Source organism: Corvus kubaryi, unplaced genomic scaffold (assembly GCF_017639235.1).
Source record: "Corvus kubaryi isolate FWS band 111438036 unplaced genomic scaffold, C.kubaryi_AGA036_p1.0 split3-37296, whole genome shotgun sequence".
NCBI classification, from domain to species: Eukaryota; Metazoa; Chordata; class Aves; order Passeriformes; family Corvidae; genus Corvus; species Corvus kubaryi.
In genome coordinates, this window is record NW_024582086.1 from 3,153,405 (window position 1) to 3,204,065 (window position 50,661).

Here is a 50,661-nt window from a genome sequence, read left to right on the forward strand (position 1 = left end):
GTGGATGGATGGATGGATGGGTGGATGGATGGATGGGTGGGTGGATGGGTGGATGGGTGGATGGATGGATGGATGGGTGGATGGGTGGATGGGTGGATGGGTGGATGGGTGGGTGGATGGATGGGTGGGTGGATGGATGGATGGATGGATGGAGGGGTGGATGGGTGGGTGGATGGGTGGGTAGGTGGATGGGTGGGTGGATGGGTGGATGGATGGATGGGTGGGTGGATGGATGGGTGGGTGGATGGATGGGTGGGTGGATGGATTCATGGATGGGTGGATGGATGGATGGATGGGTGGGTGGATGGGTGGATGGGTGGATGGATGGATGGATGGATGGGTAGGTGGATGGATGGCTCCTCCTGCTCTGCTACAACCCTCTCTCCTCCCTGCTGTCCAGTGTTTGTGTGCATTTGCTCTGTTCTCCCCACACCTCACTGCTTGTGCCTACCATCTCTGCCTCTGAAAGGATCCATGGTGAGGCATCAGCAAGAAAACTGCTGTGAGAGCTGTGCAGAATCTGAATACGCTTTATTGCTCAGTTGGTTGCGCCCTTGCCAAAAATGCCTGTTGTCATGCCACTGAAACAGGCTGTGGGAAGAGGAGGGGCAGAAGCAGGGTGAGCAGAGGACACAGCACAGCATGTACCTGGAGAGAAGGTGAGTGAACAGCCCCTAAATGTTAAGTGCAGTGATGGGTATTTCATGAAGGAAAGCAAAGAGGATCAAATGTGCTAGAGCTGAGATTTCTTTGAAAAGCTGAATGTCCATCTGCCTTACCAGTCTGTTGGGGTTTTAGTTTAGTCCTAGGTTTTTTTTTTTCTGTTAAAGGAATTTTCCCCTATACATGTTGCTAGTGGAACAAATGGCTGAATAGTTAAGGAAAACAAAGGACCTGGCTGCTCTTTTTGTTTCACCTGGGGGTGTGGGCAGTTCAGTCTCAGGGTCCAGAGAGAGAGGAAGCTGTTTTTCTACGGCCGTTTTTTCTTTCTGCTGGAGAAACGCCGGGATCCCAAGCCTGCCTTCCCTGCCCTGCTTGGAGCCGGGCTGTGGCCGCCCTGCCCCGCCGCTGCTTCGAGCCTTTGCTGCGTTGTAGCCGTGCTCGCACTGCCTGCCCAGACCTCTGGGGGGGTTCTCTGTTTGGATACATCTCATCTGCCATCTGGGATTTGTGCTCGTCCCTGCCACTCCAGCCTGATGTTCCAGCCTGCTGTTCTCAAGGGTCCGGCCGGACACCGGGATCGGCTGCCCAGGGGTTTGCGAAGCCTTTGTCCCATCCCTTCCTGGGATCCCAGGCCGCCAGTGCCGCGTGCTCCCTGAGCTCGCTCCGGAGCGCCCCCTGCAGCCGCGGGGGAACCATCGCACCTGCCCTGCTCACCGGGAGCCACCAGCGCCCCTGCCGGCTGCGAGCGGAACTGCACCCGAGGGGAAAGGGCCCGACAGCCGAGAAGGCTGGCACTGGGTTTGTGATTGTTTGCTGTTACTGCCAGAGTTATTGTTGTTTGTTTGACGGGTTATATATATAATAGTAAAGAACTGTTATTCCTATTTCCCACATCTTTGCCTAAAAGCCCTCTTGATTTCAAAATTATAATAACTCAGAGGGAAGGGGGTTGCATCTGCCATTCCAAGGGAGGCTCCTGCCTTCCTTAGCAGACACCTGTCTTTCAAACAGAGACACAGTCCTTGACTGTCATCACCTGGGGGTACCAGGGAAAGAACTGAAGGCCAAAGGCTGCCCTTTATCCCTTCACCCTGCTTCACATCAGGAAGCAGGCCCATGGTTTCCAGAAATTCAGACCAGTGCAGCTTGAGATGAACTGTTGTCCTGGTTTGAGACTGTGTAGAAAAGATTTTTCAACTGGATGTAGAACTGCGGTAAGGTACTTCATATCCCTTCTCTGGCAGGAAAGGGGAAACAAAGGCTCAAGCATTGCTTCATGAGAATCAGTGTGGAAGCTGATGCTAGACCTCTGCAAACTGTCCCATGTGCCTTATTCAGGGCAAGAGGGAGAGCCTCTGTGGACTCCACAAGTAATCTGGGACCTTTGTAATTTGAATCTGAACATCTGGAGGACATGGGGTTAAACAAATCACATGTCTAAAGGCAGAGACCAAAGGAAAAGGAGGTGTTCACAGTCCTCACAGGCACACAGATTCATGATTTCTGAGGTGGTTCATTAGTAGACTGCCATGCTGTGCCTCAGTTTCCCTAAGCAGGAAATGTATTTAAAGTCCCAAGTCAGACACCCCACACCCTCGGCTATGTGGACTGTTGGTGCTTCTTTCTTTCTCACCACTTTACAGTGATGCTGCATTGCTGAAAATTGGAGTCCTTACCCAGCCACATATATTTAGAATACAACCCCAGCTGTGACAGGGGTTGAAGAAACAATCACCTGTTTTAGCACACAAGAAAGACTGTAAGGCACAAGCACATCCCTCTTTCTACACCATTTTCTGTGGACTTAGAGCTCTAAAACCTCCCTGAGCTGGCAGTCACCTGTCAGCAGACAGAAGGCTGCATGCAGTGGTTGACAGCAAAGACCAAAGATCAGTGGCTTCAGTGAGGCAAAGGGAATGATTTTTTCTCTGCAAGACAGATGACAGTGTCAAATGCCTGCTTGGCTTAAAGATGTTTTCTTTGGTGATAGTCTGGAGGCTAAACACGCAGACCTTCCTGAAGGAGGCTGTGGCTCATTGCACACACTGTTATGCTCAGGAGAAAACGAAATGAATTCTGATGGAGAGGAGCAACACAGCAGCAGAGCATTTATGCTTTGGGAGGGCTCACAAAAGGATCTTGGATGTTAGAGGTCTATTTCCCTGTTGCCAGGCAGAGTCAGCTAAATAAACTGAAAGATTTCTGACTTGAGTGCTCATGTCTAACGTGATCTTAAAAGCCTTCATTATATGGGCACCCTTCTGTTCTGCATTTAAACCTATGTCCACTTAATGACAGACATGGGCAGAGGGTAGTTGCTCAGGGGAGAAATTCCAAACCATTGGAGGAGAGAAATCCTTCAAATACTAGCCCATTTTCTCCCACATTCCATGCCACTCATGACTATCCACCCTCAGGGCAGATATCTGAAAGGCCTTCCTCAAAACCTCTTTCATAACTCTAAACACGGTGGACTGTGCTGGGGAGACCTGGTAAACTCAGCAACAAGAACATGCTTTCCTTAACATCCCAAGGGAATTCAAAATTCTCAAAAGCTGCTGTAACAGTCCTGAAAAGAGGAAAAGGGGGTAAAAAGCTGGGGGAAATCATCCTGCCCTGTTCTCCCCACAGACTGGATACTATCATTAATGAATCCCGAGAACTGGTACCCAAGGCCAAGGCAGGAAAGCAACATTGAATACACTGACCCCCATTGCCCTTGATGTTACCATGTCATAAACTGGTGTCACAGAGTGCAGCAACAAAGCAATCCTCATCCCTCTCCCTACACTGAAAAAGAACACTGGGATTACTGGTGTCACAGAGTGCAGCAACAAAGCAATCCTCATCCCTCTCCCTACACTGAAAAAGAACACTGGGATTACATACAGGGTCAGGTACCACAGCCACATGAACAGACCAAGCAACATTGTGACCTACTTAATAAATGCTTAGATCAAAATTGTTTCCGACCTGCTCCGGGCAGATCTGTTATATCTCAATCTTTCACGCCTCCCATCGAGTACCAAGGAAGGCTGTCTTGGTTAAGGACTTGTACTCCACAATTTAATGCTCCCTCTGAGACTCTCCAAACCATGCTTCCTGAGCCACCAATTGCAAGGAAACAGCAAAATGGCTATTCAAAACAGAGTTTAATCAGATTTAACCCCATTAAAAGAGAAAGGTGTATGTGGAAAGATGATTTTGTCAGTAGGATTGTTGTGTCCACATCCCAAATGTTTCAGTGCACTGCATGAAGAGATGGACAAAATGAAGATGGCTAGAGACACTAGGGAGATTGCTGCTGCACTGGCAACTAACTGGCTAGGAGCAGTTCTCAAAGTGCTTGGTTTTCCTTGTCAGCTGGCTAACTAGACTCTTTCAGACTTTGATAATGACTACAATTGTGATTATTTTAATTTGGATCATTATCTACTGCATTAAGAGCACCATAATGATATCAGTCTCCATGGTAAAACCCCCTTAAACCCCACCTGTGACATCAATGTGCCCTGAAAACAGACATATGCAATTAACATTCCTCATCTGCCTCCTCTCCACGTTAGATGTCCCCATAAAATCCTAAGATGGCATGCCCATCCCTGTTTCTCCATTACTACTGTTAATTGTTCCTATGATGTTGGCTATTACTGCATGCTTATTGTTCTTACTGTTGATTGATTGTTCATTGCTAATGGTACTTGGAGAATGATGATCTACAGCAGGCATTGCAACTCAATAACATTGCACCTGCTTTTAACTTTGAAGGCACCACCGCTCCAAAGACACTGATCAGATCATGACGGTGGTTCTGCGGCAAAGTGTGGCAGAGGCACCCACTATCCACTCTCTTGGCATTGTCACCAATGTTGATGCTTTGCTGAGGTAAAGGTCTTCTGGACTGTGCTTGTACTGTCCTTTTATTGTATACAAATGAGGTGACTTCGATGTGGTGTGTTTTGTCTCCCTCTCTCTTTGGACTGTAAGAAGAGAGGTCTGTGGGGAGGTTGCAGTCTGACCCATTGGACAAACATGAGAACCCTGGAGAATGAAGACATAGTGGCTTGAGAAAGGATGACACAGAGAATCCAGGTAAAGAACATGCCTGGAGACATCCTCAAAGCAACACATGCCCATAGTTCTGACTTCTTCTGTATGAACATGATCTCTCCATCAATAAACATATGTTCATGGCAACCACCCACCATGATATGGGCACTGACACTTAAATGGCACATGCCATGGATCTCTGTTGTGTGACCTGGCACATGCCATGGATCTCTGTGTGACCCACTGTGATACAGGTAGTGCCAGTGGGATGTCATGTGTCATAGGGCCTTTTGTGACCCACCACAATATGGGTGCTTTGTGACCCGTCTCTGGTGCCAAAGCATCCACCCACATAACCCTGGAGGACACAACAGGACAGGAAGGGACAGAGTGGGGTTGCAAGAAGGACCTGCATAGCCACCTCGTGTCTTGCTGACCCATATCTTCAGCACTTTTCCAGGATATCTCCCACCCCTGTGGCTGAAACCCTCAAAACCCAAGCTCCAGCAGGACGGAACAGAGAGAACCCCCAGTGGAGAGAACCCCAAGCATGCCCAGATTGACCTCAGTGAAGGGGAGGGAAGGGGAGGAGGGGGAGGAGGAGGAGGAAGATGATAAAAGCTCTGGGGCTGCTCCAGCACAGCAGCCTGAAGAAGTGGAAAGAGTCCAGCTACTGCAGGCAGGTAAGTGGCTCAGCTGGGCCATCCCATCCACTGTGGACATCCCCAGGGAAGAAGGGAAATGGGAATGGGGCTGATTCCCCCAATAGCCCTGCTCCATCCACTGGGCACCCTCAGCCCCAAGCTGCAGCCAGAAAGACAGGGACTGGTGTCCTCACAAGCCCTTGTCTGAGAGCAGGCCCTCCTTGGGGAGTGAAGGGCTCATCTGTGTTCTCCAGCCTCTCATGCAGCCCCTCAGCTCTGACTGTGCTTGCTTTTTTGCCAAATCCAGTAGAGAAACACCCAGAAGAGAAGGAGCACACCCATTACTGCTTCCACAGAAGTGCACAGGTACTTGCAGACTTCCCTGCCTGGGCTGGACCTGCTGTTGCTGCTCAGCCAAGCACTGCTGCAGAGCATGGGATGTGACATTCCTCTTTTCCCTGCTCTAAGATGTTTCTGGACTTCCAAAAGCCTATTGATCATGAAGACAATACCGTCACGGCCCCTGAGGGCATGGCAAATGCTGACTCCTATAAAGCAGAGGACTGTGCTGCAATGCTGGATGTGATCATGGGAAGTGGCCCCTCCAGACTGAAGAAAGTAAGTCATCTATGGCAAGGGCTTGGCCAACCAGCAAATGTGTACATTCTCAAGTTGGGTCTACTGGGCATCGAACAGACTTTTAGGACAGCAAACCATGCTAGAAAAGGAAGCACTTCTTGAGGGTAAGCTGGGGATATGGCTCGCTCTAGTGGCACTCCAATTCTCTGCCATGTCTCCTCCAGGTGCCGACCATTGTGAGGGACATGTACCAATGGCTCTCATTCATCACGGATGTGTCTATTGAGCACAGACTGGATAAGACCCTGCAGGAGATGACCCTTGCAGAGACACATGATGTGGTGGTGACCCTCCTGCGGTGTGCCCCATCATGTGACAGGTACAAGGAGCACCTGGCTGGAGGGCTCAGGATTTATCAGCCTTAGAGGCCATCAACCTGTAGATCCTGCCCCACATGTGCTGGCAGAAAGACGAAGATTTTCAGGCCACTCTGACCCTTCTGCTTCCTAGTCATGGCATGTTGGCCTGAGAGCCTGCTGCCACGCTCTTCCCTGCCCCCCAAGGCACCATCACTTGGCCACCTGCTACCCACAGGAGCAGTCTGGCTGGGTGCAACTGGAGAGGGACAATGGGCAGAGGCAGAGCTGGTGGCCAGCTGGCGACCCTGCAGGGTCCCTGCTGGGGACCCAGGCCATGGTGTTGTGGCCAAGACCCCACTGACACAGAGTTCTGGGCATGCAGAGCTGCTGTGACCATGTGGAGGGTGATTGTCTCCTCAAGCAGAACTGCAGAGAAGGTGCTGCCAGAGCTCCTCTGTGTGCTGGAGGACTGGCCGCTGCACAGCACATCCACCTCCGATAACGACAACTCAGATGTCTTTTCCCTGGCCGTGAGTTTCTGGACTAGACCCAAGCACATCCTCAAGGGCTGCCTCTCTGGCACCTCTCCATCCTTTCTCCCCCACCACTGCAACCCCGGCTGCACACGGTGTGCTAGAAGCCTGGGCTAGTGGCAGGTTCAGAGGCAGGGGGAGCATCTGCCCTGGCACACAGGAAGGCCTGACCTCATCCTCCCATGGCTGGGCTCTGCCACAGAGACGTCTCAGTGCTGAACGTGGTCTCTGGCTGATTTGTTTTTTTGCAGGCAACCAGAGCACTGTGGGAGATCATTCACCTGCCCCAGTGCTCAGAGGTATTGATCATGTATATCCCCCGCCTCTTTGTGGCCCTGCTCTTCCAAGTTTTCTCCAGCACAGAGAAGATGCCAGCGGAGGTCAAGGCCTTCTGGAGGCGATGCCAGCACAAGCACTGCCTGCCCACCCACCCCAAAAGGTGCTCCTTTCTGGTCCTCCCATCTCCTCAATGCCCTTGGAGCTGGGGCCAGGATTCCTGGCATGACCTGGGCTTTGCTCTGCACACAGATTTGCACTGCTGACCATGAAAACACTGCTCTGTCATCTTGACTATGAGGATGTGGTGTCTGAAGTTGAACGTGAGTGTGGCTGGGACACACTCCTCAACACTGACACCCACCACTATACAATGGGTCTTCTGGCCAGGTGAGAGCTCCATTCTCCCTGCTCCACCTGTTATTTCTCCACAGCCTCTACATGAGCCCTGTGATCATGCGTGAGAGGGACTTGTTACTGAGGGATGGTGCAGCAGAGTGAAAAAATCTTGAAGGGCTGGGTACACTGGAGCAGCCACAACCCAAAGTGCCAGCATCTCTTCCCGTGATGCCTGTGTTGATGGCACAGAGCAAGAGCTCATCTGCAGGCAGCCTCACTGAGGACAGCCTGCTGGGAACAGGGAGGTTGCATCGAGGGCTAATGACAGCCTGGGGGACAGGACTGTCCCGTGGGTAGAATGGATGTTTTTTCAGCCTCTTCATTCCTGAAATGAGCCTGCTGGTGTTCAGCTCCACCTTTCTCCTTGTATGACGTAGTGGCAAAAGAAGCGGCCTCTGTGAGTCAGTCACAGGAGAGGTTTGCCTGCCCTGCTCAGAGTCAACAATGTCTTTTTTCCCCTGCCAGAACAATGTTCAGGATCTCACAGTCCTTGTGTTACCGGATTGCACGCTACCTGTTCAGGCTGCTCTGCAGAGAGGAGGCACGCTGGGAGATCTCTGCCATGGCCTTCCTTGTTGAGGTGAGCCTGATGGCGAGCACTGCCTTGCCAAGCTGTGTCCCACCACTCTGCACTCTTGGAGATGCAGCTGCAGGGGAGTCCAGTTGGTGAAGGAGGGGCAGAGGTTGGGCTCTGCTGTGTGCCCCTTGTCCCTTGTTGCTGGGGTGACACTTATCCATAGCTATGGTTTGTGCTGTCCTTGCATCAGCCCCCCTTCTTCCATCATGCCTTCTCAAGGCCAAGATATTGGAGGCTGCCAAGAGCTGGGGGACACAGAGTGGAGCAAGTGAGCAACCTTCGCAGGGCAGTGGAAGCCCAGGGGTGCTCTGCAGCCTCTACTACCTTTGGGCTCTGCTGCCTTGGATATTGCATATGCCCTTATTGCTTTCTGTACCTAGCCCGGTGTAGTGATGGGGTTGCATCAGCTGTGCATCCCTGTCACTGCTTTGTGTGTTTCAGGTCCTGCCCTGCCTTAACATAAAGGTATGGCGTGAACGCATCCTACAGCTTTTCCCAATCTACCTACGGAGGGAGTGCAAGGTGATGCGTCTCCTGGTGCTCAGATGCCTCATGGTGCTCTGCAAGAGACCCTCTACGGTGAGAAGCAGTCACCCAGCTGTAGCTGTGCAGGCAGTGTGGGGCAGAATAACGTATCTTGCACTTGGATGGGCTTCAGAAGATGGGCAGCTGCTTCCAGCTCTCATGACTGCCCATTCATCTACCAGACTCCATTGGAACAGACAGGCCTTTGGCTTCTGGGCTCTGAGGCAGCAGCACGGGATTGAACTGCTTGAGTGGTTCTGGCAATGGAGCCTTTCATGGCTTCACAACATTGCATTATGTTCCACACAGGCTGAAAACATGGAAAACCTCACTGAAAGCCTCACAGAGGTGCTGAAGGATGAAGACAGGGAGGTGGTGTGGATGACCCTCTCTGTGCTCAGTGATGTCCTCCTGAACAGAGATGTGCCAATTGCCAGTTCCCTCGCTCTGCAGTTGGTTGAGGCATTCCGGCCACTCTTCGACAACGTAAACCTCTGTGTCCCCCCCACCACAGATACTGAGTGCTGCCAAGAAACTGCTCCCATGTGGATTTTCAGTTCCACACCCAAGTGGGCCTGGAGCAGTCAGTGCTGAAGTTCTTGCTCTCTTCCTTATCACTAGGATGACAGCCATGTGCAGGTGCTCTCCATTCGCCTCTTTCAAGTGGTCATGGAGTTGGTAGAGGAAGAAGGAAAAAGGCCCCTGAAGGACTGCATGCGGCAGAGCCTGCTCCCACTCTTCTACCACATGTATGATGAGAACCAGTTTGTGGCAGAGGTGAGGACACTGAGATAGTGGTGCCCCCCTTGAGCAGGCTCAGCTGTCTTCTGCTCTAATGCCTCAAAGACCACAGCACTGCTGCCTCCGTCTGGCCTTTGGGTAGTCCTATGCCCTGGGATGCTGTGCCATCTCCCAGTCTGCTCTCTGCAGGCCTCTTGGGAAGCCCTGCTTCAAGCAACAATATTCCTGAACAAGAGGAATCTTGAGAAGCTGCTGGAGACAGAAGAGCTGTGGAGGTTTGGCGAGTGTCTGGTAAGGGTGGCCTTAAAGCCCCAGACTCCATGTGAACAAGCCCTCTGCTCTCAATCCCCAGTGTGAGGGGCTGGCAGCTATGGTGCCTGCCTACTGCTGCACTCATCACCACCAAACTGCTCCCCACACACTACTTCCCTCTGGTGTGTGGCCCAGCAGGCTCTTCTCCAGGCTCCTGTCCCTCCCTGAGCCAGGCTGCCAAGAGAGCCCCAAACCACCTGTGCTTTGGCATTGGGACAGCACTGAGGCTCCCTGTGGAGTAACCATCTTTCTGCTCCCTCCAAACCCTGTCACCAGCCAGCCTGTTAGCTGGCCATCAGGAGTGTCCATGCAGGGATGCTAGTCCTGGATGTGGGGGCCACCCATCCAAGGGGAAGAGTCAGTGCCAACCCTTCCCTCTGTCCCCTTGTGCTCTCTCCAGCTGGAAGAGGAGAGAGACAGAGCAGATGGGTACCTGCGCCAGTCTGTGATGTACCTTCAGAGCCCACAGAAGTCCATACGAGAGGCAGCCATCAGGCTCATTGGTGAGCCAAAACCCTCAGGGTCCCTTGCTGCCCTACTGCAGCCTGGCCCCAGCCCCAGCAGCAGGACTCAGCCCAGTGGTTGTGGTACCCTGGCTATGCCTCAGGGCACACTGCCACTGTCTCCCACCCTTGCCCTTGCGCTTTATACATGGCTCAGCCCTGCCAAGGGGAGGAGGACATGTGGCCAGGCTTGCAGCACTGGTGTTGGCGAGCTGTGCCACTGGGGTGGTGACAGGCTTGGTGTCCCTAGTGCTCAGCAGCTGCCACTTGAGCAGGTAGCAGGATTGCTCCAGGTCACCTGTGAGGATGAATGAGGGCAGTGGGATGTCAGAAGGGATAGGCGTGAATGCATGGAAGATCCTGGGCAGGGCTGTGCTCTCAGTCCACACGAGGGGTGGTGTGGGCAGAGCAGACAGAGATTTAAGGAATACATGAGGTATTCATGGCAAGCACCTTAGGGCTTATCCTCTTAGCTCCAGCTCCCTTCTGGCCATGGGAAGAGCTGGGATTGGGTGGGGTGGGAAAGGGTGAGGCTGCCCTGAGGGAGGGATTCCTAGGGTCTGCAAATGTCTGCGCTCTGACCTTGTCTCTGTTGCTCTCTATTCCAGCCCTTCAAGGCACAACAAATAACTGTAGCTCCTCCATCTCAAACATCGCAACTCAAATCTTGGACTTTCTAAGAATTGAAGAGAGAAATCCTTACTCCAGATTCAGGCTGCTGCAAAACCAGATCCATGAGGAGGCAAGCTTCTCTCTTGGAAAATGGCTGGCCTTCTCTCTGGGAAAATGTCTGGGTACGCTGGTGGAGGTCCCTGCACAACTGATCCCAGGAGGTCTCAGGGCCATCTGAATGGGCAAGAAGTATTAGGTGGCTTCTGGCCTTTCCTAACCCACAGGACAGCTCTTCTCTCAGATCACTTTTCTTCACCCCTTTTAAGGAAACTTTAAATGCAAATAGAGGCACTAGTTCACAATCTCTTTCCTCCGGCTCCTGCCACTCAGAGCCCAATCTGCAGCTGGCACTACAGCTGCACCCTGAGCCATCTGCACTGATCATATATCCCAACACTGCCACCCATGTTTTAATTGAGCATACCTGCTAATATACTAAGAGGGGAAAAAAGAAGTTTCAAGGCATTTAACCACTGCTTTTACATACAGTATTATAACAAGTAACAAACTCAACAGAATTAAGGCTAACAAGAACATCATAGGACAGAAATATTTATCAATATGAAACCAAAACGGATTCTCAAAAGTCAATTACTGATCAAGAGGTTGATCCTTCTCTACTTGTTAACATACTGTGTCAAGCATTCAACTCCTTCTAACAGGTCTTAACTGGGACGTAAGTTCACACAGAGAATATTCTGGATTGGAAGGGACCTACAATGATCATTGAGGCCAACTCTTTAAATAAATGGCTCATACGGGGATTGAACACGTGACCTTGGTGTTACTAGCAAGCTGATTGATTGTATTTGATAAGGACAGCAGAACAGAACAGCATAGCCTTGGAGAAATAAAAACAGGATGTAACTTAGGCAAACAGAAATCATGCAAAACAAGCAGGATGCCAGCTAAGCTCTGCAAGGCTGACAAAGCAGGAATTATAAACAATATTGTGCTTACTCTAAAGCAGGGATCAAGGAGCAGCCACCTGAAAAGGATACCAGATGTTGAAGACCACGGAAGAAGACTCCCGAAGAACCATATAAGGACTTCCAATAAGGGGTGTGATTATGTAAAATAAAGTAAAACATATACATCAAGTAAGCAGGGATAGCTAACAAATATGTAAATCAGTGTGTATGATAAAAACTCTGTTTACCTGACAGGGCAATTAATTAGAGGAAGGATCCTCTGAGTGACTAGTGTGCTGCAATAAAGAAGGCCTGCTTTCTAATACTCAAAACTGTTGTGGAAAGTTTCTACCTGGAAAATTTTGGTATTGTATTCGCTATAAAATGAGTACTGATTTCTTTATGAAGGCTTTTATTATTCCTCCTGAAGAAGTCTTTCTTGTTGGAAAGCCTGACAGCTGGTCTTCTACCACCCAGACACAGCTGGCATGTCCGCAGGGTCTCTTTGCAGAAATGTCCCTGAAAAGGGAAATCAGTCCATGGTCACCCTCCTAACTGTGAGCTCAGTCTGCTACTTGAAAACTCATTCCAAGTTGGGCAGCCATTTGTGATTCTTTTTTGAGGTGGCATAAATTCCTGGAGCTGGCCATGTTTTTTGTACTTGGATAACTATTGCCTGTGTCCCTCCATGGGATTTAGCATGAAACCATCTAGCCACAGTTACTAAATATTCTTTGTCAGAATTGGTATTCCCCCAATTGTCCACATGCCATCATCATTTTAGTTGCCTTTCATTTTATGCCATTATATCTCTTCTTCTGTGGAGCAGTCCTTCTCATACACTGTCTTAGGGTCTATCAAATTTGGCATTTCCTCTGGTCAGCCATCAGAGCCACAACAGTACATTATGCCAGGTGATGTCAAAATCCATGTTTTTCCCGTAACACCCCTGTTGCGTGACATATCCCAAAAGCATACCAAGAATCCGTACAGATGTTCACAGATTTCCCTCTTTCCGTATGTGCTGCATGCATCAAAGCTACTAGTTCTGCTACTTGTGTGCTCATCCTTGCTGGCAGTGGTTCTGCTTCTGTTTCCTGTCCGCAGCTCACCACAGCACAGCCAGTCTGTTGCTGCCCTTGCAGGGAGTGGGATGGGCCATCTGCGAATAGAGCTAGATCTGGGTTATATGAGGGAACATCAGTTAAATCAGTCTGTGCTTTACTCTAAATGTGCATCACTTGCTCACACTGGTGATGTTCTTCTCCATCATCAGGTAGTGCTATTAGGGTTTTGCATTAAAGGTGTTAAGATCTTTTATAAGTCATATCTATGTATCTGTTGTGGTGTTAGAACTCTGGGTTCCTCCTGCTGCTGCCACTGAGTTAATACAGGCTGGTGCTCCTGCTGCAACTGTATCTAGTTGCAATCCATCTCTCATGAGGTCCTAATTTCTGCATTACCTCTCCACTAGCCATTATCTGTTTCTACGTTCTCAGTTGTCTCAGTAAAAGACTTAATCAATCCCCTTAACCTAGGAATCCGTGGCTCTCAAATCCCACAGCTCTGAGAAAACCTCATGCCTACTTTTTGTGATCAGACATGGGAGCTTAATTATGGCCCCTCTTCATTATCATTTATTGCCCCTTCCCCAAAATACAGCCTAAATATTTAACTTTCCTTTTGACACAGCTGAAATGTGGGTGGAGATGCGCTCTGTTCCCTTTCTGCTAGGGCAACACAGTCTAGTATACAACCTCTTTCTCACCACAATTTGTTAATGACAAATCATCTACATGAACTGTTTGTACAAGATCTGATTCCAGTAATTTCATATCTTAATTGCCATGCATTAAGTGCCAAAGTCTCTGCAGATTCAAGAGGCCTAGCCTACCTCCTAAAGGTAACAACATTTTCTCATTCACTATTTTTTTTAAACAGTAGCTTTTCCTTTCTTTTTTCAGCACAGGGGCAATACAAAACAATAGGCAACAGAGACAGCTTCTTGCTCAGGCAGTACTCTTTGCATATTGTCCTCCTGGAACAAAAATGAAACAGTATTCCCCAAGTTAATAGATAAAATATTATTTTGAATACTAAAAACATTTTCTGCTCCTGTGACTATGCTGTCAGAAACAGGCTGACAATGTTGCTCATTTTAATTGGTATTATTAACAGTGACTGAGAACAGGAACTGAGAGTAGCTCAAGAACCCAGAACGACGAGGCAGATGAAGCAGCGCGTGCGCAACGCTGGGTGCTCCTCTGACAAGCACGGCAGCAAAGCAGGACCCGGTTCCCGGCACTGGAACAGTTTATATGGTCTTTTGGCCTGCTCTGGATTGGTCAGTCACTTCTGATCCTTGCTGTCACTGGCTCTTTTAGAGGTGCGTTCTTGACCAATCATTTGGCCACCGGGCAATCTCATTGTTTGGTCTTACAGTCCAGTCCGTGTCCTCTCCGGTGCAGTAAGCAATGATGTAATGTTCCCCTCAGAACTTTCCAGATACTCCAACCTACTGACCGGTCCCATGCACCATCCAATAGTGATACATAAGTGCTACTCCAAATACAAATCAATTTCCAACATTGAAGTTCCGTTAACAACCAACTACACCCGAACCCCCAACCCAAAACAGTCCACCAACTCAGCCAATTAGCTCATTAATATTATTGATAACAGGGACCAAACCACTTATAACAATGGCAGTAAAGCAGGCCACTGAAAATGTCCTTTGTTTATGAATAGCAAATCTTACCAAACAACTGCAACAGTTTTCCCTATTCTGGAGGAAGTCTTCAAATATTATTTACATGTTTACCATCCTCTTACCTAAAATAAATGTACATGTAGAAAAATGTGGGTTTATAACCATTGTTTTTAGATATACACAGAATTACCACCATTACAAGCAAGTACTAGTCATACACATACAAAAAATAACGCAGCATTTCAGCATAACTCCTGAAGAACCTTCTCTTTGGCATAGTATTTCAAATTTACACTACAACAATCAATTCAAATAGTCACAAACAGCATATGGTTTGAAGCTGAGTGTGCCTCTATCAGATCTCCATGGGTCCCCCTCTTTGAAGAGACTCTATGTGCATACAGCAGCAATGCAGAGTGAGTAACTCCTTCAGTGCGTGTGCTTTCCGGAGGCATGGTCCATCTGTGCACCAATTGCCTATTTTCTAGTTGCAGAATAAACTGTTGAAGTGTGTTGAAGGAATCACCAGACATTAAAACACTGATTCTTGCACATGATAGAGCACAGTTTTTTAAGTAATTTCCTACTTAATCTTTCAAAATGCTTAACAACTCTCCTACCAATCTTTTCTTCCTATGCCAAGTTTAGTTAATCCCCCAAATCATTCGTCAATGTTCACAGAGCAATGCTGGAGATGGACAATTCACCTTGGAGACCTGCTGTGGATATGGGTGCTGTCTGACGTGGACTTTCCTTTCCCCTGGATGGCCACAGGCTGATGACAGCTCACTGGGTACTGTAGAAATTCTCCCTGGAGCTCCTGATGGCTTCTCTGGGATGGGTTACATCACCACACTGGGTGCCTTGTGACACCCGTCTCTGCCACGCTGGATTTGGGCATGTGAATTCATCTCCCCACTCCAGCTGGTGAAGAGCAGCAGAGATCACAATCCATCTGTTCTGAACAGCTTTTTTCTAGTGTTTAGGACCGACTGACCCACGTTCAACAGCTGACCCTAGACTTCAACCCCCTGCATGCCTTATGAGGGACCCCACCCCCTGCATGCCTTACAAGGGGCCTCAACCTCTTCTGCACACCTTACAGGTGACCTCAGTCCCCTGTGCAACCTGGGAGAGACCCTAAAAACCCCTTTACATGTGCCTTTTGCTGATCAGACTGTGCACCGATACTCAACGCACTAAAGTAATTTCACCAACTACGTACATAATTCTGCAGCAATGGGAAGTCTGAAATAATTTAAGAATTTTATTAAAAACAATTTGAGACCCTTATAGTTTATGCTGAATACACTCTGGGAATTCTAACACTCATCCTTTGGATCCTCCCTGCTTCAAAGTTCTCAGGTGAACTCACATAGCTCCCCATAAACCATGGCAATTGGATGTTTGAAGAAGGGGGACTGTGAAGATGATGGCCTAGTGTCCCATTTGGATTGCCAAATTGTTAAGAAAACTTCCCTATCTGACCATGTCACAATCCATTTTGCTGGGGACATGATGTTTGCTGTAAATTATTTGTTCACTTGAACAAAGACACCAGTCCACCTGTCTGGGACTTTTATCCTCTAACTATATAGTCACCTAAAATCCAACAACTGGCCCACCATATAACTGTAAAAGTGTTGGCTAACAAGCTCTCAACTTTTAGAACTAACAACCTTCCCGTCCTCACCACAGACTTTGGTACAAAGCAAGGGGTAGAATATGATAGCCATACTTTGCCAAGACATAACAAGAGAGGAGAGAAATAAAGACGGAAAAGAGAGAAAGAGAAGGAAGATCTTGGTGACTCCGTAAAACATTCAGAACAAGGCTGAAGACTGCGATGATATTACCACCTACACTGAACGTCATTCAATTAAACAGCATGATTCGTGACCTGGCAGGTATCAGTGCTACTTCTTCACTCACGGCCGACTATGACACTATTGCGCAACGCCACTGCCCCGACACACACCATAACACTCTACCGGGAACAAACACACCCGAGGCGCTTCCTTCCGCTTGTCAGGCGGCTCCGCCTCCCGTAGCCGCAGCGCCGGTGTCAGCTCCGCCCGCTGCCGCCCGGAGCTGGGCAGGACGTCAAGGCTCCGCGCCGGCCCGGCGCCTCTGCTGCGTCGGCGGCGCTGCTGCCCCGCGGGCCGCTGCTGCTGTCCCCCGCCTGTCGCGGAGCCCCCGGTGTGCCGCGGAGCCATGTCGCGGCCCAGGAACGTCCCGCCGCGGCAGTCCGGCGGGGGCACGGCGGGCTCGGGCGCCCCGCCCGCGCCGGGCCGCGGCCGAGGCGGCAGAGGTCTGAGGGATATCCGCGTGGACGAGGAGGTGGAGATCGCGGTGAACCTCGCTCTGGAGCGGTTCCGCTATGGCGAAGACAGGGGTGCGTGGGGCAGCCCGCGCGGAGAGGGCCGGGCAGCGGGGCCCGCGGGCTCTTCGGGCAGGAGCATCTCGCCCCTGGGGGGCCGTGTCCCGTACGGGTGCGAGGGAACCGCGCTGCCGCCAGTCCCGGTGTGCACGGGAAGCGGGGTGGGTTTGAGGACTGATAAACTCGCAGCATCGAGGTCATACGTCAGGGGTACTGCCTGTTGAGTTTTTATGCTGGGGTTTTTATTTTTTAAATTATCTTTCCAGAAATGGAATTTCCATCTTCTTTCACTAGAACGGAAAGAGCGTTTGTTCACCGGCTCTGTCATTCTCTTGGACTTATATCTAAAAGTAAAGGGTAAGTTTGACTCTCATTTTTGTGTATTATTTTCTCTTTTTGGTGCAAATTTATAGGATTTCATTATCAGTGTTAAAACGACCTGTATTTTTTTTTTTTAGCTTATCCTGCACTGTTGCAGGGAATGGTACTAGAGAAGAAACTTCAAAAAGTAGATATGAGAATAAGCTTCTCTGTGCTTTGCTTGATGTCTGAGTAAAAAAACTTGCGACGTGCTAGTTTGCGATGCAGTTTTGTGAATTTCATGTGCATAGAAAAGACTCCTCATGAAGATCTGTCCTTTTTTCTTTTTTCATTGCACTAATGTGTGTTCAGAGGTTTTGCATAGAATCTCCTACATTGACAGCTAAAGTGTAACTTAGAGTAGCACGTTCAAAAGAATGCTTCTGTTGGGAAGCATAGGAGAGGGTTCGAGTGTTGCCAGCAGGCGGAAGTAGATCATCCTTCGCCTCTACTCAGCACTGATTAGGCTGCACTGGGAGTGTTGTGTCTGTCCAGTGCTGGGCACATACAACACCAGGAGTTGTACGCAACACCTCCTGGTGTCCTCACCAGGAGGACAGAGAGCTAGACTGGAGAGAGTTCAGTGGAGGACCAGCAAACCGATGAAGGGGATGGAGCATCTCCTCTGTGCAGAAAGGGCCAGAGTGCTAGGACTGTTCAGCCTGGAGAAGACAAGGTTCAAGGGGGTCTCAACAGTGTATATAAATACTTGGAATGAGGATGTAAAGAGGACAGAGCCTGGGGCTACTGTAGGTGGCTGTGACTCTCCCCACAGAGGCTGCCCTTGCCAGCACCTGTGCTCCTGCACCAGTCTTCCATCCCTGCCAGGGACAGGCCACTGGGCTCTTAGTGTGACCTTTTGTTCTTACCCTGAGAAGTAATTTTGAAAGGGTTGATATGTCGGTTGTAGCCCAGGCACAAGTTCGTTCCATTTCAAATATATTTACAACAGTTCTTCATCACTTTCGTGTCAGAGTTCAGTCTGAGAAGTAGTGCAGTGTTGTGGTTAAGCGTTTTGGCTCAATTTCTACATAATAAATTTTTGATAATGAACATCCTGAGATCTGATACATTTTGCTGGGTTTTGTTAAGGCTTGGAGTGTTACTAGCAGGGAGCTTTTTTGTCTATTCTGCCGATTTGTTGATTTTTAACTTCTAAAAGTTTCAAGTTAGTCTAGAAGTCAGTTTGGTGTCATAACTCAGTATTGATTGGTAAGATGATTGGTAGAGCTGGCTGTATTTTGGGAGATGAATGCAGTGATAACCTGGGCACAGTCATCCAATGTCTTTAGTGACATGTTCTGCACTACCCCCTATGAAAAGTGGGTGCTTTTGATGATGACTGTTGTGAATGTTGCATTATGCTACTTAGGACATTATTTGGAAGATTCCAGTTATGACATTTTATTTGAAAATAAGCTGAATTGAAAGAATTATTGTCAAAGACCATTACACAGAGGCAACTAGTTTGCTTATTCCTAACATGCCTTTTTTTTTTCTTTCTCCCAGAAAAGGAACAAATCGATACCTAACTGTAAGAAAAAAGGATGGATCAGAACTAAAACGTGCAGTAATGACTTGTGCCTTAACTCCTGGTACAAAACACGCTGTTCATACTTTAATTCGGAATTTTCCTGTCACAAATAAAGAACGAACAGAACTTCTGCCCAAGACAGAACGAGGAAATGCCTATGCTGTTGAATCTGGTATGTTCAGTGTGTCTTGTGATATGGACTTGAAAAGTCAACAGGACTTGAAAAAACAACCCACAACCCAGCTACAAAACAAACCCCTCTGTGTTCTGTCTCCTCTTCTGTCCTGACACCCTTCTTTTCAATCAAACCTATTAATTTTCTTGACTCTTAATTGTTAATATAGGGTCTTTTAAAATTGGTGTCATGAGGTGCTCAGGCACTCATGTCACCCACATTGCAATGTCTCCCTTGTACCAAGTTAATTTTGATTCTTTGAGCCAATTTCAGCCAGATTTTTTTTTTAATACAATTGTGAAATGTGGATTCCTGCAAGTTCCGGGGCGTAAGATTGAAGAGACAAGTGTTACCATCGCTCTGTGTAAGAACACCCTTAAGAGAAAATGAGAGTGGCTGTTGTGCCTTTAGAAATCCATGTTCTTGATAAAATAAGGAATTCATGTTTTGTTTTGTCATCTTCTAAAATAGATTCAGTCTCTAAGAGCTATTAAGTAAACTAAGGATATTACGTAAAAGTCTCAATTTCTAGAGTATGTAAAGTTCTCTGGAAGACAAACCGATATAAGATGGGTTTTTTAAACAATGCTTTTAACGTGGGTGTTGCTTTAACAGTTATGGCTGTGAAAGTTCTCTTGTGTTTCTGTGTACAAAGCTGGCTGTAGTGAACAGAAAACATAGCAGGATGCCTTGTTTTGATGGATATTTCTGATCATTATGTTTGTGCTTTAAGTGCATCCTTTGCTACTTTTCTTTTTCCGTTGTTTCATTTGTTTAATAGGATTGTTTAGTGAACAGAGAGAAACTGTAATAGAGGTACCAAAAAACCAATTTCTTAGGGATGTAGGGTATAAATTAATGAATAGTGTAAAATTTATCTTTCTTGACTTCTCCACAATGGGCTTTAGCTCCTTTTGTCTTTTAGTCTGTGTTTGTCTTGGTAAAACAGTGTTTGTAGTTTAATATGTGAATCTGTTAATTGCATTAAATAATTGCATTATGCCTATATAATTGCATTAAAATTGAGTTTACAGTGAGCTTCTCATTCTTCTGGAAAATAATTATTGAGGAATTATAGAGTAGCATTTACAATACTGATGTTGAAGTAGCCTCCACAGAAGACTTCAGGTTTTTTAGCTACCTATGCATTGCTTTCTGGTACACCACACTGCTGTGTGGCTCCAGGACTCTCGATACATTGTGTTTCAGTTAGTACACCTTAAGACAAGTTTTAGGGACAAGACTATTAGGTTTTGTCTGACTGACTGAAATGAGGTCTTATAAGACTAATGAGGATGTGAAAGAAGGCATATGAATCACAGTAAAGCTGACTTTTTGTTGGAAAACATGCTTGTGAATTTGGAAATGCTTATGGTGGATTTTTGTAGGCAGACTCTTGAGATGGCAATGTGGAAGCAGATACAAAGGCCAAGAAAATGTGCCCGGGCTTTTTTTTCTTGGGTTTAGTTTCTATTTCTCTTTAAGCTCTTCATGCCTTTTTTTAGACTCGAGCAATACGCTGGAATAGTTCAGTTGTGTTCAAAATTTCTATGAAAGTAAAAAATCCTTTGAATTATATTTATTTCAAGCACCATAACAGGATCAGTTACCATGAAAATGACTTTTAAGTATGTCATAGGTTCTCGCTCGATCAACAGGGACGCTAATAAAATCAGGAGTGTTCATTTCTAAGTACAGTTTTAAGCAGTGCTTTAATGACCTTCCTTTGTAATTTATTGACTTCTCTTCACAGAAAACAAAGAAGTGAACAAGACAAGCGGACGACTTAGCGATGGTATCCCCCAGGTTCCTGTGAAAAGAGGGGAGTCAGAGTTTGATTCCTTCAGGCAATCACTACCAGTTTTTGAAAAACAGGAAGAAATTGTCAAAATAATAAAGGGCCATAAAGTTGTTTTGATTGTAGGAGAGACTGGATCAGGAAAAACTACTCAAGTATGTTTCTTTAATGAAATAAAAAACATAACAGTGTTTATACCAAACTGATGCCAAATCTGTAATATTTCTGTAATAAGGAATTTTTTTATTCTAGTTTTAAGGCTTTTGTTTTCCTATGTGGTTCAAAGTCTTGTGTTCCAGTTAACTTTTTTGCTTTTGCAATGCTAAGTTAGCAGATACATATTAAAAGCATAAATGGTTCTGCACAATTTTCTGATGGATATCAGTTTTTCACTAAAATAATCATAGAATATTGAAGGGAAAGTAGCTATAGTTTTGTATACCCTTTTTCCTTCTAAAGCTAGTTCTGCTCATAATATCTAGAGTATTATTGTGTTAAAATCAAAGATTAGCTAAAGGGTTTTTTTAATAGATTTCCTTGAAGCAGGAGAGAGAAGCTTCAACTTTTTTTGGTTAGTTGGTTAGTCGGGACTTTTTAGTTTTGTTTTTGTTGTTGTGTTTTGTTTGAAACAGATCAAACTTTATAGCAGAAATTGATTTTTGTGGCCTTTTTGCCACTTCAGGTACATTTGCAATGATAATCCTATTGTGAGTCATTTTGCAACCTGTGTGATAGTGAGGTGCAGTTAAATTGTTTCACTGTGATAAAAATTACGAGTTTATCAAATGAAAAAGTAAATTTAGACCACTTCTTTACAGATCCCCCAGTTCATTCTTGATGACTGTCACAGAAATGGAACTCCCTGCCGTATATTTTGCACTCAGCCGAGACGTTTGGCAGCACTTGCTGTGGCTGAAAGAGTGGCAGCAGAAAGAAGAGAAAAGATTGGCCAGACGGTTGGTTATCAGATCCGTTTAGAAAGCAGGTACTGATGACATTTCTTTTAAAGTCAGTTGATCTGGTGTCAGTGTCTTTAGTCATGTGAAAATTTAAACTACAGTGTATTTGGGATGCAGCCCAGTAAAATACCAGTGCATATAGGTAGGATGTGTTATTTTTGATAATGAATGTTTAAGAGTTGAAAGGACGTTTTTTCTCCTGTATTTTGCAGTTTCATACAGTGAGTTGTTCTGTAGAACTGAACTGCAAGTGCTTTCTCCTGATTTCTTTTAGGGAGTATGTCTGTGGATATCCTTGTCCTCTCTACTTTTAACACATGTAAATCCAAAATTTCTGCAAGCTTTGAAAATAGGTAGGAAGGCTAGCATGCTGTAACAAAATCTATATAGTGAGAGTTGATAGGGCATTAAAGGGAAAACAACAAAATTGGAAAGTGAATGATGATGTTGAGCATTAACAATCTACTTTGGGTTAAATTTACTCTGTTTCAGCTTTTATGTTTAAAGCAGAAGCAGGAATTCTAGATGACCTGAGGAATTTGTTCCTAAAGCAGAGCAGGGATGGATGAAAGTGTGAAGATTGTGTGTGGTTTCTAAACTCCTTGAATTGTGTAAAGAGTGGGATTTTCAGGAACGGGTGGCAGTTGGGATACACTTGAGAAGATGGCAAAAGATATGGCTGGTTATGTTGCTTATATGGGTGAAGATAATATATTTCTAATGAAAATGAATTCACTTGAATATCAAAGCCAAGTTAAAGAATTTTAATATGCATACCAAAGGTTACAAGGTTATTAATGGATTAAAAGAGCAAGTAAAGATGAATTGCTGATAAGGTGGATGATTCGTGTGTGGAAGGATTATGCTGAATGAAGGAAAAATATAGGTTAGATGGAAGAATTACTGGAAGCAGTGCAGAAGAATCAAAAAGTTCGCTTGAGAAAGTGTGAAACGGAGAGATGGCAATGTTTCTGTTTTTGGCAAAAGTGTTAAATGGAAGTGTTTGTAGTAACACAGAAACCGATCTTTTAGTGTTCATTAGACAGTAGTGGTGATTTCTAGAAGGCTGCTGAAAAAGAGAGGGGAGTAGAGATTAAAAAAGTAAAGCACTTCCATCTGGTATGCATTCCTTGAATTCAATGTGTAAGAGTATTTTTGAAATGCAGAAAAAATTCCAAACTTGAAAAGAAATGCACACACGTGTGTGTGTTCCTTTGTATAGTACTCTACATTTTTTCTAGACGTTTTTAGTACTTAAAGTGGCAATGTTGGAGGAAGTAGAGGCAGTTCCTGTTTTTGCTTGCACAGCTAGCACTGCCACAGGTCGTAGATACTTTTAAAAAATTTTAGATTATTGAAAAGTCAAAGCATTTGAAAAGGTTCAGCTGATTTCTTTGTGATTCAGTCAAGTATAGTGTATTGGGTTTGTGTGGCAAGGTTTTGGTAGTGAGAGGGGTGTTTTTTGTGAGAAGAAGCTTCCCACATATCTGATAAAGCCTCTGCCAGCTGGCTGTAAGAGAGAACTCTACCCGAGGCTGAGCTCATTGGCAGCGGTGGGCATGACTCTGGAATAACATTTGAGAAGAACAAAAATTCTGCGCAGCAGTACAAGGAGAGGAGTGAGAATATGTGAGCGGGACAGTTCTGCAAACACCAAGGTCAGTGTAGAGGAGGAAGAAGGAGATGCTCCAGAAGCCAGAGCAGAGATTCCCCTGCAGCCTGTGGTGCAGATTGTGGTGAGGCAGGATGTGCCCCTGCAGCCCATGGACATCCACAGTGGAGCACATATCCACCTGCAGCCTGTGGAGGACCCCAATACCAGAGCAGGTGGTTGCCCAAAGGAGGCTGTGACCCTGTGGGAAGCCTGTGCTGGAACAGGCTCCTGACAGGACCTGTCGCCCCACGAAGAGTGGAGTTTTCACTGGAGCATTTTTGCTGGTGGGACTTGTGGACCCGTGGGGGGTCCCGTGCTGGAGCAGTCTGTTCCTGCAGGACTGCACCACATGCGAGGGACCTACACTGGAGCCATTTGTGAAGAGTGTGAGAAATCCACCACCTGAGGAGGAAGGAGCAGCAGAGACAGGATGTGGTGAAGTGACCACAGCCCCCATTCCCTGTCCCCCTGTGCACTGAGGGGTAGGAATTAGAGAAAATTGGAAGTTAAGCCAATTAAGAAGGGCGGGGTGGGGGAAGGCATTGTAACATTTGATTCTGTCTCTCATCATCCTGCTTGGATTTAATTTGTAGTACACTAAACTAAATTGCACAAGTCAAGTCGGTTTTGCCCGTGGTGATGGTAACTGGTAAGTGATATGTCGGGACATACCCGACCGTACCTTGACCCATGAGCCTTTTGTTGTGTTACTTCTCCCCTGTCCAGCTGAGGGGGAGAGGGATAGAGCAGCCTGGGTGGGTGCCTGGCATTCAGCCAAGGTCAGCCTTCCACATGTAGACAAATACAAAGACTGTATCTGAGGATGTTCTGAAGAATTGAAACCTGTTTTTTCGAGGCAGTCCGCACTGAATTTTCCAGTAAATTAATACAACACGGTGAGGTTCTCAAAATTCTGTTTCACTTCCTTATTAATTTAGAAAAAAATGAATCTCACCTTATTAATTAATCCCTTGTCAGAAGTTTTGGAGCATTAGCACTAAGAATCCTTAGGAACTCTTAGGAAACAGGCATAGTTTATAAGCAAATAGTATGCATGAGCTCTTTGGTGACAGAACTGTGATTCCACTTCTGGTGAGGAGCTGTTCAATCTTTAATTTTCAGTAAATAGTGGAGAGCTGGCAGCATTTAAATGGTGAAAAAAGCTGAAGCATCTTTGTGAACTGTTCACTAGGGTTTCTCCAAAGACACTGGTAACCTTTTGCACTAATGGCATACTGCTTCGCACGCTGATGGCAGGAGACAGCACCCTATCTACTGTGACACATGTTATTGTGGTAAGGATCTTGTATTTTGTGTGAGGGAGCAGTATGTATTGTTTCTGAATTGGAAGATAAGATCCTAGTTTTCTGTATTAATTTGATGAACATTTAAGGTGTTTTTGTTAAGTTAGAATCTGAATTAACTCTAAAGAGTTTACTCTTTTTTTTTATTGTAGTTTGCATATTTTTCTGGGGTTTCTTGGTTTTTTTTTCTTGTAAAAGCATCTTATTTTAGGTTCATGCCAATAATTAATTTTGGAATTGTGATGTGATTGTGGAGGGCAGAGGTCTGAATTTTTCTGAATTTCCTCAACAGAAAAGCCTTAGGAAGGCTTACATAGATATGGTTCAATGTGAGTGTGTCAGAATTGCTTGTTTTCATGTACTTGATTTTGCAGTACCAAGTTTGTAGTCCCTTTTGTTTTCACAATGTGTTCAAGACAAAATGCAGTCTAATTTCTAACAAATTATTTGTTTTCATGTATGATTATGTGAATTTCCTGTTGTGGAGTTTGATAAGCCAGTGGAACCAGAATGTTTACTGCAAGCTCTTCACTGCTGAAAACAGAAAAAAACGTGGTCATTTTAGGTGCCTGTCTGTTTACCAAGGAGGAAAAAAGCGCAAGAACAGTTTGTGCATTCTTGACTTCAGCCTGCAAATCTCGTGTTTCAGTTCTTGATTCATACATTCAGAATATAAAACTAAACAGAAGATAGATAAAGATGTTTAATCATTCATGTCTTAATGATAAGCTTTGTGCATGATTTAATGGATTTAAGAAATCTTTTTCTCTCATTATGTGGTTATTTTAATGCTCATCAGTTGTAAAAGGAGATTTTATTGAAATAAGATCTGTAGGATTTGCAGTTTGCGGCATTGTCTTGAAAATGAGATTCAAGTGCAAGAATTAGAGAAGTTACAGATACTCATTTTGATCTCTGAAATTAAGGTCTGTGTGGGTTGTGCATTACAGTGTCTTTATGACACTTTATGTCTCTGATGTCTTTATAAAACTTTTTGAAGTATTTTTTTTTACTTTTGGATAGTTTTTTAAAAAATCCTTCTTAAGCTAAACTTAAACATTTTAATACCTCTATAATGCACCACCAAATTACATATTTTAGTTTTTAGAAAATTCATATTTGTGAAAAGTTACAATCTTGAATCTGTGATGTTTATCTGTTCTTTTTCTTTTTGGTTTTCTTTCCTTTCTTACAGGATGAAGTACATGAGAGGGATAGGTTCAGTGACTTCTTGCTAATAAAACTGAGAGATGTACTGCAAAGCCACGCTAATTTAAAACTAATTATTTCTAGTGCTGCTCTAGATGCAGATCTCTTTATTAGGTATTTTGGATGTTGCCCAGTAATACATAGTAAGTAAACTCTTGACTAGATTTAAGTGAACTCTTAAATCTCAGTATACCTGCCCAGATCTTAACTATACCAAACCATTCTGAATAAAGGCACATGATAAATACACTGACAGTTACAGCACTGGTTGTTCTTTGTTTACTTATGTTTGTTGTTTCTTAACTGTTTGCATCTGCCTCAGAGAGAGGTGTTTTTATCAGTGGATGTTCTGTAAGTGCAGGGATGTTCAATCCAAGAAGGAGGTTCTTAAAGTGCTGGTCTGCATAGTGCCACAGACCCTGGGATTTACAAGAATGTGATACCTATTAGTATATTCCAGTAGATTCTAATTCTGGCTTCAGAGATTGCTATTAGTTGCTGGATAAAACTCAGATAACTCTATCTGTTAATTTCAGAAATACAGTCCTAGGCAAATTGGGATTTATGTTTCAATCATATGATTTTTTTGCTTCATGTAGAATTTTCTCTATGAATCATGGGTTAATTTTAGGGGATGTTCACAAGAAGGTTATTTTTTCTTATTCACACATAAAAGTGTTCATTTCTGGTTTTCAGTTTTGAATTGTTGCCTAGGAAAATAAGGCTTGCAGCTTGTTGGGGGCAGGAATCTGAAAGTTACACATGATTTTAATATTGGGCAATTTTTTTTGGAGAAGAAAAACCTCTTTGTAATTTTTGTCTGGCTTTGCAGTTTACTTTTTTTTGCAGCATCTCATCCTTTTAGATCAATAGATTTATTTTGGAAATTCTGACTACTGTCTCCTCAGTTTACTACAGTGGTTATACTGTTATCACATACTGGACTTCACAGGATAATCACAGTTGAAAAGATGCTTTTTCCAATTTTGTTAATTTAAGAATTAAAAAAAAGATAGTTTGTCTATTAATGTCATGAAAAAGGTTGATTCTTCAGCAGTATAGCTGACACAATCCTGACCACAGAAACCAACATTTTTTAGTTGTGGGTTTCTGTAGTACACCGAGTTTGTGATCAGTGTTAGAAGACTTCCTTCATGACGGCTTCTAAAAATACATGCATTGTAGCTTGTCCTTTCTGAAGGAGAGGAAGTCCTAGGTGATGTGAACTTAGTTGTGGTAAGTGTCTGCTAAGGAACCAAAAACAGGTATTTAGTTCTTCCTGTGTAAAAAAATAATTTGATGTCCATAAATAAGGTCTAGAAAACTGTGATGTTAAAAGAGAAATCAGGGTAAGCTCTTAAGAGAGAAAGAAAATGAGAAGTAGTTGGTAAAGAAAGCCAAAACTGGCTGTGCTAATTGAGGACTTTGAGAGAAGTCCATCTCCTCATGTACTTCTCATGAAAGAAGTTGAATACAAACATGGCAGCCTACTTGTGGGATCTTACACTAAAATTGTTTTAATTGCTCTTATATTATGTAATTCAGATGGCTGACACAGTGAATTCTTCTTTGTACACCTAAACAAAAGTGGCTATTTTCTTCTTCTGATTTGATAAAATTGCGGTAAATAACTGTCAATCTTACATCTCTTGCTATTAACACTTAATAGAATTGAAGAGGTTAATAAGAAGCAAGGTATGCAGCTGACATTTCCTTAATTTTTTTTTTTTGTGGCCCAGTCACTTAAAGAAAATAAACTCAAGTGAAGATACTCTTACAAGACTTCCCAAGGCATATAAGAATTCATTAAATCAGGGCCTAATCATGTTTAATTCACTTTCCTGTCTATAAAAACTGTTTTTAAGAGCTAATATTCTTAAAGTGAATCTAGGGAGTATTTAATCCTTCATGAATTGTTTCTACTTTTAGTCCAAGGAAGACCTTTTGAAGTTAAGGAGATGTTTTTGGAGGACATTTTACGAAGTACTGGGTATACAAACAAAGAGATGGTAAAGTACAAAAAAGAGAAGCAGCAAGGTTGGTGAACTTGTTAATTGTAATGTCTTGGTAATGAGTCTCATTGATTGATTGAACAACAAATAAGATGATTCTCTTTAAAATTCTGAAGTCAGATTGTTAAATGAGACATGATTAGATGACAGCAAGTATCTTTAAAACTCTGTGCTTAACATTGTTGACATAAATTGTGATTTAAAAAAATATTTTTACTTTCAGTGGTTATACTCTTCTTTCAGTTGATAAATGTTGTATTTTCCCTAATTATTATGAAGCGGAATTACATACAGCTGGGGGCTTTGCCCACATGAAAACGATACAAACATAAGATACAATATGCTGACATTTTAGGTGCAAATTAAAATGCAGCCATTTGAGAAGGCAGGATTTTGTACATCTTGTACAGAAGTGGTTTCTGTTATTAACATTTGTCAGTGCATTCTTTAGACATGGATGCATTTAACATTTAGCTCAGGAGCATTAACACACTTGAACCAGATATAGGGGGTGCTTTTCAATTGATTAAGTATTTTAGTATATTGATTGCAGTATTTGAGAAGTTTTCCTGGCAGCTGAAAGTAATGATCCCAATGAGTATTAAAAAAAAATAAAAAAGGCCAACCTCAAAGCTATAACATGCAGTCCTAACTGCACGTTTATCATGGTGCTCAGCTCTGATCGCTGTGGGTAGAAAAGCTCAGTTCAGGCCCTGATGGCTTCTACTGTTTCTTTTGCTTGTACACAGAAATTAGTTGCTACATGCAAGAGTTATATCACTCCTCTTTGGTATTTCACTTCTGGAGGAAGGTCTGGACTGAGAATTGTGTAGAAGTTAGGAAACTCATTTGAATGCAGCAAGTTGGAGGCTTAATGGGTTAAGCAACCAAGTGATATTTCTTACCTTGTTCTTATAGCAGATGTTTTCAGTGGTATGCTTTGGGTGCCCTTAATAATGGAATTTATATTGGACTGGTAACAATGTTCTAGATTAAATAAGAGATCTAATAGTTTTAACTTTGTTAAAGACTTGATATAGCTTTTTTTTAAATACTTAAAATAATGGTTAATTAGGATGACTGTAAAACTTTTCATGGAAATCCTGTATGCATTCTAGAAGAAAAACAGCAAAGCACTCTTACTGAGTGGTGTTCTACTCAAGAGAGCAGTAGTAAGCTGGAACCTGAGAGACCAAGATCTGTCCCAAGGGCAACTGAAGAGTGTTATCTGTTGGGTGATGGTGGTGACACAGTATTTAATCAACTGGTAAGTTTTTCCTTTTGTTGGGAGATATGCTTTAAAAACTATTTTCTAAAGGTACTACTCCTGTAGAATTTCTCGAAGGATATTAACATACTTTATAGATGATTTTTTCCTAATCATCATGAACTACTCTAGCTGAAGTGTGCTTGTCAATTACAATGGTTTGTACATAACATTTCTTCAGATTAAATGGCTGAACTGCCATTTCTTAAAGTATTTGCATATGATACAATAAATGCTTTAGCTGCAATATATGCTGTGATGCTGGATTTCTGATTGTTACTTGGAAAAGCAACCGTTCAGTTTCTTCATGTGTAATATATGAAAATAAAGATAAGTCTTGGAAGACATCTGTCTTTCAATACTTGTTTTCTCTTCAGACTGAAAAAGATGTGAACTGCCTTGAACCATGGTTAATAAAAGAGATGGATTCTTGTCTTTCTAACATCTGGTTGCATAAAGATATTGATGCCTTTGCTCAGGTGTTCCATCTCATTTTAACTGAAAATGTCAGCGGTAAGTTTATCATCTCATTATATAAGAAAAAAGCAGTAACAAAATTACTTGAATTTCCATGCCTACTTTATTTCCAGTTTCAGACGTTGTTACGTTTGAATTCTGATGCCTTTTGAAAAAGTGGATGGAAATAGCAGACTTAATGAATTGTTTAGTTATTGTTCATTTGTACTTGTTTTGAAGTATTAACAGATGTTATGGCGTGTCTAAAGTAGTGTTAAATTCACATGAACTGAGTGGTGGGATGAAGTCAGAAAACAAATTCTCTCTGGCCTGGATTTTAAATGTCACATAAGTCACATTCGTACCATATTTAGATGAAAAAGTAAGAATGTTTTTGTTTGGTTTGCTGGTTTATTTGTTTATTAATTTATTTTTACTTCTCAGTTGATTATAGGCACAGTGAAACCAGTGCAACTGCACTAATGATTGCTTCAGGGAGAGGCTTTTTGAGTCAAGTAGAGCAGCTGATCAGTATGGGAGCAAGTATCCACTGCAGATCATCTAATGGCTGGTAAAAACAAACAGACAAACCGAAACATAGATTTATTTGTCAATATACAAATGAGAGAGAAATTTCTATAGCATTTAAACTAATTGCTAACTTAGCAGACTACTGTAAGCAATAGTAAGTTTTGACAGTTGAAACATTTTAATTTGTGTTCATCACATTGTATTCTGGAAATTAAAAGTTGAATTCTTAATTCGGAGTCTGGGGCTGTGTGTCTTTTGAAGTGAGAAATTTAAAAAAGATTGCTGTGTAACTCTTTCAGGATGGCTGTGGACTGGGCTAAGCGCTTTGGACAGACAGAGGTTGTTGACCTGTTAGAATCCTACAGGTAAGCTATAGCTACTTTGCAGAAACAGTTGAAGGGAAATGTTGAAGGGAAATTTGCGTTTTGTCTTCTAATCAGAACAGTTTTTTGCTTTTTATGCCTTTAAATATGACCTAAATAGCAGGATTTATTTGAGACTAGGTATATTACAAAACAACACTTTTTTTAAAAAATAGTGTGTTTTTATTCAGTGTCATAGTGATTACGTTGGTGTATCTGGATCCTAAGATAAATATAGGTAGAGTGGTGTAGACTTCTTTCATGTCATTATCTTTTATTATTTTGATGTTGGCATTGCTGTCATGATTACGTGTCTAGGCAGGATGTGAGTATAGTAACTTACATAAATCGACAGAGATGCTGATTCTGCCATGTACCATTTTAATTTCAGATGCTTATTTTAGAAACAAATCAGTTGTGTTTTTATCTATACCTTATTTGCCATATTAAAGAAACCTTACAGAAGTAACATTGACATTGGGGTCATTCAAGAATTGTTTTTTGATTAATTTACAGTTACAGTTTTGTTACCATTTTGTAGAGAGCAATATTTTTATAGCACTTCTTAATGCAGTTTCTGTTTGTATAGTACCTGCTTATGGGAGGAAGATGTTTGGGAAATACATTTCTTTTAACAGGTAAACAAGTAGTGTCTATACTTTGAGTTCTGACACTTTGCTTCTGGTTGTGTTTTAGTGAAGAGTAAGAAAGTGAAAGTTAATGCTAAAAATTGAAGTTTCATGCTTTCTTGGATTGCACTTAAAACAGTGAACAGTAATAGTATTTTGGAGGTGCCGTTCTGCTACTCTTTAAAATTTGAAAGGAGTAGTCTTGTTGGTGTTGATCTAAGTTTAGTTGGTGGGTGAATGCAAACCTGAAATGAACGGCCTTGATCCTGGTCTGTGCATTTGTCTGTTATAGTGCTTCAGCAGGATTTGGAAATCTGGATGAAAGTTCGCTAGTCCGAACAAGTGGTGGTGACCTTAGTGCAGAGGACAGAGAACTGTTGACAGCTTATCATCACAGCTTTGATGATGAAAAAGTGGATCTGGACCTCATTATGCACTTGCTTTATAACATCTGTCATAGTTGTGAAACTGGTAAGTATAAACACACACTCCCAGTAAATTACTGTACATTCAGCCTTTGATGAATCCTGCCCTTCTTTGGGAAATACGAAATGAGTAAAACCTTCCAAGTGCTAGTCTACACAGTACTGATGTATATTTTAAGTGAATTTGCTGCTTAACTCTGCAAGCCTGCTTCTTTTTCAGGAGCAATTTTAATATTTCTTCCTGGATATGATGAGATAGTTAGCCTGAGGGACCGTATTCTTTTTGATGACAGGAGATTTGCTGACAATGCTCACAGGTAAAGCTTCTAGTTCCTATGGTTGAGGTTTTCATTGCTTCTTCTAATGTGCACTTACATGTGCTCTTTGTCTTGCATTAGATATCAGGTTTTCATGCTTCATTCAAATATGCAGACTTTGGATCAGAAGAAAGTGCTTAAAAGTCCACCTCCTGGAGTGCGCAAAATAGTAAGTTTTAGAGGACTTCGTCAGATATTATATTAATCTATTTTGTCTTTGCTTTTAACTACAGTTTGGTTGTTTCTTATTTTATTTGCAGATTCTTTCTACAAATATTGCAGAAACCAGCATTACAGTCAATGATGTTGTATTTGTTATTGACTCAGGCAAGGTGAAAGAGGTATGATTGGTTAAAACTCCTGTGGCAAGTAAACTTCCTAGTGTTTTTCTGTAATACACAATAAGTAAATTTTAGAGTAATATTTTTTTATAGTAGGCTGAGAGTTAGTGCATGTCAAATAACAAAGATCACTGAGAAGTTTTGACATTCATTTGTTGTATGACAAATACTGTAAATAATTAGCTGTTAGTAAACCTAAAAACTGTTGTAGATTGAAATGTTGATCTTTCTTTTTTAAATTTAGAGTTTCTGTTAGTTTTTTTAAAACAAGTGCATCTGTTTAGACCGCCGTCTTCCTGAGACTTAAGAGAGCATTGGGAGTTCCCTTTGTCCTACTATTGTGTCAAGTCCAAATCTAATCCATTAAGTTTTTAAGTATTGTTTCTGATGTGTTGAATATCTATTCCCAAATACTTTTTAAGGAAAAGTGAGATAATATAATGATGTAGTTTAAGACCTATTATATGTCTTTGAAAATGAAGTTGGATTTCATAGGGGAGATCCGTACCAAATTTGTAAAGTTCTCATGGTAATACATTTTTTCTGTAACTTTGCATCAAATGCAGGAAAACAAGGATGTATTTTCCAGGTGAGACAAAGAAGAAAACTTTAATCAATATAATAACATTTTTTCTCCTGATTTGTGATAATTCAAAACACAGTCCATATCTTTTATTTACTCAATTACCTACAGACTAGAAAACTTTCACTTAGGAAACTAGCACAAAGACAATGCAAAACAGGTATGGTAAATTCAATTGCAAGCAAGTACTTCAGAGCATACGTTTGAGCCAAAAGCTGCTAGTGTTTGTTCAAATTATTTTTTCTATTTTTTAGAGAACTTCTGTTAATAGTTCATTAATAACTTTTATTTCATGTATCATGTTTAATTGTGGTTTTATGTTCCTTGCTCTGCTTTTACAGAAGTCTTTTGATGCACTGAGTTGTGTTACAATGCTAAAAATGGTGTGGATTTCAAAAGCCAGTGCTATCCAGAGAAAAGGCAGGTAATAAATGCTTCATACTGATTTTTATTTTGCAAATGTCCACATCCCATATGTTAAGAGTAAAGTACAGATCTACAGCAGCCACACAGCGTAATGTTTCTAGCCTAGGCCAGTATCATGTTGAACAATGGCTAATACTTCTTCTCTGCAGTAAATTAAGAGTCAGCATGTATTTCCTTGCAGTAATTTCCCAAGATATAGAAAAGTGACACTCAGGAATATCCCAGAACTTGAATTACATCTAGGTTGCTGCGCCCCCATGAGCTTTTCGTCTTTCTGCCATGTAGCACAAACAGCCACAGTAACTTGTCTGTGGGCAAAGGATTGCCTTGTGCTAGTTTTTGATTGATACCATGGCATCCCTTCTTTAGAAGTGACACTGAGCAGTGATTCCTTATTGACCATCTCCGAAGTCTTCATGACTTAACAGGCCATGATCAGGCACAGTGAGTGAGGGCTGAGAAGTTACTTACGTAAATAGCAATAAATGCCTGTTTGGAGACATGATATTGTCATTATCCTCCAGGTTTTTGAGCCTGAATTGTGAGCATTTGCTGTCTCTGTTCCTTCATTCACACGTTGTATGGTCTTCATTCTACCATTTACATCTAGGGAACGTGAAGAGGAAGAAACAAAGTTTGCAACTTAGATTCCTAATGGCACAAGATGGCTGAGATTTGGATTGATCTCAAGTTAGCAAAAAAATGATATCACTTTATTTAGATAGGCCTTATTTTTTTCCTCCAGTTTCTTTAGTGTAGGGTTAAAATTATAATTATTTAAAATATTTTTTAATAATAAAATTTTATAAATTTGCATACTGTCAAATTCATCTGTGGGACTTCCTCTTAACAACAAAGTTACCATTCTCTTAGGCTGTCTTCTGTATTTGCCTTCTAAGTTTGGGTGGGTTGTTTCTTTGGTTGGGTTTTTTGAAAAAAAAAAATTCTGATTTTCACAGCTTCCAATATTTTATTTTCCAGGGCTGGGCGCTGTCAGCCTGGAGTCTGTTTTCGTCTCTTCAGTAAGCTCCGATTTGAGAATATGTTGGAATTTCAGACTCCAGAACTTCTAAGAATGCCACTTCAGGTGGGTATTCACTTAGAAGTTGCAACTTTTAAAAAATGTGTTATCATCAGACTATACTAGTAACTCCAAAAAAGTGTGTATCTATTTTCTTTTTCCCCAACCTTAATGGTATTTTTTTTTCTTTTTAACTTGTAGGAGCTTTGTTTACACACAAAACTTCTGGCTCCAAGTAGTTGTTCAGTTGTTGACTTTCTTATGAAAGCTCCTGATCCTCCACCAGCTTTAATTGTGAAAAATGCTCTGCAAATGCTCAAGGTCAGCAGAGGAATTGGTTTAGATGGGAACTGTGTTTAATAAGTATTTGTGGTGTGGTAACATATCTTACTGACTTTTAATTATACTGAAAGTCTTGTTCAATTACTTAAGGATGCTTTGAATTTTTGTTTGTTTTCATTTTGCATGTGTGTGTGTATATATTTTCCCATGTTAAGGGAAAGGACTACTGTAAAATCTTGTCTTGAACTGAAACTAATTTGACTTGCTTCTTTAGTGTTTGGGAGCAAGCCTAGGTAATGTCCAATATGCGTATCCTTTCTGCTTTCATTGTAAATTAATTTTGTCCCCTTTCCCCTTCTGCCCCTTGTCCCTACATCTCCCCCTTTTCTCTTTCTTCAAACAGGCTATAGATGCCATGGACCCTTGGGAAGATCTCACTGAACTTGGTTATCATCTCACTGAATTGCCAGTGGAGCCACACCTGGGTAAAATGGTGTTGTGCGCTGTTGTTTTGAAGTGCCTGGATCCTGTTCTTACCATCGCTTGTGCTCTTGCCTACCGAGACCCTTTTGTGCTCCCCACGCTGGCCTCTCAGAAGCGTGCAGCCATGCTGTGCAGGAAACGTTTCACTGCGGGAACGTTCAGTGACCACATGGTGCTTCTCAGGGCTTTTCAGGTATCCTTTCAGAACAAGGACTGTTCACAAGAAATCACACATCAGAGTAAATGATGTACCAACCAAACTGGATGTAGAGTGGTAGACTATGGCTTTCCTGTATACTGGACTCACAAGATTTCTGAGGGAACACATTTTCTCTGATCTTTTCAAAGCTGGTTAAATTTTGAAAGTTCTAGCAAGATGCTGCTTTACATCCTGCTACATGGGTAACTTAAAAAAGCGATCTTGATGTAACGATCTCTTTAATAACATCATAAGCTTAAAATAACATAATTATCATTATGTTTAGGTTAGGGAATGAGGAAAAAATCTAGTAGTTAAAAAAATCAAGTTGGATACTCAGGTTAATTTATTGATCTAAATGTAATTTTTAAACCTATGCATTTTTTAGTTTTAGATGCTTCAGTTAATAGGCAGCTGTTAAAAAATTATGCTTTACAGGCATGGCAAAAGGCACGCAGTGATGGCTGGGAGAGAGCCTTCTGTGAAAAGAACTTCTTGTCTCAAGCCACAATGCAAATCATCGCAGGAATGAGAACACAATTGCTTGGCCAGCTTAGAGCCTCAGGTAAACATATTGGAAAAAGTTCTGGCATAATTTTAGAGTTAAGTGTATACAAATTGTAACAAGAATAGTGTTCACGTGTCATTTTCCTTCCTTAAGTTGGAAAAGCACAATACATACTCATGTTGGGCATGGTGGAGATGCTAAGATGAGGAAACATGGCTGGGGAACTGCTGGCATAACTGAAAGCACTGTGATTGTTCACCATCCTGCTGTGTTGCAGTGTGAGGCATGTTTCCTTCAGTTTTTATGTTCTAGTAAATTTTTTCTTCAGGCAGTTGTTGAAACTTTCAGACCCTAGGTTCTGAGGCAGAGTCAGTTAATTTCAGCTCAGGCTGGATGTTCCTGGAGAGTGTCCTGAATAAAGAAATCCCTGGGCCTTTATAGCCTTACTGTCAGTGCGCCCAGTCTTCACGTGCCCTGCTTGTGCCTCGCACGTTCCTCTTGATCCAGTGGCAGTTTATGGTCTGGGGTCTTCTGCTGCCTCATTGGATTCGTTCTCCATGTCCAATGTGGGCAGCTCCTTAGCTGCTCTTATATTCCAGCTTGAGCCAGCCTTGGGACCCTCCAAGGTCTCATCCTTTATCCAAAGGTATCCTGTCGTTCTCTGTTTCTTTCCTTGCTTAGCCATTCATGCTAAGAAACAGTTCATTTAAAATTCACCTACACTAGGTTTTGAGCAGGGCTCACTCATGCTAAGCTGTAAGCAAGTTACAATTACACTTAAACTACACTATGTCTAATATTCTGTTAAGTAAAGAAGTATTGTAAAAAGGAATTCTGTTCTACATTGGTATGAAACCCCTTACCAGGTAGGATTTCAGTGTAACGGTTTCTTCTTGGTGCTGTTAGTGTTGGCAGTTGTGAAAAATGCAACTAATTTGTAGTTTATTTCACTTCTTTTTTTTTCAAATTCCTTCTGAGAAGCAAAAAAATAGATCTTAAATACAAACAAGTATAACATAGTTTTGACCTCTTTCTTTTTTCAGGTTTTGTTAGAGCCAGAGGAGGAGCTGATATTAGAGATGTTAATGCTAATTCTGAAAACTGGGCTGTAGTTAAAGCTGCCTTAGTGGCTGGGATGTATCCCAATCTTGTGCATGTAGACAGAGGGAGCCTGGTTTTAACTGCACCAAAGGAGAAGAAAGTGCGATTTCATCCTACCTCTGTTCTCAGTCAACCTCAGTATAAAAAGGTAAAGCCACTTTGAACTTTGTAGAAAATATTTTTTCTGGCAGGTGATAGAATGAAAAATTGGAGTTGGTTTATTTTTCCAATATTTCAGTTAGTCCTGCTAAGTGGAGCAAGACAAAATGGTAAAAAGAAAAAGCTAGTTTTAAAAGTATTTTGAAGATGTAACAATCTCTACTTATTGCGATGAGGAAAAAGTTCTGCTCTGAAGCTGGTATTTCTTTAGATCCTCTTTTAAAGCAAAATACTTTGTTTCAAGGTGATAGAGTAAGTTGTGAGGTTGAATTTTCTTGTGCTTTTTTTATTCATGTATATGTAAATATTTATGTATTTATTTCTACATACATAAAATAAGACTTAAGTTTAAGTTCATTTTAAGTACACATAGAGGATAAAATAGCCTAGTCTTATTTGCTCCTGCACAGATTCCCCCAGTGAATGGCCAAAGTGCAGCTGTTCAGGCACTCCCTACAGACTGGCTTATATACGACGAAATGACGAGAGCTCACAGGATAGCAAACATCAGGTGCTGTTCTGCTGTAACGCCCATCACTGTGGCACTCTTCTGCGGGCCAGCTAGGTTACCAAGTAATGCTTTACAGGCATCTTCATCCTGTCAAGGTATATTGAAGTCTGGATTTGGAACGTTTACATTGGTGTTATACTAGTATGTGATTTGGCAAACTTCTTTTTTAAGTATATTTTCTGCATATTTTGGCTAATTCTTAAAACGGCAGATCTATATGTAGTTCCTGTAGCTGTTCAGGGGTAATTTGTAGGCTCTGTAACAAATATCTTGAGTTTTGTGAATCCTTGTATGTTTATAAGTTCAACTTCTACAGTTCTGGAGTCTCAGAAATTACCCTATAGTTTTTAAAGAAAAACTGCAACCAAAATATTTGAAGACAGTACTAATGCTGAGAAGTGTACTATGTATGTTTTTTCTGCAGCCTAGTTTAATTGATACTTTGAACCAGATGATTCAAACTGAGTAATGTAGTTACAATTAATATGGCAAATAATCATGTTACTTCCAGCTGACACATGCATTTTAAAGATTATTTTCTAGTGATAACTTTTAATGTCAATTAGCCATATGATTATCTAGAAGTAGTAGAGAATTTATTGAAATTACATTTTTTTCATATTTAAATGGAGTGCTGTAAGAGTAGATGCAAAAATAATCTATCTATTGTCAGTTCTGTAGAAATACTAGTTTGAATTGAAGTAAGAGTCCAAGCTGTTTTGAAGCTTTCCTGTCTTGCTCCTAAACTGTTGCCTTTAAAATGGTGTTAATGCTGATGGAATTGCACTTTGAAAAAGGAATCCTAAATAGCCATGTGTATATATAATTTTATTTTTCTTTATGGGGCTTTAAATATACTGTTATGCTAGGATATAAAGCATAGAGCAATGTGTGGTTTTATAAATAACTTCAGGCAAAAAATTGATAGTGGCTTATTATTGATGAAGGTGCATGAAAGAATCAGATTATATCAGTACAGGTGTTTACATAGTAGGGCCCTTAAGAGGTCTGGGAACTTGTTCTCCTAACTGAAGCAAAGACTTTCGCTAGGGTGTATATGCAGAAATGGAAAAGTGTGTTTACAAATGTTTACTTTTTAAATGAAAATTTAGAAGGAAGATTAGTTTATTGCTGGTAATACAGTAATGTTCAAGTTTTCGTATGTAAGTGTAAATAATACAGAAATGTTAATGCACTTTTTGTACTTAATTCAGGAGATGGGGTATCCAGTGATAGCAGTGACAGTGAGATGGAGGACAGAAAGACTTCTAATGTATCACTACTGAAGCTAGATGAATGGCTCCACCTCAAACTGGACTCTGAAGTAAGTAATCTATCACTGTCATGCTTGTTTCGTGTAGAAGAATATTTATGCCATATCATCCTAAAATGATTTTTAAAACAGTTGGATAACCAAAATTTTACTGTAAGAATGGCTGTCATGGTCCCTTCAGGTCTCTCAAATTTACAGGAGAATGTACTATGTGAGTTAACCTTTATTTCATGAGTTCAGTAAGAAATATGAAAAACATACAGGCTCAATCTCCTTTTGCCCAGGCTAGTCAGTTGTGTGAATTCACATATTCAGCATCCAAGTTCTTGGGCTTCCTATGGGTTGTAACAACCCATAACTCTTAAATCTTGCACCTGTGAGCAAAAAGGAACAAAGAGTTAGTTACCTAGCCAACTGTGAGAGTGCTCATCCCTCTTCCTCTGTCATGGTGTGGTTGTCCCACATATCACACTGGGAAGCAGGAAAGCCTCAGCAGTCAGCTGCTGTTTGGATCTACTCCAGAAGCACTTTGAGTAAGCTGATGTTTTATAATTTCCATCTTGGCAGTTTGATCCATTTCCATAGGTTAGCAGATTATAAAGAAACTGCCAGACAAAAGGAAACGGCTGCAGGGAACAGCAAGCTGCAGGTGGTAGTGGCTGCATAATGGCCCTTCGGTTCTTTGTGGACCCCTGTATTGCCTGTGTGGTGCTCCCAGCACACTAGGCCTTAGCTTGAACTGGATTAACCAAAATTTGAGGAGGAGTTGAGAGAACAGTCAAAATGGCATATTGTGTATTTCCTTTTCTGAGAGGGTGACTAAAGTTGCTTGACTTAAATGGAGCACCTGAAACTGCAACTGCTGAAATTGCTGTCACATTTTATAAAAAGAAGAAAAAAGCCCCAACCTTTGAAGACACAAGTTTTCCAGTTGTTGAGAAGCTCTGACTGTGTTAAAAGGTAGAGTAATCAGAGATCTTTTCCATCAAGTATGACTAAAGAGCCCATGACACTGAACCATGCTGTAAATCAAGTCCCTCCGGATGGGAGAGAATTTGCTGAAAGTCCTTGCAAGGAGTTTCAAAGATAAACTGAGACTTTTCCTTGAGTTTCAGTGCTTCCAGATAGTTGTTTATTAAGTCTTATCAGAGGAACAGAGCCACTTGCGTGACCCAGGTACAGCATAGAGCACAGAAAAGCAGGAGTGAGGCCTCTCTATCAAGATTTACACAGCCTTTTAAAGATATTTTAACCAATAGTTACTAAAAACATACATTATTTTCACTATGCTACCAATTATTCAGTAACACGGGCAGGAACTGCGGAATTCTCTATCCAATCATTCCAAACTACTTTTACTGCAGAACATGGAGTAGTAGAAGAAGGAGAAGAAGGTTTAGAGAGCAACAACAGTCCTCCATTTTGATATTTCTTACTCTTATCTAATTACTACAAAGCGAGGCCCAAAACCTCTAAATTTTTCACCCTGTGACAATCTTACATAGTAGTCTATCACCTAATTCACACCACTGTATTTTCTAGTTCTTGTCTGACTGTTGGTAATTTTTTCCAAGGTTGGAGGCTAAAACAGTGTTCTTCAGGGGGGTAAGAACCCTTAAAAACAGGCAGAGAAATATTCTCGGCACTCTGGGTTCCTACAAGCCCATAAATACAGACTGAATTGGCAGGAAGGGCATTAGACATGAAGAAACTGCTTTTAAAGAAAACATAAATTTCTAAAGTGAAAAGTGAAAAATCCTGTGTATTTACAATACAGTTTTAAGTTTTGTGCAGAGCTGCAGGAAATGTTTTAGGAATTACCTTGCACCTGCAGAAAGAAAAGATAACAGCTTAATTTAAACATGAGGTTTTCTTCCCTTTCCTGAGACTTTAGTCTTGCCTTTCAGTTTGCCAGAATGCCAGCTGCTGCCTGATAGGAAAGACCTAGCATACCCTTTGCCTAACTAATAACTTTTATTAGACTTTAACAGAACTGAAATTTATTGCAGGCTGCTGGTTTGCTGTTGCAACTCAGACAAAAGTGGCATAGCTTATTTCTGCGTCGTATGCGAGCTCCGTCTAAATCGTGGTCCCAAGTTGATGAAGCAACTGTAAGAGCAGTTGTAGCTGTTTTAACTGCTGAAGAACAGTCTGCAGGTCTGCAGCAGCCTTCAGGAATTGGTCAGAGACCAAGACCTATGGCTTCTGAAGATCATCTTTTAGCATCTGCATGGAGGTCAACTAACAGCAGAAAAAGTACAGCAGAAACTGAATTCTCTGACTCCTCTAATGCTGAAAAGTAAGCTGTTGAGATCTTCCAGAGACTGTAGCTTGTAATTTATTTACCTATAAAAGCATCACTTGAATTTCTGCTAGTATTAAGAAGAAAGAAGATATATAAATACAGCTGAAAGCTTTGATACCGTCCCTGTGCTGTGATTTCACTGAGAAGTATTTTGTATATACGCTGGCTGTTTGGGAGAGCAATCAGAAATAGTGTCCGTGACATGCTGCTTGGGAAGTAGCAGAAGAGGTGTAACCATAACACTCAGAATAAATGCATGCTTTTTTAATTTAGTGTTTAATATGTTTTGGAATTACTGTAATATATGTGGTCATCCAGTAGGCTGATAAGTAGATACAGATTTTTCTGTGACCTCTTGCAAAACTCACAGTCTGTCGTGTATCTACGTTTACTTTTTAGAGTTCTAACGAAGTCTCCACGTCCCATGCTTCATCAGCCAAAGCAGTACAAACGAAGAAACATTTTGCACTCCAAACAAACTTCAGATGACAGATCAGATCAGTCATCAATGAAGTCTGCAGACAGCAGTAGCTTCCCTAGCCCCTGTGCTAGCCCATCGTCTCCAATATCTGGAAAGGTAGAGTTCTCATAAATATATTACCCTGTTCTTCAAAATTAATGGAATCTCTTGCTGGTATCTTTCAGCAGCTATCAGGTATTGTATTGATAAATTAAGAACATAACTTAGATTTTCATTGTTAACAACTGCATAATGTTTCTTTCGGAACTGAAAACCAAGAATAGATATCCTTGTTATACTAGTTTAATAGAGTAAAAATATTATTCTTTTCAGACTTCTGAAGTAAGGCTATTCAAAGTAGAAAAAACATCCAATTTTTGGGGAGTTTTTGTTTTGTTTTTCTTTTTGAAACTTGGTATAAATAGTGACAGTGTATACAGTAACATGAACTCTGTGGATTCTATCTTCTGTTTCTGTTATAGTATACATTGGTATTGATTCTCTTAATTTTTGTGTTATCTGCCTCATTATGACTGCTTGGCAGTTTTTTTGATGATTATTTTAATAAAGCATACATTTTTAGTGAGGTTATTTTCATAAATCTCATTAATATTTTTTTAGTTCAGCCAGTGTTACAGGGAGAAAATTTGTTTTTCTGAAAATGGAAATGCAACTAGTGTGCTGCAGGCTGTAGTCTAGGGTGATTAATTTTGTGTCATCTGAAGGTGTCTCAGACTTCAAAGAATTGTAATTAATCACTAGACTATTAGGCCTGTTCTGCTGTAATTGTATGCTGCCCCTCAGGAATGAATTATAATTTTGAAAACTGTGTAAAAATGTAAAATAGATGGAAAGTACACTTTTAGGTCAATTCTGACAGGAACAGCTGATAGATAGCATGTTTTTTGTACAATCTTGGAGAAGAGAGGAAGAGCTCAGTGAAGGGTCTGTCTGCATGTGTGTAAAACTTCAGAACTAAAGCCGAGTTTATTTTATTGTATTAATTAATTTAATTTAATTTAATTCTTTCAGGGTTCTAAATCACCTTCACCAAGACAATATATGCCAGTTCGGTACTTTATAATGAAAAGTAGCAACTTCCAGAACATTGATATTTCTCAGCAGAAGGGTATATGGTCCACTACGCCAAGTAACGAACGAAAACTGAATGGAGCCTTTTGGGAGAGCGTAGTTTACTTAATATTTTCTGTTCAAGGGTCTGGACACTTCCAGGTGAGTCCTTAGCTGATACCAACTGTTGGTGCTGGTTGATGGTTTAGGAGAGTGCAGCAAATGGCTGTGTATAGTACGGAGGGCTTTGCTAATGGCTTCTGACTTTCTGATAGGTAGAGTATTGGCCAGTGTCTCTGGTTGCTGAAGAAGGAGTACTTTTTTCTTCTCCAAAATAGTCCCTTTTAAAGAACTCAGTTTGTCCCTCAAAGGGTAAAGCTAAATTGCCTCCAAACATAGTGAGTCAGAATAATGCTTCTACCCTACATAAATGCTTTAAAACAGCAACAATGGAGCAAACAAAAAAATCCATACAGATCAGGGGATTGCTGCCTTTTTTTTTGCATGCCAAAATAAATATTGTAAGTGAACAAGAAGATACAATCAAGTCACAGCTTTCTAAGGCCAGGGAACTCATATGTCTTTAAAACAAATTTTAATACAAACTGTTTTGCTGGAACTACAGTTTTTCAAAGTTAAGAAACTGGAAAGTCACGGCCATGATTCTTCCAAAACTGTCTTGAGTTCACATTTAGTGAGGTATTTATCAAGAATTTGCTGACAAATTTGTGGCCAGTTTAAGGACTTGACCTGCTAGTGCAAAGTTGCAGATTAGCTGTGTTGTAGAGACTGCTAAAATCAATTATTCCAAGTAAAGAAAGTTCAATTTACCTCTTCATATGTTATAAACTATTCGTAGAAGTCAGCTGAACTTAAAATTTAATGAACCAGTTGAAATGCAGAAATCTTGGTGATACCACTGAAGGACTGTGGTGAAATGTACATATATGTACAATGATTTGGCAAATGCAGATGCCATACTGGAAACTAATGTTCAGCATGCCAGTTGAATCTGAAAACGGGCTGTTGTATTGGAGCTCTTAGACAAGAAAGCTGGAAGGGGAAGACACACTGAAGTCAGGACGTAGGTGGATTATGTTGCCTTGCCTTTCCAGTTTTGACGATGCACTGGACCTTCATTGAAATGTGAGATTAACATTCCTAAGAATATTCCTTGTCTCAGGCGTCTCTTTACTTTCCACCTTTATTTTTCCTCTGTTCCTTTTATTAATTTGCATTGATTTTCATTTAAGGCTTGAGCTGTCGAAGACTTCATGACTACCAGCAGTGTGTGCTGGTAACTTCAGGCAGTGCACTGCATCTCTTGGACTCCTAAGTCATAACTCGAGTAAATTTGCCTGAACAGTTGATAAATTGTGCGTGTCCTGGGTTTAGTTTTGGTTTCTTTGCGGGGTGTGTGTGTGTATATTTAAGGGGCATCCTTAGATAAGTTAGATGCAGTCTTGGATTTGTGTTTTCTTTCATTTTCTTCCTGAATACTTTTGTTGGAATTTCTTTGAGCTTCATTGAAGAAGGAATTTTAGGCAGCTTTGACTTCTTTCTTTGAAGAGCAGCTACATACTTCTAATTGTGTATGAAAGTTTGTTAACAAAGAGGGAACAAGGGAAGGAAGGAATGGATTTTTGAAAGAATTTTGTACAGGTAGCAAGGAATAGCTGATGGACATAGAACATTCATCTTTGATACCTTGCGCTTTAAATGTTTTTACAATAACTTTTCAACCTCTGGTACAGAGCTTAAAAAAACCCTTGAGTGGTAAGTGTGAGAGATGAATTGAAAGACATCCTTTGCAGTCAAATTCTAGAAGGTATATTTGAAGTGGAAAAAAAAAATCATACTTCTAACTTTCTAGGTGTAAGTATTTTGGAAGATCCAGCTTTGTGTGGGTGAGTGTTTGAATCGCTTTGAAACTAATTTGAAAGTTTCATATGAAGTCCACTCATTTATTAATTCCGGGATAAATAGATACGCTCTCATTATGTCTGTTCTTTCATATTTCGATTTTTCTTCCAGGGTTTTGCTAGAATGGGTTCATCAATAGGATGTGAGAAAAGTCAGGACTGGGGATCTGCTGGATTTGGAGGTGTATTTAAGGTGGAGTGGATACGCAAAGAAAGCATTCCTTTTCCGTTTGCACACCATTTGCTCAACCCTTGGAATGGCAATAAGAAAGTACAAATAAGCAGAGATGGCCAGGTAGTTTTTCTCTTCCAAAGTCTTCTTTACTTGGTAGAACTGTGTTTTGTTTGTTAGCTTGTTCAGCCGTGAACTCAGCTGTGCTCATGTATCTGTTAATCTGAATCACAGTTCCTTGGTACTGTACTCATTGTACCTTCTGCTAATGCAGAATTACTGTTGAAGTAGTGGATTTGTTAAACGAGTTTCTTGCGTAATGTTGTTTAAAAAAAATATTTAAAGCTGGATTTTTCCAAAATAAATGTGGTTTTGTTGTTTTTTTTTTTAATTTGTGGAGGTTTGTTTCCTGTTTGATTCAGATGTGTTCTTCGAGATGAGATAGTCTGTCATACCCAAATAACTGTTCATAATTAGAGGTTTGTGTTTTCCATAAAGCCTGAAGAGAATCTTGATATTTGAGGCAGAATAAAGCTTAATACTGTTCTCCAATTTGTTAAAGCTAAATTCAACTACAAAAAGCCAGAAAAGAATTGGCCAAGAATTCTCTGTGGCAGTTTCTGCATTCTCCTCACTCTCCTCCCAAAACATCTCCTTGGTACAAGATTCTAGAGCTAAATTTTTTGTATTGTCTTCTCACTGCTTCCCCAAAACCTCTCCAGTTGTAAAAATGAGGAAAGTATCATACTGTAAGAACAAGGAAAGGAACATAGCACATATTGAAGTTGACAGTGCTTCTATTCTAAGTGGCTTTTAAGACCTAAAGAATGTCAACAATATCGAAAATAAGTGATTTATATTAATATCTGTGATTCCACCAAGAGCTACTGCTTTATCTGTGACCTGCCTTATCACATTCTCCACTGCACTTAATGGAATTAAACTTAAAAGATGTGGAGAATAATGATCTTTAGTTAATAAGGAAGTGACCTGTGGAAGGCATGAATTATATGGTGCATCTGTTCTTGTGGTGTGTTAATTGGGAATTCTTTTGTGGTAACTGACATCTTGCCTGAATCAAAAAACCCCAAACAACCTGTAAGCCAGGGTTGCTTATGAAAGTTTTTAATCTGCTGTTGAGCACTTGTTGTAGGGATACTCCTAATAGGTGTTAAAATAGCAAAAGTAACAACTCTTTCAGAAAGACTGGAAGTGTTCACCAGCAACCTCTTGTAAGTATTTTGTAATAAATAGTTTTTATATGCACAGGGGCAGCAGTGCTAATAACTTTTCTAATTTCCTGATCATTTCTAGGAGCTGGAACCACAAGTTGGAGAGCAGTTGCTGCAGCTTTGGGACCATATTCCTTTGGAAGGAAAAAGCTCAACTGATTAAGCGTGTCAGATAATGTGATAGAGGTAGTTACTGTTTCATGTATTGCTTTCTGGTTTTATAGTATCAACATGCGCTGTATCATTACAGTACTATCATTTGTAGCTTGTGGAAGAGCAGGTACACGAAAGACTAAGTATTTTCTTCCTTTTGATTTTTTCTAGCTGACATTATTGAAACATCAGCTCTAACCACTAGAACCAGCAGCATGCCTACAATACCAAGACAAGGAAGATGGCGCAACAAACTAACTCCTGAAGCTGTTGATCATAATGTGCAGATAGCAGTGGAAAAAAAAGAGGGAATTATGTTTGTTTCAGTGTTTCCTTGTTGTAAAAAATGTCAATAAGGTTATCCGCCAATCTTTTTTTGACTGAATTATTTTTTCTACAGTAGTGTGCAGATATTTAAAAGTGTGGTAAAGTTCAAAACTAAGTTTAAATCGGTGCACTACATGTAAGTTGTTTGTGGGTTTAAAATAGCACAGCAGACAGATTACATTTAAAGTGTTCTAAATCCAGTAAATGTATGAAAAAAACAGTTCAATGTTAATTAATCATTCTTGCAGTTTGAATAAAATAAATAAATAGAGAATAGATATCTCCAGATATGTTGGGAGATTCCCTAACTGTTTGGTGAACTTCTGTATGCACAGTACAAGAAAGAAGAATATATTCATGCAGACAATTAGACAGCTGGAGAATGCTAATTTTTGAATTTTAATTTAAATACAGAAGGGAAAGGAGTGTGAAACTTTAGAGTGTGGGTTGGTCCAGTGGTGTTTCCAGTTTCAATCTTTTTTTTTTGCCCTTAAAAATACTTACACTTTGACAAGGTAAAACAGTCTTTGAGAGGCCTGTGGCCAAATGCTATCATTAACTTGACCATTGTTAAAAGATTTCTACTTCTTTTATAAAAAATAAAAAATAATTACCAGTACAACTTCCTTTATCTTTCAATGTAGTCTTCAATTTTTCTTTCTATACCTCGTCTTTCAAGCTCTTTTCTTTCTTCTGTACTACTGTTGTTTTGGTTTATTGGGCTTTTCCTTAGTCATTAATTTACTGTAATGTAAGGCTGTTACCAATTCAATCTGCTCACTGTCAGCAAAAATGTGCTCATTCTTAGGTTAAACCAAGAGCTTTTTCTGTGTCTGAGCTTCTACTTAATTTCTCATGTCTTCTCAGGATGTTCTCACAGTTCAGACTATCCCAGGTATTCAATAACTCTGGCATAGCATCATTAGAAACTTAAGTTAGACCTAAAACAGGCTACTGCAGGACCTGGTGCAGTCAGTAAAAAGGCTGCCAAGGATATAAATGGCTGTGAAAGAGAAGGAGATGAAAAAGGTATCCAAAGATTTTTAAAAAAAGGAATCTTTAGGCATGGGAAAAAAAAAAAAATTAAAAATGTACGCGTTTTCATCTTGAATCCAGAACTGAAGGCTCCTTTGAACTAAGTACTGTTCTTCAAAATCCATCTCTGTCTCTTTTTTTTTTTTCATGGGAGACATTACTAGTTTAGCACTCAATTTATATAAAAATAGTCAAGATAACCTACAAGAACCCTGCGTTTTGTAAACAGGCCTCCCCAGGAAAAGCTGTGCACGGCAGATTCTGCTCAAATCCATGTTCTGGCTGAGACAGCAGATGGATTTGTTTTTAGCTGCACTGCAACCATTGTCTCTCAAATCAGTTGTAGGAAAACTGTCTCTCTCAGTGGGAATGCGTTCTGTCAGTTTTTTATAGAATCATGGATGGAGTTGTTTAGGTTGGAAAAGATTTTTAAGTTCATTGATTCCAGCTCTTAGGATAACACCGTCAAGTGTGACAAAATAGCCACTTAATCATTAAATGAGAGTTGGTTGTTGAGGATGCTGAAAGTGAAAAATGGGGACTATCTAATGAGAATGAAAAAGGAACAAAAGACCCACCAGATCAAGAAAAGAAAAATAACACATTTACTTAGTAGAAGATGCCAACATAGCAGGCTGAAAAACAAGAAAATAATTGGTTGGGTGTGTACTAAATGTCTGTAGGAAAATAAAAAATCAGCCAACTTAGGTACCTGACCTGCTAGTCTGCTCTCAAATTTTCAGTAAGTACTAAATATATAAACTTTTAATTAGTTTTTAGCATAAGTAAGATTGGGGAAGATATTTGTGATTAATTTATTGAAAAAAATAAACAGGAAATCACACCCATTTTCTGATACTTATTGTAAGAAATATTTCTGAGGTTTCTGTACAAATGAAGATAGATTGGTTCTCTACTGCTTTAGTTTTTCCAGGACCACTCATAACTTCTTCATTGTTTTGTTTCATTTCACACTTGAACTATGTTTAATGTGAGCCATAGAGAGGACATGATGGTTGTATATTCTGTGGAATTACTGGAAGTTTTGTTTTTCACCTGTAGAATGTTCCCACCAATGTTGAAAGCTCAGAAAGGGTCAGCCTTTCTCTGTTGCCAGACTTTTGGCATGGATGTGTTCACAAAACAGTTTCTAGTATTCAAGCCTTTCTTTGCAGGTGAAGAAAATGACTGGTACATGATGAAGGGAAATGACAACTGAACATCTGCTTTGAAGACTTTTGATTTGCCCTCTTACCACATTGTTTCTGAAGACTCATAATCCTTGACCTCCATCACTTGTTTTGCCACTTCCCTGGTAACACAATCACTTTGGGCCTTTGATGAGTATTCAATGTGACACCAACTCTCCCTTTATCATCTCTTGAGGGCAGAAGCAGTTTGGCTATCCGAAGATTTCCTCTTCTTAAAAGGGAAGTTGAATGATGATCCGTATCACTAGGGAAAACAGCAAAGTGACATCTGCAGAACAGAAATTAAGAAAAGCCATGCCAGATATTGGGCTAAAGGGAAGCGTTTCTGACTAGCATGTCAGAAGCCTTCTCATTCCCTGGATTGGAATGGGAGAGAAACAGCAGCTTATTATATGGAGATAGTTTTTTGCATTTATTTTGAAAATGGCTGTACTGTTACTATCCTTGTATGAAGGTTACTATGATTTGTCTCTATGTCTTCCTTTTCTTGGGTAACTTGTGTTTTTTATCTGGATCTGACAGCAGGAATATGGTGAGGAGGATCTCCCTTGCCGCTGAAACAGTGATCATGTGTGGTAACTCTTTTCTCTATGATTTCGCTGCATCAGCTGTCTACTGAAGTTGGAAGAAGAAATTGGTAAACTTTTTACAAACATTGCTTTGTACACTTTAAACCAAGATACTGAGCATATGTTGAACATATAGTTTGGTCATGAAAACTAAGGTGCTAGTCATGTCCACTCTGACTGCAACCCTTTCTCTCTACATGACCAAAGTGGTCGTTGCTGTTCATTAACATGGCATTTGGAGGAATCCTGATTACAGGGACCCTAAGAGGTAAACTTACTTCTTTGTAAGAGTAGAAGCTGGCATGCGTCTTTTTCTCCCTAGATTGAAACTGAATGAAAGGAGGGAGAAAATCTGTACTAAAGTGTTCAGCTTCTGAGTGTTCCCATTGCACAAGGTACTTTTATTTGGCAGAAACTGGATTTTGTGGACTTGGTGCCTTTGTCTATCTTTCAGCTTTTTTTTTCTTTTTTGTCTTCATGCTGTCCAATAAGATGTATGAAGCATTATGTAATGAAACAATAGATAAAAGCATTTGTATTGATGTTGCCTGAAGTGGCTCTGCAGTTGTTCTGCAGTCTCCTGGAGCATTCTTGGCCCCACAGGCCACGGGGATGTATCTGTTTACTGTTTAATGGAACCATAAAAGTTTGGGTTTGGTTCACATCTACTGGTGGAGAGAAAGTGCTGAGTAATTGAGGTAGAACAAAATAGTATCTCTGAATATGGATGATCTAAGGACCTCCTTGCTTAATTTCAGGTGAGGATAAATACAGCATGGAGCTAAGATCCAGATCCAAGCTGGAGAGATGCTGAGTTCCACAGTGGTTCCTGCTTGGTGTGTTTGTTAAAGTAGATGTCTCTGTCTTTCCTTTACTTACTTGTAGTCTGTGAATCCTGCTGCAGCTGGGCTTTTGTACTCTGGCTGGATTGCAGGTGATTAGTACCAAATACAGAGGGGTGAATCTGGCTGATGCACTGTTTCTGGAAATTCTAAAATTAGAGGAAAAAATCAGCTGCCTAACCTTTGGTGATGATCCAAGGCCTAAATGAAGTATAATGTGTGAATTGGCCTATTGTGGCAGGCAAAACAAATAGACCTTCCTAGAGAAGTATGGTGAAAGCTTAGAGAATATCTGCTAAAAACTACTCAGGATTGTATCAGGTGTGGAAAAGGGTGCATATGCCAGATTCAACTGGGGAGGAATGTCAGGGAGCTAGTCCAAATAATTAGGTCCTGGTTGTTGCTTTTGAGGGTTATTTTGTGTGATGTAGCTCCTGTAGTTGATGTAGGTCTCCTGGGATGCACAGTAGCCTACCAGGCTGCATGCGGTTCTTCAGTATGTGAGAAGGCTCTGTTTGGGAGACGACACTCAGATCCTTCTCATTCTTCTCAGGGCCTGGTAGAGGCATGCTGTTGATGTTCTCTTCCATGTGGGGCAATGACAGTGCTGGTTCCTGGTTGCCCAGGGAAGCTGCCACAGGCAGGCTGT

The 50,661-nt window shown here is 41.4% G+C and overlaps 2 protein-coding genes across 2 annotated transcripts; both read left to right on the forward strand.

The window, feature by feature from the left end:
* Window positions 1–4,462: 4,462 nt before the first annotated feature.
* LOC121658393 lies at window positions 4,463–7,370 on the forward strand. The gene is made up of 6 exons (XM_042015278.1): window positions 4,463–4,548; window positions 5,624–5,723; window positions 5,826–5,975; window positions 6,161–6,315; window positions 6,678–6,825; window positions 7,080–7,370. The coding sequence occupies exons 1-6, from the start codon at window positions 4,463–4,465 to the stop codon at window positions 7,368–7,370; spliced, it is 930 nt and encodes a 309-aa protein (XP_041871212.1).
* A 9,174-nt stretch (window positions 7,371–16,544) lies between these two features.
* YTHDC2 (YTH domain containing 2) lies at window positions 16,545–46,981 on the forward strand. Its single transcript, XM_042015245.1, has 30 exons — window positions 16,545–16,849; window positions 17,101–17,191; window positions 18,704–18,900; window positions 20,657–20,856; window positions 21,520–21,686; window positions 24,507–24,609; window positions 25,814–25,970; window positions 27,757–27,864; window positions 28,958–29,106; window positions 29,484–29,619; window positions 30,007–30,133; window positions 30,393–30,458; window positions 31,377–31,555; window positions 31,730–31,826; window positions 31,908–31,995; window positions 32,087–32,167; window positions 33,092–33,174; window positions 34,158–34,263; window positions 34,399–34,518; window positions 34,883–35,155; window positions 35,600–35,726; window positions 36,713–36,918; window positions 37,340–37,535; window positions 38,655–38,764; window positions 40,723–41,012; window positions 41,418–41,595; window positions 42,511–42,711; window positions 44,584–44,766; window positions 45,958–46,061; window positions 46,200–46,981. The coding sequence occupies exons 1-29, from the start codon at window positions 16,669–16,671 to the stop codon at window positions 46,036–46,038; spliced, it is 4,281 nt and encodes a 1,426-aa protein (XP_041871179.1). The 5' UTR covers window positions 16,545–16,668; the 3' UTR covers window positions 46,039–46,061; window positions 46,200–46,981.
* The last annotated feature ends 3,680 nt before the right edge of the window (window positions 46,982–50,661 follow it).

What these genes read in the sequence shown, in the direction of transcription:
- YTHDC2 (XM_042015245.1), top strand. Translation starts at nt 16,669, where the DNA reads ATGTCGCGGCCCAGGAACGTCCCGCCGCGGCAGTCCGGCGGGGGCACG. An exon ending in CAGATCCGTTTAGAAAGCAG is followed by an intron (nt 21,687 to 24,506) that starts GTACTGATGACA and finishes ACTGTTCACTAG; the next exon opens with GGTTTCTCCAAAGACACTGG. An exon ending in CAAAAAAGAGAAGCAGCAAG is followed by an intron (nt 27,865 to 28,957) that starts GTTGGTGAACTT and finishes TATGCATTCTAG; the next exon opens with AAGAAAAACAGCAAAGCACT.
- LOC121658393 (XM_042015278.1), top strand. Translation starts at nt 4,463, where the DNA reads ATGACGGTGGTTCTGCGGCAAAGTGTGGCAGAGGCACCCACTATCCAC. An exon ending in GCCCCTCCAGACTGAAGAAA is followed by an intron (nt 5,976 to 6,160) that starts GTAAGTCATCTA and finishes TGTCTCCTCCAG; the next exon opens with GTGCCGACCATTGTGAGGGA. An exon ending in TGTGCCCCATCATGTGACAG is followed by an intron (nt 6,316 to 6,677) that starts GTACAAGGAGCA and finishes CTGGGCATGCAG; the next exon opens with AGCTGCTGTGACCATGTGGA.